The 60,948-nt window shown below is 45.3% G+C and overlaps 1 protein-coding gene across 1 annotated transcript; it reads left to right on the forward strand.

Annotated features, from left to right (window-relative positions):
- The first annotated feature begins 12,095 nt into the window (after positions 1 to 12,095).
- TTC9 (tetratricopeptide repeat domain 9) lies at positions 12,096 to 48,297 on the forward strand. Its single transcript, XM_027552299.1, has 3 exons — positions 12,096 to 12,708; positions 41,777 to 41,959; positions 43,944 to 48,297. The coding sequence occupies exons 1-3, from the start codon at positions 12,279 to 12,281 to the stop codon at positions 44,021 to 44,023; spliced, it is 693 nt and encodes a 230-aa protein (XP_027408100.1). The 5' UTR covers positions 12,096 to 12,278; the 3' UTR covers positions 44,024 to 48,297.
- Positions 48,298 to 60,948: the final 12,651 nt, after the last annotated feature.

The raw sequence follows: 60,948 nt of genomic DNA on the forward strand, positions 1-60,948 counted from the left end.
TCTAGCCTAGGTGACAAAAAGCAAGTAGAGAACCATTATGCAATGTAATGTGTGGCCTATCTGATTTTCCTTATTCAAAACTTAAAGACACACACACACACTCACCAATCGCCCCTTAAACTCCTTTTCCATTGCATGTGTCACATTCTAACATCCTATATATTTATTTATTTATGATATTTCTTGTCAGTTTTCTCCCATTCCTTGAAGGTGAAAATTTTTGCTTGTTCCCTGATAGATCTCCAATGCCTGAAATGGCAAAATTTTTCAGTGGATGATTGTTGAACTGATGTTGAATGAATAAATGTTATCTAATACAAAAGTATGAAAAAGAAGCTATCAGAACACAGCAGAGGAACACCAAATGTATACATGGAGGTCAGTAAGGCTTCATAGAAGAAGAGACATTTGTCCTACGTCTTGAAGCAAACATGAGTGACTTGGCTGAAAGACCTAATGTCCAAAGAGCAAGTAAATGAGAACTACAGAAAGATGAAACATACAGGGAACTGGAATTCCAAAGGTAATAAAGATACGAAGGAATGGCAGTAGAGAAGACTGAACGTATGGCAACAAGGATGTGATCCTGTTAACTGTTTATGTTGGTGAGGCAATGGTTTCTTGAAGACTTGTTATAGTGTTCTTTCTTCTGCTGCTGCTGCTGCTGCTGCTGCTGCTGCTAAGTCGCTTCAGTCGTGTCTGACTCTGTGTGACCCCATAGACGATAGCCCACCAGGTTCCCCCGTCCCTGGTATTCTCCAGGCAAGAACACTGGAGTGGGTTGCCATTTCCTTCTCCAGTTCTTTCTTCTCTGTATGTTTAATTTTTTTTCACAATACAAAGCTAAGAATAAATGAATAAGGGGCTTCTCTGGTGGTCCAAGCGTTAAGACTCCATGCTCCTGGCCCCTGGTTGGGGAATTCAGATCTTGCAAAGATCCTGCCTGCCACACATTGCAGTCAAAATAAATAAATAAAAAGTTTTTTAAAAATCAGATCAGATCAGATCAGTCGCTCAGTTGTGTCCAACTCGTTGTGACCCCATGAATCGCAGCACGCCAGGCCTCCCTGTCCATCACCAACTCCCGGAGTTCACTGAGACTCACGTTCATCGAGTCAGTGATGCCATCCAGCCATCTCATCCTCTGTCGTCCCCTTCTCCTCTTGCCCCCAATCCCTCCCAGCATCAGAGTCTTTTCCAATGAGTCAACTCTTCACATGAGGTGGCCAAAGTACTGGAGTTTCAGCTTTGCTGCTGCTAAGTCGTTTCAGTCGTGTCCGACTCTGTGCGACCCCAGAGACGGCAGCCCACCAGGCTCTGCCATCCCTGGGATTCTCCAGGCAAGAACACTGGAGTGGGTTGCCATTTCCTTCGCCAATGCATGAAAGTGAAAAGTGAAAGTAAAGTCGCTCCGTCGTGTCTGACTCTGTGCGACCCCACGGACTGTAGCCCACCAGGCTCATCCGTCCATGGGATTCTCCAGGCAAGAGTACTGGAGTGGGGTGCCATCACCTTCAGCTTTAGTATCATAAAATAAACCTTTGTAAAAGAAAAAAGGATAAATGAACACGCAAACCACTTTTGGAAAGTATAAAAATGTTTTCTAGGGACTTTTGAGGAGTATAAAAATGCTTTTCTAGGCAAGGGAACATGACTGGTTACCAGCCACAAGTAACAGCAGCCAAACTAGGGTGGCAGCAAGTGGTAGGTGAAAAAGGTAAATACCTTGGAAGGAACACATAAGTCCATAGTTTTTCTATTGTAAATGACAACTCAAGATTAAGCGTGAAAGGGAATTTTTACTGGTTCACACACTAGGAAGTCCAGGGAAGTATCTGGGCATTAAAAACTGCTGATCTATAGCACAGGGAACTCTCCTCAATGCTCTGTGGTGACCTAAATGGGAAAGAAATCTAAAAACAAGTGGATATATGTATACATATGACATATGTATATCAATATATGTATACTGATTCACTTTGCTGTACAGCAAGAAACTAAGCAACATTATAAAGTAACTCTACTCCAGTAAAAATTTTTTAAATGAAAAAAAAAAAACAAAACTGCTAGATCTAAGAACTTCATGGATAACACTAGAGCTTTGTCTCTCCCTTAAATCCTTTTTGCTTCTGTTCCAATTCAGTTTTCAGATAGGATTTCCCTACATTGTAAGAAAGATGGCTGTCAATTGCCCCCACCTCAAATCCTCCCAACTTAAAGAGCCACCGTCTCCTAATGTCTATATAACTCTCAGGGAAAATTCTGACTCTCTGCTTGGGTCATGTGCTCCTCCCTAACCAATCACTATGGGGTAGAGAGATGGAATAATACGACTGGCCAGGCGAGGAAGAGGCACTAGCTGGAGAGGATGGAGGCTCAGACACTCTTTTTTGGTGTACTGAGCACCCAATTCCAGTATGAGGGAAGGGACGTTCCCCTACACCAACAAGCAGTTCTTGAGACACCAGCTGGGTGTCTACAATTAAGCTCCATTCTGACACTGTCTACCCAGAGATAGCATCAGATTCTACAGGTCCTACAAGACTGACACATGCACACACCACCCCCTCCCTCCCATTTGAGATGCCACTCACAATTCCAGGTTTTATCTGTGCTTCTGGCTAACTGGCTATAAATCAAAGGTTGCTGTGATCCCCCTCCTCACTTCCCCTCCTGTTTGATTAATTTGCCAGAGAGGTTCACAGAACTCAGAAAATCCACTTGCTCTTTAGGTTACTGCTTTACTATGAAAGGACACAACTCAGGAACAGCCAAATGGTGGAGATGCACACAGCAAGATGTGTGGGAAGGAGCATGGAGCTTCCATGCTCTCTTCAGGCATCCTATTCTCCCCAAATCTCCATATGTTCAGCAACCCAGAAGCTGTCTGAACCCTGAACCCTGTTTTTTTAATGGAGGCCTCATTACCTAGAAATGATGAACTAAATGAGTAACATCAGTGATTGGACTCCAGCTCCAACTCCTCTCCCTTTCCCCAGAGGTTGGAGGTCTGAGGACTGAAAATTCCAACCCCCTAATCACATGGTTGATATTTCTCCTGGCAATCTTGATTCCAGCTTGTGCTTCATCCAGCCTGGCATTTCGCATGATGTACTCTGCATATAAGTTAAATAAGCAAGGTGACAATATACAGCCTTGATGTATTCCTTTCCCTATTTGGAACCAGTCTGTTATTCCATGTGTGGTTCTAACTGTTGCTTCTTGACCTGCATGCAGATTTCTCAGGAGGCAATTGCCAGGAGAAATATCAATAACCTTAGATATGCAGATGACATCATCCTTATGACAGAAAGTGAAAAGGAACTAAAGAGGCTCTTGATGCAAGTGAAAGAGGGGAGTGAAAAAGCTGACTTAAAACTCAACATTTGAAAAACGAAGATCATGGCATTCGGTCCCATCACTTCATGGCAAATAGATGAGGAAACAATGGATACAGTGACAGACTTTATTTTCTTGGGCTCCAAAATCACTGCAGATGGTGACTGCAACCATGGAATTAAAAGACGTTTGCTCCTTGGAAGAAAAGCTATGACCAACCTAGACAGCATATTAAAGAGCAGAGACATTACTTTGCTGACAAAGGTCCATCTAGTCAAAGCTATCGTGTCTCCAGTAGTCATGTATGGATGTGAGAGTTGGACTTGAGAGTCCCTTGGACTGCAAGGAGATCAAACCAGTCAATCCTAAAGGAAATCAGTACTGAATATTCAAAGGAAATCAGTCCTGAATATTCATTCGAGGGACTCTCAAGAGTCCTCTCCAACACCACAGTTCAAAAGCATCAATTCTTCTGTGCTTAAGTGAGTTCCAAAAGTCATCTCATTAACATAAAAAAAAGACACCTTCATGGCTCTCTTCATTCAGGAAATTTCAAGGGTCGTAGGAACTCTGTGTCAGAAACAGAGATAAAGATCAACTGTATATTTCTTGTTATACATCATAATATCACAGACACTGTGATTGACAGCTCTACCAGGACCTCATAGAACAGGGGAAGGAAGAATCCCCTAAGGAAGACATGCTGACAGATCCAAATAACTGACATCATAGCCCCTGTGGAGAGCTACAATTGATAGTGGAGATGGGAAGATTGAGGGGTGCAGAATGGATTGAGTAGTAGGAGAGGGTAAAGATAGGCAGAGAGGGTTTGTTTTTCTAAATAAGACCAGACTGAACTAGACTGTGATAGAGGAATTTCTTGTTGGGGTGGCAGTGGGGGATGAAAATATGAAACTCACATTAGCCTCATACGGTTGATACTACACCTGAGCATGAAATATTTAAAAATCTCCCACTTTCCCATAGAGGGATTTTTGAAGGTTGAATATGGATTAAAAGCTGGTAATGAAAATGTTGTAATTTTCTCAGGTAAATTGTGAAGTTGAATGCAATTAGAAAAACATCCCCCAAAATAGCGTTGGTTTTGTTGGCATGGGACCAAGGCCTGAACAGCTTAGATTAGTATAAAGAAGATTCAAATATATGTCTTTCACATATGCTTAAGAAACTGAGCTGAAGGAAGAGAAAAAAGCAGCACATGCCATCTGTTTAGGAGGTATGAAAGCTCCAGAGAGAGTTTGAAAAGAAAGGGAAGCTTCAGTCTTCTAAGACCAAGAGGCAGTGAGAAAGGCAGAAACACAAAGAAATAGAAACAAGGTCAGGTCCAAGGGCAGATACAGAGCCTGAGGCCCATAACGTCAGCAGGAGCACTGTGCCTTCTGCTGTGCATCACACCAAATTCTTCCCAGCAAAATAATCCATGAACATCTCTAAGAAATCTTGCAATGCATCTCATCTCAGTAACAGCTCAGTAATGAGCTATTACATTAGTGATAAGATCACCCATAGGATTCACTGTCCTATGTCCAGTGCTGGCCAAAGGACCAGTGAAGCCAACTGTGTAGCAGAAACACCGTGGCTCAGTCTTCATTCTCCCCTGTGAAATCCATGAGCAAGCAATACATTCAAGGACCACCTACAGGTGAGCAGTCCAAATACTATTTTTACCTGAATAGGTGCTCAATTTCTTAGTGCAGAGTTCTCTTGCAAAAACAAGATTGGAGCAAAGTAAAAGCCAATAGTAAAGGCTAGATGAGCCTTACCCTCTCCAACACATACCCAAATCTCGCTCTCTGTCCTGCCATCAGTTCAGTTCAGTCACTCAGTCGTGTCCGACTCTGTGTGACTCCATGGACTGCAGCACGCCAGGCCTTCTTGTCCATCACCAACTCCCAGAGTTTACTCAGACTTACATCCATTGTGTCGGTGATGCCATCCAACCATCTCATCCTCTGTCGTCCCCTTCTCCTCCCACCTTCAATCTTTCCCAGCATCAGGGTCTTTTTCAATGAGTCAGTTCTACACATCAGGTAGCCAAAGTATTGGAGTTTCAGCTTCAGCATCAGTCCTTCCAATGCATATTCAGGACTGATTTCCTTTAGGATAGACTGGTTAGATCTCCTTTCAGTCCAAGGGACTCTCAAGAGTCTTCTCCAAGACCACAATTCAAAAGCATCAATTCTTCGGCACTTAGCTTTCTTTATAGTCCAACTCTCACATCCATACATGACTACTGGAAAAACCATAGCTTTGACTAGACAGACCTTTGTCAGTAAGGTAATGTCTCTGCATTTTAATATGCTGTCTAGGTTGGTCATAGCTTTTCTTCCAAGGAGTAAGCGTCTTTTAATTTTATGGCTGCAGTCACCACCTGCAGTGATTTTGCAACCCCAAAAAATAAAGTCTGTCACTGTTTCCATTGTTTCCCCATTTATTTACCATGAAGTGATGGGACCAGGTGCCATGATCTTAGTTTTTGAATGTTGAGCTTTAAGCCAACTTTCTCATTCTCCTCTTTCACTTTCATCAAGAGGCTCTTTAGTTCTTCTCCACTTTCTGCCATAAGGGTGGTGTCATCTGCATATCTGAGGTTATTGATATTTCTCCCAGCAATCTTGATTCCAGCTTGTGTTTCATCCAGCCTAGCGTTTCTCATAATGTACTCTGCATATAAGTCAAATAAGCAGGGTGACAATATACAGCCTTGATGTACTCCTTTCCAGATTTGGAACCAGTCTGTTGTTCCATGTCCAGTTCTAATTGTTGCTTCTCAACCTGCATACAGATTTCTCAGGAGGCAGATCAGGTGGTCTGGTATTCCCATCTCTTGAAGAATTTTGCACAGTTTGTTGTGATCCACACAGTCAAAGGCTTTAGCATAGTTAATAGAGCAGAAATAGATGTTTTTCTAGAACTTGTTTGCCCTGCCATACTGGGCCAGAAGTGGAAGCAATAAAAAGTATGCGTGGCTATGCATCTGAGGAAGAGAAAGCAAGATGGCCTGACCCCCAAGAGGAGGCTCTGACTTAGCTCATCCATCCCCACTGCATGAAATAGAAGAGAAAACTGCATGGAGGTTCAGAATCCTGCCCTTGTGAAGTGTGGACCAATTAATTTTCTGGAATATGTTCAATCTAGTGAATATGTCTTCTCTGGGAGAAAGCAAAGGCCAGGAGAGAATGGGAGAGATGGAACATCCTTTCTTTTCAATACTTGCTTCCCAAAATGTGGGCCACAGACCATCAGTATCATCTTCCCCAGGTGGTTTGTTAGAAATACACTCTTGGGTCCCACCCTAAACAGTAGAATCAGGGAATTGCTTTTTAAAAAGATCTCCTGTGGAGTCACATGCATGTTAAAGTTTGAGAAGCACTGAGTTTGTGAATCCTAAATTCATGCCCAAATTGTCTGTCATTTGGATCTTCACTTACTTCCTAAGACAGTGCTCTGTGTATGCTGCTGCTGCTAAGTCGCTTCAGTCATGTCCGACTCTGTGCGACCCCATAGATGGCAGCCCACCAGGCTCCCCCGTCCCTGGAATTCTCCAGGCAAGAACACTGGAGTGGGTTGCCATTTCCTTCTCCAATGCATGAAAGTGAAAAGTGAAAGTGAAGTCGCTCAGTTGTGTCTGACTCTTCACGACCCCATGGACTACCGCTCACCAGGCTCCTCTGCCCATGGGATTTTCCAGGCAAGAGTACTGGAGTGGGGTGCCATTGCCTTCTCTCAATAGTTAATGAAAAGGGTGTTTGAGAAATTCTCTTTGGCACCTATTTAATTCCATTTGAAGGGAGGAGGCCATTTCTGAGAAACCAGCACACACTTATCAGGGAGTAGTTTAGACAGAGACAGAAGCATACTAAATACAAGCAAACAAAACCATTCTAGACATATACACACAGCTCTGCAGAGTGGGACAGATGGGCCTAGTAAGTTTCCTCTCACACCGTCTCCCCGCCCATAATATTCCCTCCCTTCCTCACTTGTGCTCTCCTTCATCCAATCTAGTCTGAAGCGCTTTTGTTGAACTGTTTCCTACACAGAATAGTTACCGTGTGTATTACATGTCTCTTGCAGCTCCATCTCAAACCCAACATTGAAGAATGAGATGTTGGACCATTAAGCCAGGACACAGAAAAAACAGACAACAATTGGGCACATACTTCTCACATTTAAATATTGTGACTATGATGATCAAATTCACACCTTATTCCTGACAGTAACCAAATCCCAGGCCTGGATCTCCATCTAATATTTGCCTTCAGTAGCTCTTCCTACCTAAGTAGGAAGTTTAAAATGTATATAGCACACGAAACTTATTCAATATCCTGTGATGAACCATCATGGGAAAGAATACCAAAAAAAGAATGCATATATGTGTATAGTCACTCTGCTATACAGTAGAGATTGGCATGACATTGTAAATCAACTGTACTTCAATTTAAAAGGGGCTTCCCTGGTAGTAAAGAATATGCCTGCGATGCAGGAGACCCAGGTTCAATCCCTTGGTTGGAAAGATCTGGAAAACAGAATAGCAACCCCCTCCAGTATTCTTGCCTGGAGTATCCCATGGACAGAGGAGCCTGGCATGCTACAGTCCATGGGGTCGCAAAGAGCTGGACATGACTGAGTGACTAACACTTTCACTTTTTCAATTAAAAAAAATTAAAACAACAACTCAGAGTACACAACTCCCAATTTCTTCTCTTTGCTTTACCTGACACAATACTGTAAAGTGAAAAGGGCCAGGGGTCAGCAAATATGGGCTGAGTCTGCCATAACATTTATTATGGAATCTAATCATGATGGAATTTAATGAGTCATAATCAAAGTTATAATCTGTTGAGTACTTACAATGTACTTCACCACAATCCTATGAAGTAAACAGAATCCCTATTTAATGACTAAGGATATTTGAAGTTTTTAGAAGTTGAATAACTTGCCCAGGAAGAAGCAAAGATAGAATTCCAATCTATACCTGTCTAAGTCCAAATCTTAACCACTAAACTAGTATAATCTCTCACTGATCAGAAACTACTACAAACTCACTGTGTGAGTACAGAATCATTTTCCTTCTCTGGGGCTGTGAGGAGGATTAAATAAGATTAAAGATGTTCAAGCACTTAAAAAAGTAAGGTGCTGTAACATATAAGGTATAATTTAGTACATTAAGGCGGTGTCTGGATAAAAACCCTCAATACTATATAAATGGCAACTAACATGTGAAAAATGTTCACCCTTGAAATTGATGATATCCCAGTTCATTCAATACACAGGTCTTATGTATCAAATTAGGAAACATTTTTTAAAGTTTAATCCTTCATGTTGGCAAGGATGTTGGGAAACTAGCATGTTGCTGGTGAGAGGTCAAGTACTACAATCTTTCTAAAAGCAAATTGAAAGTATGTTTCAAGACACTTTTAGATATTAACATAGTTTATTGTGAAGAAATACAAATGAGGACAAAAACTAAGTATGAATAGAGTTAGTTAAGAGCATAGATACTAAAGCCAGATTGCTTGGATGTAAATGCCAGCTCAACTTCTTTCTTAAAAATATTTATTTATTTGTCTGTGCTGGGTCTTAGTTGCAGCATGGGGGATCTAGTTCCCTTACCAGGGACCCAACCCCAGCCTCTCACTTTGGAAGCGAGGAGTCTCAGCCACTGGACCAGCAGTGAAGTCCCCCAGTTCTATTTATCAGCAATGTGACCTGGGACGAGTCTCTGTGACCTGGTGTCTAAAATGGGGATAATAACAACACCTATTTCACTGGATTATTATAAGTGGTATCCATTATTTTTATTATCTCAGTGTACTTTATAATAGCAAACACTTGGAATCAATCTATCTGACCACAGAAAAATGATTAAATACACTATGCTACAAACACAAAAAGAATATTGTGAAACCATTAAAAACAAGACTTTAAAAAGCTATTTAATTACATAAAACGTAAAGTAAAAAGAGCAGGAAACTGTATATATCATCCCATACCACTCATGTTTGTTAAAAGAGCACTTTGTACAAATATAGATGCTTAGAAAAAAACAGAGAGGAATTATATCTAAATATTAACAAAGAATATACCTGGGTGACAGTATAGAGTGGGGGGGTTTCTTTGTACATTTCTGTACTTTGCAAATCCTCCAGAGCAGGGTTTTTCACACTCTTAATAAGCATATGAATCATCTGGTGATCTTGAGGATAGATCTGGGTCAGCAGATCTTGGATTTTGCAGATTCTTCATCTCTAACAGGCTCCAAAGTGATGCGGATGCTACTGGCCCAAGGCCTCCACTTTGAGTAGTTAGGTTTTGGAGCCGGAGTCTTCAAACTTGACTGTGCATCTGAATCAAGGTGGCAGTGGGGGTCAAAATACAGACTGCTGGATCCCATGCGTAGAGTTTCTGATTTTAGCAGGCCTGGAGTGGGACCCTGGAAACGCCATCTCCTATTTTCCAGGTGACACTGATGCTGCAGGTCTGGAAACCGTGCTTCAAAAACCAATGATGTAAAATACATACATCTTTTTCTCAGCATCATAAAGGAGGCAGGAGCACTAAAAAAACAGGCCACCCTTCTCCTCTGTTTGCAAAATCATATGCAACCCCTTCAAATGCTTCCATAATCTAACCCAATCATTTTCAGTTACTTCTGTTTAGACCATTAAACTCAAACCACTAATGCTGTAAACATCCCCAAGATTCCGAACATCAGGACCTCTGCTGTTTCCTCACTCTGGTTGAGATGACATTTTCTTATATTTCCTCAGGATCAGATCTTACCCATCCTTCAAGGCCTCAAATGTTTCCTGCACAAAGCTTCCCTTCCTTGGGGCTCCATAGGACTTTCTTTTCCTTCTGGCGACATTTACCAATTTCTACCTGGCAGAGTGAGTATATGGGTGGGTGGTCTATCTCCTCCAGTAGACTGGGAGTTAGTTAGAGAGCAGGATAGTCCCTTCCTGGACTATCTTTGCCCCTTGACCTCAGCACATCCCCAGCAGACAGCCAGGGCAGTCTGAAAGAATGAATGAAGTAAGGGATGGAACCTTCCGAGGCGGGGCAGAGCTGTCCTGCAAGTGGACAGTAGGACACGTGCCCAGCCTTGATGACCAACAGCAACAGGTGTTTTCCATCTCTGATGTCCGTGATTCATTCTGCACAGCTGCCTGCACACCCAGGCGTCAGCACACGGCGGCTCTCAGAATATACAACGCCTGCAGGGTGAAGTGCCCACTGTGTTCTGGGCGCCTGGGCAGCCACACATGGGGACACATCTCAGTGACAACCTGTACCCACAAAAAAACAGGCCTTGCCACCATAAAATTATTAACACGAAAATATTAACACAGCTCCTGGTTCTTACTGCAGAGAACCAGGAGCTGCAGCTTGTGCCTATGTCCCTGCTTCCCACCGCACCTGTTCTTTTAGTTTTTAAGAAATCTGTTGAGGGTGAGTCTGCATGTGTCCCCCATCCCTACAAACACATACACACACACACACTCATAATACATCCCTACACAAACTCATGATACATCCCTACACACATACACACACACACACTGACAAGACATCCCTACACACACACACACACACTCACAATATATCCCCCCCACACTCACAGTACATCCCTACACACACACTCACAATACATCCCTACTCACACACTCACAATACATCCCTACTCATGCACACACACACTGAATACATTCCTACACACGCACACACACTTATAATACATCTCTACACACGCTCATGATACATCCCTACACACATACACACACACAGACAATACATCCCTACACACACACACACTCACAATATATCCCCCCACACACTCACAGTACATCCCTACACACACACTCACAATACATCCCTACACATGCACACACACACTCATGATACATCCCTACACACACATATACACACACACACACACTGACAATACATCCCTACACACACACACACACTCACAATACATCCCTACACATGCACACACACACAATACATCCCTACACATGCACACACACTCATAATACATCCCTACACACATACCCACACACACACACTGACAATACATCCCTACACACGCACACACTCACAATACATCCCCCACACACACACTCACAATACACCCCTACACACACACACACACTGACAATACATCCCTACACACTGACACACACAATATATCCCCCATACACACACTCACAGTACATCCCTACACACGCACACACACACACTCACTCACAATACATCCCTACACACACACACATTCACTCACAATACATCCCTACACACACACACATTCACTCACAATACATCCCTACACACACACACATTCACCTACAATACATCCCTACACATACACACACACACATATTCACTCACAATACATCCCTACACACACACACACACACACAGACACACACAGACACACACACACACCCTCCCCCATGCGTCTCTTTCAGACTAGGCGCGCCTCCGAGGGCTGGATTGAATGGGAAAGAAAGGGCTCGTCTTTGTCACTAATCCTCCCCTCCTTCAGGCGAGCCAAGCTTCTTCCGGGTCAGCGACAGTCCCCGCCAAGCCCCTCGGGCCCCCGACCCCCGGCACCGCTAGCCCCGGAGCGCGCCGGGGCCAGGTCGCCGCCGACCGCAGGTTGCGGGAGGGGAGGAGGGCGAGGCGGAGGGCGGGCGGCGCGGGAGTGGGGGAGGGAGGGCGGAGGGAAGGAGGGGAAGGCAATCCGAGGAGGAGGAGGAGAGAGCAGCCTCCCGCAGCTGGCGAGGAGAATGGGAGTGCGGGACGACGGACCGCCGCGGGGTGTCACGGCCGCGGCCGAGCTCTCCAGGCGCGGGGCCGGCGCCCGCCGCGTTTAAACCCGGGAGGGCGCGGCGGCGCCGGGCGGCGGCCGAATGGAGAGGAAGGGCTTGGCGGCCGGAGCCAAGGGGAACCCGAGTCCGCCCGCGGCCGGCGAGGCGCAGCGGCCCCAGCCGCCGCTGTGCGTCCCGGGCGGCGGCGGTGGCGGCGGCGGCGGCGGCGGCGGAGGGACCCCGGCGCGGGGCCAGGCTGGGGCGGCGGCCGAGCCCGCCGAGTTCATCCGGCGCGCGCACGAGTTCAAGAGCCAAGGGGCGCAGTGCTACAAGGATAAGAAATTCCGCGAAGCCATCGGCAAATACCACCGGGCGTTGCTGGAGCTGAAGGGGCTGCTGCCGGCCGCCGGGGAACGGGAACGGGACTCGCGCGGGGCCTCCCCGGCCGGGGCCCCCAACCCCGGTCGCCTCTCGGAGGAGCAGAGCAAGACGGTGGAAGCCATCGAGATCGACTGCTACAACAGCCTGGCAGGTGAGCTGCACCGCGCCGCGCCGCGCTCCCGGCCCCTCCTTCCTCTGCCCTCCCCGGCTCCAGCCCGGAGCTGGTCCCTATTCTCTGGCCTCGGTCCTCCGGTCACCGCGCCGCGCCCCGCTCTCCCTCGCGGGGACCGTGCTGCTCCGGGAAGGAAAGCCCAAGAGGGGGGGACGCTTTGGAAAAAGTGTGACTTTTAGGATTAAACCTTTTGAAACTCGTGGTCATCCCGCATTCCTCCCCCACATCCTCGTAAATTTCGCCTATAAATAGCGGGAAGGACAGATGGGGACCCAGCCGGCCTGGCGGCGACTGCTGCTACTACTGCTCACCAGTGGACCCGGGTCCAAATGCGGGAAGCGGCACCCGGGGTGGGCCACCCGCACCCACCTCATGCCCGGTGGCTGCTGGCCTCCGGGATCGTTGACACCAGAGCTGGCCCTCACCTTCCCCCCAGCTGACCGCATCTCAGAGTCAAGTCCTCGCCCGAGTCCCTTTGGCCCCAGTGGCAAAGGGCAGTTTGCTACGATGCTTTCAGCATCTCAAGCAAAATGGATTCCAAAATGCACTTTCTTCTCTCCGAGCTCTGCTGGGGCCTCGGTTGCCAGGTGAAGAGAGCAATCTCAAAGGGAAACTAGTTCAAGGTTGGGCTTGAGCTGTGCTACATTCTCGACCCCCCACCCCGCCTCCCACTCCGTGTAGCACTGGTTCTCACACCAGCTGACTGCTAGGCTTTGAGGAAAAGGGAGTCCTTTTATTGGGATAAGAAATTCCCAAGTACACTTTGGAGATTAAGGTCAAAGTCGGGCATTTTTAAAAATTAACAGGAAATTTTAAAGTCTCTAAAAACGGAGGAGTCTGGGTCATTCCAGGGCCTTCCTGAGAGAAGGTGGAAGAGGTTGGCAGAGGCCTTATATTTGAAAAGCAGTCTTTGGTCTTCTCCCACCTCATCTGGTGGGATTTGGGAATGACCCACCTCCTCTAATCAAATTAAAGGCCCTCACTCCTGGTCCCTAAACCTTGAAGTTGCCCAAACTCTTTAGCTCTGGACACTTGGCGCAGAGTTAGGTGAGGAGAATGGGTGTGGCTGGAGATGGATTTGTCTGGAGGCCAGACAGTTGGGGTATGAAAAATATATGTGGATAATTGTGCTCTGTTTCTAAGTGCCAGTCCGCTCTGTTCCCTTGGATGTCTCTAGTGCCTGCCTATCTCTGCTTCCATAAGGCCATATCCAGGGTCATCTTAGAGCCAGGCACTTTGTAATTCGTTAAGTAGTTTACACACGTAAAGGATTAATAATAATAGTAGTAGTAGCGACGGTGGGGATGGTGCTGCTGATGGCAGTCCTACTGGTAACTGCAGCAGGTAAAGTAGTAGTAATATGGCATAGGTGTATTTCAGTCAATCACAAGGCACATCGTGATTCCCTTCCTTTCCTGCAAGTCTCTGGCATGTTCACTACTGCCTGATGAATGTAAAGGGCAGAGTGGCCATGGGTGGAGAAATCACTAATGTAGTGATTTCAGACTGGCAGTAGAGTCTTCTATTTAGTATTTTCCATGGGCATTCTAGGGTTGCCCCTCACCCCATGCTATTGGCTGCCAGCCTATGGCTAGCACAGCCTACCTTCTACCCCAAAGTGGTTACATTTCCATGGTGAAACTGAAGCTGTGTCTTCCTTGGTCAGGCCAGCCCAGTGGGTGGGGCTAAGATCTGGACAGTTCCTCCACTTCCACGCCCACCCCCCCCACACACACTCCTGGAAAACTTTAGTGGTGAGAGAATGGAAAGTAGCAACGGCAGATTTCCCCTTCTGCTGCTTGTTCCAGTGCTCACCACTTATTAATATTCATAATTTATGGATTGCAAAAGTAATGCATGCCTATCGAATGTATTTTCTTTTAGAAAATGCAAAATTACCTATGGTCACAGCAACCTAAAGAAATCCATTGTGATATATTTCCTTCCTCTATCTTTTTCTTTACTTAAATGTAAACTGTTTACAAAGTGAAGGAGCTCCTGCGTCCTGTTTTTACGCCCAGTCGCCATTGTATCTATCAGAGCATTTTTTACACTTCACTGAAGTCTTTTTGTGAAGATTATTTTCAAGGGCAACCTAAAAATTTTAAATACGTGTTTACAATGATCATTTGATGGAAAGAGGAAGAAATATGGTCCCTATTATTGTTGTTAAGACCAGAGCAATGCAGTGTGGCCTGTAAGATAATCTTTCCCCCTGTGCCTGATTGAAGGGAAGAGATAGCAACTGCAAGTTTGTTCTGGCAAAAAGGCAACTGGCCCTTCCATCCGGGCTGCAGTGCTGGCTGAGCAACCCAGTGGGCTCCAGGTAGGAACAGTCTGAAGATGTAGGTCCTCTCAAGAATCTGTCCTTCTACACAGCTGTGCATAGAGGAAGAGCTTTGGGGTTTAGAAGCAACATGGACTAGCTCAGAAATACCTGGAGGATTAGGCCATGTTGCTAAGGGCATCTCAGCACCAAACAAAAACTGTTGTGAGGCTTCTGGAGGAAATCTAGGTTCAGGTGGTCCTTGTACTCTGCATGGAAGGCCCCAAGAGAACAGCAAGTGGGCAGTTAGAATCTGCTAAGAGATATTCACCGAAAAATCCATTTAGATGACTTGAAGTGACCATTTGAAGGGTATGCAGGCAATTTGCAAGGTGCCTATGGTTGTGGTCTGTTCTGGCTTAGAGTTTCTTTCTGATTAGTAGGGATCTGGCCAGTGGTGCAAGTCTTCTCGATTTGATTGTGCATGTCTTATTCTCTAAGAAATTCAAGGGAAAAGATAGGCAGCATCTTCTTCCTTCAGAATTTCTAATGATTTTGATACAATGATTAGAAAAGATATTCTGACCTGCCAGGGGAGATGTAGACATATAATTCTTACCAAGGCTACAAAAGAGGCATATACTGGCCAACTGATCGACTCCCATTGACCTCGAACAAGACACAGGGCTCCCCTGGGGCCTTGGAATGGTCTGTGCAAAACCTCTTGAAGGACAGAGCCTTTTGCTTTACATCTGTTCCTGTGGGATTGTGAGGGCCCCAGCTGGGATGTGATCAAAAGGTTGTAATGCATGACTTTGTGGGTATTTTCAAATGATGTTCAAGACTCAGATGCCCACAGTGGAGATGAGTGCTGGCAGGCCATGGCATTGAATCTGAAGGCTAGATGAGAGTCAGCTTAGGCCCCTATTCCTGGCACACCCTGTGGCTTTGTATAAGTCCCTACCACATTATTTTATATCCATCTTCCTATCCATTTAGAGCTATGTTTGGGAGGGGTTTTATTTGTTTTACCAAAGGACAGGTAATTTCTATTGAATTAAAAGTCCCAGGAGAGGGGAATGACACGGCCTAAATAAGTCACACCTGAAAAAGGCCTGGATGAGAGTCAGTTTTATCAGTACTTGTTTTATCTTCAAGCCATAGAACCAGAGCCAGCTACATAATTTGTGGGGCCCAATGGAAAATGAAAATGTGGGCTCCTTCTTCAAAAAGCAGAAGAAAATTGTCCTTAAAGGTCTTAAAAAATAAAGCTTTTCCCCTTTCATGATCTCTCTCGACATGGTGTTTTTATCTGCTATTTAATGTCATTATTAGAAAATGATAATTTTAAAGGATTGGCGTGAATTAGCCATTCATCTTTATAGTGTGCAGTGCCAGTTTTAAGTGGAAATACAAGAGCACTTAACTGGGATGTGAAATCACCTAAGTTCCACAGTTCACATTTTGCAGTTGGTACGTGCATATGTACTTTATTCCTGCTGGAACTGTGAAAATGCTGACAAAATGAACTCAACTGCTTTTATTTCACTTTTTATATGCATACTTTTTTTGTGCCCTCTTTACCAATCTTGCCTTTCTGATGAGTAAGGAAAGGAAAGGGAGCTATTCCTTACTCCCACCCAAATCTTTCCTTCTCTGTCATCATTTTCAGCCTAAGTGGTTGGCTAGCACAGGGAAGTAACTTGAGCAAGAAAGGATGTGCTGGGGTTTTAGGTTATTTGTGTTTCGTAGAACACTGTTGCTTCCTTTCTGCATTTGAAGCAATTTCTGGGTTGAATGGAAAGCCTGGCCTCTTTGGGCTGTCAGTGTAGGTGCTTACTTGGTTATAGACCAAGCACCCTTACCTTATGTTTGCTGAACTCCCCTTTATCGTGGAACCACTGTATGCTTATGGGGCACTGTGAATGCTAGGTACTACATGGGGTTGCAAAGAGTATTTGTGCCTCTCTTCTGATCATGTTCATGCTCCATTATCCCATTGGGCTTCACTTACAAAAGAAAGAAAGAAAGTGAAGGTGTCAGTCTTTGCAACCCCGTGGACTGTAGCCCACCAGGCTTCTCCGTCCACGGGATTTTCCAGGCAAGAGTACCGGTGTGAATTGCCATTTCCTTCTCCGGGGGATCTTCCCGACCCGGGAATCAAACCCAGGTCTCTGGCATTGCAGGCAGACACTTTACCCTCTGAGACACCAGGGAAGCCTTCCAAAACATAGTTTCAAAGATAAAATAAGAATTTCAAGAAGTCAACAGCAGAGCATTAAATACAAGGAACTTCTGAACATGGGTCCTGTGTGACTGTACCCTTGAAGCCACCCCACAATGGGACACCAGTAGATGATTGAGCACATGCATCTAAGGTGGACAAAACTAGATACAGACTCTGAGGCAGATTCTAAGACAAAAGGTACCTGACAGAAATCGGTGTGGGAACCAAAGGACTGAGCATGAAGATGGATAAATTAAGAATGCAAGAATCAGTTGTTAAAAGAAGAGGTCAAGAGCTAGAGACAAGCAGTAACCTGGTAACCAGAAGATGAGTTGTTGGGATAAGAACTGGCAAAGGAAGGGGAAAGAAGAGAGAGGTTTCATGTTAAGATGCTCAGCCAAGATCTTGCCATCTGGATGGGAGAGCTTGACCCGCCAAGCCATTGTTGACCCAAGGCTGGTCCTCGGGCAGCCCCTTGACCAATAAATCTTAAGCCTGTAAACATGACTTTGAAGATCATCTTCCAAGAAAGAATATGAGAATTTAAACTTGTAGAATGCTTTCAAGAAAAGAATATGCCAAATGTAGACTTCAGGCTGAGTTTCTGAAGTGGATTCTGAAGTTCCTTAGTTTCCCTATGAAACTAAGTAGTGAGTTGGATGGCTCATAGCCAGCGACTCTCTAGGACATCTGGAAGTAAGAGTCCCTATAGCCAAAATGCAGGGGAGTGCCCCATCCAAGTCACAGGGACTTGCTGCAGGGTGGACAGGAGGGCCAAGATGTAGAGCAGCCAGAAACTGTTCCCAGAGCTTCACAGGTTGGGAGTGACCTGTGAGATGAAACATTCTCTCCTGCCAGCTGTTTTCTTTCATCACCAGGTTGTACCTCCTGCATACAACTAGGATGAAAACACAGTGTTTCACCCAACCAACCAGCAATTTCCTAATTTCCAGATATTTGGCTTTGGGAAATCAGATGTCCATGCTGGGACCAGATTGTCACTAAGATGATACTGCGGTCCATTCCCAATCACATAGCAGCAGCCACAGCTCTAGCATGGACAATGTACCAGATATTAAAAAAGCCAAAGCTAAGGGAATTCCCTGGCTGTCCAGTGCTTAGTATGTGGTGTTCTCACTGCCAAGGACCAACGTTCCATCCCTGGTTGGGAAAGTAAGATTCTGCAAGCCATGCGGTATGAGATATGTGTGTCAGTGGGGAAGGTACTTTAAAAAAAAAAAGGCCAAAGATAATACTACATATGATTAAAAGTGTTTATGGGCTTCCCATGTGGTGCTAGTGGTAAAAAGTATGCCTGCCAATGCAGGAGATGAAAGAGACGTGGGTTTGACCCCTGTGTTGGGAGGATCCCCTGGAGGAGGGCATGACAACTCACTCCAGTATTCTTGCCTGGAGAATCCCATGGACAGAGAAGCTCTGGCAGACTACAGTCTGTATGGTCGCAAAGAGTAGGACATGACTGATGCCACTTAGCAGGCACATACAGTCTTCCTCATGGATTTCATATTGCCTTGAAATTATTATTAGGGTAAAGCTCATTATCTTCCTTTTATGCATACATACACATTTTCATATCAGCAACGAAATGATGCCATGTCTGGTAGGACTCAAAACCAACAGTTCCCAAATTTTATAATAAACTATACTGAAAAATTATAATATATATATATATATATATCTGAATCACTTTGTCATATACCTGAAACTAACATAACATTTGTAAATCAACTATACTTCAATTTAAAAAAAAAAGGAAGCAGATGTAATGTGTAGTGCCAAGGAGAGTTGACTTGAATCAGAAAAGTCTTGGGTTGAAATGTATCCAAGTGAAAAAAAAAAAAAGAAGAAGAAATGTATCCAAGTGGACCTTCTCTTCTTGTTCAGCCAAAAGGAGTTTAAAACAGCACTCAAATTACAGACAACATTACACAGAGGAAGACTGTGGAGCAAAGGTTTCCCTTCCACAGTGTGTCCATGTGTAAAAAATGAAAGTGCTAAGGAAGTGCTAACTAGCTAGCTTGAGTGTTATGTAAAATCAGAATTATGATTTCAGATTTGGATATGACCCTTACTGTGGTGTGTGAATTTCCTTGTCAACATCACCACCTTGTCATCAACATGAGCTTAGACACTTCCAAAAATAGGGATACTCACCACTACCTAAAGTGACTTATTTAGCAACCACCACCACAACACAACAGCTACAATGATAATGACAGTCACAACGATGGCAGTAAAGACTACCGTGACGGGCCCAGTTTCTGGCATCCAGTAGATTTTCCATGAATGTGTTTGAAAGGAATGAAAATGCTCATCCCAGCATTTGTCTCATATTAAGGATCCAAGAAATTCAATCCTTAATATTAATTAATATTAATTGAGCAACTAATAGGCGCTAGACCCTGGGCTTGAGAGCTGGGTACACAGACAAGGTCACTGAACTTACATATATACCTATGTAACTTGTGAGACAGAAAATCCAAGCTCAGAAGAGTTAAGTCCCTTGCCCATGGTCACATAGTTGTATATGGCAAACTGGAATTTCTCATCTGCCAGGTCCCTAATTTGAAAGCCTATGATTTTAAACACTCACCCCACACCCTCCATCTTTAGAAGTTTCTTTCTTAGGTACAAAAATTTGCCTCCTTGAAATTTCTATCGATCCATTCGTAGTCTATCTACCTTTTGAAGCAACACAGAATACATCTCATCAGTGTAACAGGGGAAACCCTTGACATTTTTAGGGCAACTCGCTTGCCCATCCTCCAGTTTTGTCTTCTGTTAAGTTATTCCTTTTTTTATTTTAATGAAAAAAAAGTCACTACTTTTTTTTTTTTTTACTGTGATGTGCTTTGTATGTTTAGGATTCCCATTTCATGACCATCCTGGGTGGTTAAGGGGAAAGTGTCCTGTACTCTGCACCAGGTTCTATGTCACTAGGAAGGAGACTTGAATTTATATGGACAGAGAGGAATAAGAATCTGATGAGTCACAATTTCTAATGAACCGTATTATGCCCCTCTATCCAGAGTGTGTAAATTCTAGTTAAGAGGTCTTGAGAAATTTAAGTGGATCTGTTAAGAGTAGGAATTCATTTCAGCCATTACTTTTTCAGTGATCAGTTTTGTGGATACAATAAGGAAAATGACCCACTAGAAGAGGAACATCTGGACTTGTCCAAGTGCATTATTGCAGACCCGGTCAGTTTTAATGTCATGAGAGTAATGATCCCATCATTTAAAAATATGTTCCGGTTTAAGTGCTAAATGAGATTGGACACAATATTATTCTGTGTGGCATGGAACACTTGCTCTCCTAACATCCTCTAAAGTAGTATTTATTTTTAAGTTTGTGTTTTTGTGACTGACTGATAAGTTCTAACTTTGGGAGCCAAAACCTCGTGTCCCAAGAAACGAAAACAACCCCTCCCCCAAACCCAGCAGTAAGCAGTCCAGTTGGCTCTGTGTATAGTGGGACGGGAACTGAAGGAGACTCATGTGACAGCTGGTGGCACATTCACTACATACGTGAACTTAATCTGGTCACAAGACCTCTAGTCTTGAGTTTCCTCACTTGCTAAATGGGTATAATCATGCCAGCTTAACTCACAGGGTAAGGATGAGAAGCAAGAAGATAATGTATGAATGTACTTTATAAACTATAAAGTATTGAAGTATAAGTTAGCCTTTGAAGTCAATGGGGGTGTTTAGGAGAAAGACAAAAGAATAGAAAAAAGAAGTGGGGGGCTTCCCTGGTGGCTCAGTGGTGGAGAGCTCACCTGCTAATACGGGAGACACGGGTTCGACCCCTGGTCTGGGACAGTCCCACGTGCGGTGGAGCAACTGGGCCCAGGCACCACAGCTGTTGAGCCTGTGTTCGAGAGCCTGGGAGCCACAGTGAATGAGCCCATGTGCCACAACTACTGAAGCCCACGTGCTCTAGAACCCATGCTCTGCACCAAGAGAAGCCTCCACCACAGTGAGAAACCTGTGCAACACAAATGGAGAGTATCCCCTGCTCTCTGCAACTAGAGAAAAGCCCACACAGGAATGAAGACCCCCGTACCGTCAAAAATAAATAAATAAAATTATTTTTTAAAAAAAGAAGTGGGGGGAATACCATGGTGGTCCAGTGTCTAAGACTCCATGCTCCCAATGCCGGGGGACCCGGGCTTGATCCCTGGTCAGGGAACTGGATCCCACATGCCACAGTGAAGACCTGGTGCAGCCAAGTAAATAACAGATAGACATAAAATAAAAAGAAATAAGGAGTGGGAACTGCCCAGTGAAGGAAATTCCCACTAATTCTAACAATTTTCAAAGGGATCCTTGAATAGGATCCCTAGTTGCTGCTGCTGCTGCTAAGTCGCTTCAGTCGTGTCCGACTCTGTGCGACCCCATAGACGGCGGCCCACCAGGCTCCCTGTCCCTGGGATTCTCCAGGCAAGAGCACTGGAGTGGGCTGCCATTTCCTTCTCCAATGCATGAAAGGGAAAAGTGAAAGTGAAGTCACTCAGTCATGTCCGACTCTTCTCGACCCCATGGTCTGTAGCCTACCAGGCTCCTCCGTCCATGGGATTTTCCAGGCAAGAGTACTGGAGTGGGGTGCCATTGCCTTCTCCAAGTATCCCTAGTAGATACTAGGAAAAGTCTCTTGAGGCATGGTTTCTACATTCAGTATCTATCCCATTTGGTTTCAAACACACACACTCAAATGATTCCCCAAATGCAGGTCATCCACAAAAAGAAAAGCACTTGCTAATAAAGCAAAAGTGTTTCTGATGAGAAGAATGTGACGGACATTCTTTGCAGGCCAAGTTCCCCCACTTGTCTTCAGATGTCCCCATCGAGAACACAGCAGAAGTGTGACTTGATGGAGTGATACAGACAGCAAGTTCTGTCTCTTATTGGTCAGCTGCCTGGAATCAAAGGATCTTGCCTCAAGTTTTCTGACATCCGAGGGTTGGAGTCCAGAATCTCGGAGGTCCTTTCCCGCTCTGCAAAGAATAATTCTCCATTCTTTCTGAACTGGGTGGCCATTACCCAGAATGGGAGAGATCTGTGTGGATGGATAGGAACCAGTCTCCAAAATCTATCATTATGTGAAAAGGCAGGGGTTTCCCTGGTGGTCTAGTGGTTAGGAATCCATCTCCCAATGCAGGGGACACGGGTTTGATCCCTGGCCCGAGATGATTCCACATCCCACAGAGCAACTAAGCCCATGGACCACAGCTACGGAGCCAGTGCCCCAGAGCCCACGAGCTGCAACTGCTGAGCCCAGACACAGAACTGCTGAGCCCACCTGCTGCAGCTGTTGAAGCCTGCACGCCTAGGGCCTGTGCTCTGTCGCCGGAGAAGCCACTGCAAAGAGAAGCCCACGCACCACAACCAGCGAAAGCCTGTATGCAGCAGCAAAGACCCAGCTCAGCCAAAAATAAATAAATAAAAATCTTTTTTGAAAAAAGGCAGAATGCAGAACAGTGTTTAAAAAGTATAAACGAGCATCAGCATATACACTAGTACAGTATTTGCTTTCAAGAAGATTATCTGAAATTATGCAAGTGAAGCTGTTCGTTTGAATACAGAACTGGACATTTTTCCTTTTCTTTTTGATGATTACGACTTCATTGTTTTTAGAGCAATTAAAGGTTTATAGACCTGGAGAAGGGAATGGCAACCCACTCCAGTATTCTTGCCTGGAGAATCCCACGGACAGAGGAGCCTGACAGGCTGCAATCCATGGGGTTGCAAAGAGTCGCACATGACTGCGCGACTAACCCTAAAAATTTATAGCAAAACTGAAGGTAAAGAACGGAGATTTCTCGTATACTGCCTGCTCCCATATATGCCTAGCCTGCCCTGGAGTGGTATGTTTCTTACAGATGGTGAATCTGTATTGACCCAGAACGATCACCAAAAGTCCATGGTTTACTTCGAGGTTCTCTCTCCTGTTGTACATTCTGTGGACTTAGACAAGTGTATGATGACATGTCCCTGTCACTGCGGTGCCATACAGAGTGCTTTCCCTGCCCTTAACATCCTCTGTGTGCTTCCTCGTCATGTCTTAGCCCACCCCAGCCCCTGGCAGCCACTGACCTTTTTACTGGCTCCATCGTTTGCTTTTTCCAGAATGTCCTATAGTTGGAATCGTACAGTGTGTAGCCTTTGCAGTCTAATTTCTTTCACTTAGTCATATGCATTTAAGGTTCCTCTGTGTTCCTTTTTTAACTTTTTCTTCTAAATCTTTCTATAGTGTATGACTTTTCTAAGTATATGCATTATTATTTTTATTTTTAACGAAAAACGATGACAGGATTATCTGTGTGGAAAGATTATGCATAGTTTTGCTTCTTTTATTTTCCCCCTAAAAAAAGCCCACCTTATTCACGTAATTTTTAATGCTGTTCTGGATATTACCTGAGTCTTGTCTAATCATGTCAGAATGTGACACATAAGATGTCAAGCAAAATTATCCCAAGCCCCAAACTTTCTCTTATTATCCCATCTTATGACTTATCCTTTCTGCAGTGCCCATCACCCCAAAGCACACCCAGGGCTAGGTCCTGGCAGCATGGTACCCCCACAGCAGGGGGATGGTAGCACATGAGTGATGGTGTGAATCTGCTGGTGAGATAGGGAAGAAAGTTGAGTCAGAGCTTGTGATACAGACTGGTCCTGAGCAGTTGTGATGTGCCTCTGGTGTAGAGGAAGGGACCGTATCGGTGGTCCATGACCAAGATTCTTTTCGGCCCCTGAGTCTAGGAAATCCTGCCCCGCCAGTAGCTCAGAAACAGCACCCGGAAGGAAGCTCACTGGCTCATCAGATCCTTATTGGATGCTTGCCATGGCTGTTAAATCTCAAACCCACTGTGTTCTCCACAGAACATGGCACGGGGTTGTGGGAGCAGGGTTCTCATCTAGACTCTGCTGCTCACTTGCACTGTGATTTTGGAAAGGTCACATCACTCCGAGCCTCAGTTTCCTCATATGTAAACAGCAAGGTGTTGGGTCAGATGCCCTCCAAGTCCCCTTTCGGAAGTGTTGAGCCGTCTAGGATTTTGAAAACTGTCTAGTGTCCCCACCCCACCCCCACCCTCCTCTAGCCTCTCTCTCTTCTGGAAGCAAGCAGATTTAGAAAGGAAACAGGAAACAAGCTCCCTTTTGTTCTAGTTTACTGATAGGTGCTGACAAATAGGCATGAGAGATCTCAACCAAGATTTCCAAGGTAACCTTGCAAATATGAAGGTAAACCAAAATAAAGGAACCCACAGTCTTGCAGAGTGAGAGTCAGACAGAGGGTCTCCGAGAGGAACGAGAGTGGGGTTGGAAGCCTCTTTAAAATATTACCTGGGCGCTGGAATCTAAAGTGATGGCACCAGATATTACCTATTGCTGCTAGATCTTCTCAGATTATTCCAAAAATCAGACTTTGATTCTTAGCAGGCCATCATTCACCCTAGGAAATCTGGCAAAACTAGCTACATTAGACCAGGAAGTTCTGTTGGAGCCCGTAAAAGGCTTTTAAGAAATGAGCTGGCAGTGGTGGGGCCAAGCGTTTCAGGGAACAGTTGCTACGCTGTAGCATCTCAGAGAGCTGCTACCCTTGGCTTAAGACTGGAGAGCCCTGAGGAGTCTCGGCCAGGGCCTGAGCACATCTGGACCAGGATGTGATTCTGGACCTATTGCTTGTGCAGAGTCAGAACTTAGCTCCTTTCTCAAATGGACCCGAACCTCAGATTGCAGATGCCAACTGGTCATTGGAACTTGTGCCTCTGACACCTCCAGGGAGAGAAAGGCTGTGTCCCTGTGTGTGCCAGTGAAAATGGGGTAGGGGGGTGAAGAGAGGAAGCAGAGAAGCACAGAGAAACAGGCAGGCACAGACTTAGACCCCAGAAAACCTAAGGGCAAGGAGGCCTAATGGAAAGGAACTTTACTTAGCATAAGAGGGTCTGGCTTTGACCCCTGACTTCCCATCTACTCCTCCATTAACCTTGGTACAGTCCCAATCTTAACAAGCTTCTGTTTCCATTATAGCATGGGAGCAATAATATGCACCAGATCGGACTGTGATGATTGAAATTAAAGGATACATGCATGCATGCCCACTACAGTGCCTAGCACGTAACTGATGCTTCATAGGTGATGGCTATATGTAAATCTAGCTTCTCTGGTGGCTCAGGCGGTAAAGCGTCTGCCTACAATGCGGGAAACCTGGGTTCAATCCCTGGGTTGGGAAGACCTCCTGGAGAAGGAAATGGCAACCCACTCCAGTATTCTTGCCTGGAAAATCCCATGGACGAAGGAGCCGGTAGGCTACAGCCCATAGGGTTGCAAAGAGTCTGACACGACTGAGCGACTTCACTTTCTCTTTCATGTGTAAATCTAACTCCTACTCCAGTAAGTGCTGTGGCAGGCAAGTGTGCAAGAGGGGAGGACAAAGGACTCAGCAAAGGAGACTGGGCGAATATGGGAAGCAAGTGAGCAAAAGAGGGATCAGGGCAAGTCTCAGCTCTTAAGTGTCTGCAGGGCAGAGCAGGTGAGCAAGGTGTGAGCCGAGAGCCTTTGGTGTGGGTGTTGCCTACCTGGGCCCACGAGGCTGGGTGAACAATAATCCACCAGGCTTCCTCTGAAAGGCAGCTGATCTCCTGCAGGACCAAGGGCCATGGGACCCCTAAGGTTTGTGCCTGCTTCCATTTTCTCAGGGTATAAGTCAAGCCATTGACTTGTAACATTTAGAAACTGCTGGGTTCTAGGCAGACATGTCTCTGGCCTGAGATTGTGCGGGCAAATAAGCCTCAGACAGACGGTGTCTGTTCTCCACCCCTTTCCATCCTCCGCCCCAGGATGCTCTGACCCATTCTTTGAACTGAACTAGCAGAGAAAGAACCTCGGACTCTCTCACAAGTCAGACCAGTTCAGAGTCTGAGAGCAGAGAGCAAGGATGTTCCAGGAAGAGAAGATTCGTGCTGTGATCTGCTGGGTTCCCTGGGGAGCTTCGCAAGCAAGAAAGCGGGACTGACGGGCTGGGGAGAGGAGGCTGTGGAGGAAGTCGAGGCCCCTGGGAGAGGGAGAGAGGGTGCTAAGCCAGCAGCCTCGTGCCCGCTTTGTGTGTCCTCTGGTGCCCTGTGCTGGAGCCAGCTTACTGAGCTGCCTTCCACTGTCAGATGAGGAAAGCCCCTGGGCTTGATCAGGGGTCCTGGGAATAAAAGCCCTCGCAGGTGTTTCTTGGCATGCGTGCTAAGTTGCTTCAGCCACATCTGACTCTTTGTGACCCATGGACTGTAGCCTGCCAGGCTCCTCTGTCCATGGGATTCTCCAGGCAAGAATACTGGAGTGGGTTGCCATGCCCTCCTCCAGGGGACCTTCCCGACCCAGGGATCAAACCCACGTCTCTTACGTCTCCTGCATTGCAGGTGGGTTCTTTACCACTAGTGCCACCTGGGAAGCCCTGTTTCTTGGAGCCTCCCTTTAATCCCAGCTTACAGGCACTCCTCTGCCATGATGCCTCGGGTCCTCTTATGATCCTGGGTCTCTCCAGATGGGCACTTCTCGAAGGGTCAGTGCTTTCTGCTCAGGAAACCCTTCAGCAGCCTTCACTGCGTCTATCCTCCCAGGGTCTCCCCCTGCTCTCTTTGAAGACATAATGGGCAGAGGTAATTTCTTTAAAAAAATAAAATCACAGTTGATGAGGGTATTCTAAAAAAAGATCATTTCTCCCCTAAGAGGAACTCTGATGCCTGTTAGTACAAATTCTTCCCCCTGATACACAAGCACACATTTATTTATTTATTTATTTTCACAAGATTTGGGTTTTACTTGGTTGTGCAATGTTTGGGTTGCACAAATGTTAACAAGTTTTTTCACCAATGTTTTCCACTAAAAACATTTCTCAGTGTAATTATCTGTTTTTCTACAGCATGATTTTAATGTCCATGTCATGTTCTTATACCAGTGCCCCATTATTTATTTAACCAGTCTCCTACGGGTGGATCTATAAGTTATTTCCAACACTTTGCTAATATGTACAATGCTGCCACAGAGAAGCCACAGAAGTGTTCTTTCTGCTACATGTGTGCCTATTAACTAACTTATCCCCAAACATATCTGGTGCCATGGAAGAACGGTGGGAGAGATGATCAGAACAGGAGAGGTGTTTTTTAAAGTCTAAAAAGAGTACAGGATGGCATTTTGGCTTCTGAGATTCTTTTCCCCCATCCTAATTCAGAATTCCTGCCAATGGGCATGACACGGGTACTAGCCAGAGCTGACAAGATAAAGATAACCTCAGGTAATGAGTTTCTTCTGAATCTATCTGGGTATATACCCATCATCACATTCCAAATGGCCCAACTGGTTCTTTCAGAGTCCACTTCTAACCCGACAGGGTGCGAATGGAAGCAAACAATAATCCTGGCCTACCTTCTGCCTCCTGCTCACTCCTCTCTGCGTGTATGCCACAATGAAGTCATGTAAGAGGCGGGGGCTGGGGAGGGGATAACTCGTAGGTAAGATGCCGTAGCAGCCAAGTCTCCTTCCTTCATGAACAGGAGCACGTGACAGGTAACAGAAAGCTGAACTGACCTCAGACTTTGACATTACAACTCTTGAGCAGATTCCAGTATCCATCACAGGGGTTCCCACCTCCGCTAATGCCTGATGACCTGAGGTGGAACTGATGTAATCATAATAGAAATAAAGTGCACAATAAATGTAATGCATTTGAATCATCCCGAAACCATCCCCCCCAACCCCACCCCCACCCCACGAAGTCCAAGGAAAAATTGTCTTCTGTGAATCTGGTCGCTGCTGATAAAAAGGTTGGGGACCTTAAAGGACTGTCAACATAAGCCTTTAGCTTATAAGATTTTAGAGTGGCTTTTCACCTTCGTTCTTCTGCTTGCTATTTTGTAAGCCAAGTACTGGTCAACAAGCATATAAAGAATATAAGGGTATAAGAATATAAACTCCCTGAAGATATCAATATCTTTTGAATATCTCCATTTCTTTATGAAGCCCTGGCACAGCCTGTGGTGAATGAGTTCTCATAAAATAAGTTTACAAAGAGTCTGTACCCAGGATCGTACAGTGATTGTGAGAGGCATGCAGCAGCCCTTGAACACTGGGGGCATCCATCTGAAGAATACAAAGGGCAGGGAAAAAAGGGCAACTTGGGAATGGTGAAAAGAAGAGACCTCCAAAAATAATGTTGCTAAAACAAAATGCAAGAAACACTTGGCAATGTTTATTGAATCCAGGGCAAGCATGTGCTGCTGCTGCTATTGCTGCTAAGTCACTTCAGTTGTGTCCGACTCTGTGCGACCCCATAGACAGCAGCCCACTAGGCTCCTCTGTCCCTGGGATTCTCCAGGCAAGAATACTGGAGTGGGTTGCCATGTCCTCCTCCAGTGCATGAAAGTGAAAAGTGAAAGTGAAGTTGCTCAGTCGTGCCCAACTCTTAGCGACCCCATGGACTACAGCCTACCAGGCTCCTCTGTCCATGGGATTTTCCAAGCAAGAGTACTGGAGTGGGGTGCCATTGCCTTCTCCAAAGCATGTGCTAGAACTGGAAAAATACAAGGTCAGAAATTAATATGAATGGAATCCTAGGAGATTTATCCCATGAGATAAAGCCAAATGACTTGTAGTTGTGAGAGCAGCATCAGCAGTAGTAGGGGAACTCTACCTAGGTGCCAGGGAGGGCAATTATGGTGAGAATGATGATACTGCCCCCTGAAGGGTCCTGGCTCCCTGAGTCAGCCAGCTTCCCATTATCATAGGTTCTTAGTGCCTTAGACTTGGAAAAGACCTTTGGGGATCTGTGAGTCTAGGTCTCTTTGCCCACCAGAGCCAATGTGGACTTGGGCTTAGACAATCCTGGCTCTTTTTCTAAAAATCAAATGGCCCTAGAAAATCACTTAGCTTTCAGCCTCAGCTCTTAGATGCAAAACACATTAGACCTGTTTTCCCAGAGTCACTGTCAAGGTCAGATGAGTCGTGAAACACTATACAAGTGTTTGGTATTGCTACTTACTGAGAATACAATGTATGTAAACCAGTATGATTTAGTTTTTCTGTGTGGGGTTTTAAAGATGCTTTAAACCCCTAAAGATGCTACACATGCTTGTCTGGAAGGCAAAGAAGATATGTGTCAAAATAACTACAATTATGGGCATGAGCTGAGTCTCGGGCTGTAAAAAGTGATTTCATTCTTTGGAAAATGAAAGGTTCCACTTGTTGATCATACCTGTGGATCTGGCTTCACTAGAAAACGACCTCCCTACACATTCTGTTGACTTGCTGTTTTGGGCTTCGCTGGTAGTTCAGTTGGTAAAGAATCCGCCTGCAATGAAGGAGACCCCATTTCAATTCCTGGGCCAGGAAGATCCCTTGGAGAAGGGATAGGCTACCCACTCCAGTGTTCATGGGCCTCCCAGGTCGCTCAGATGGTGAAGAATCCACCTGCAATGCGGGAGACCTGGGTTCAGTCCTGGATTGGCAAGATCTCCTGGAGGAGGGCATGGCAACCCACTCCAGTATTCTTGCCTGGAGAATCCCCGTGGACAGAGGAGCCTGGCAGGCTACGGTCCCTGTGGCCGCAAAGAGTTGGACACGACTGAGCGACTAGGCACAAAGCACACGTGTTCTGTGAAATTGTTACCCTTAGTCAGGGGTGTGCTGTAATTTATAATTTACAGGTTTTTAGAAAACTAGTTATTTCTCAGCAAGTTTGAAAAGAGGGAAATTATCTGATCTTGATAAAAAGCATCTACTGAAGAAACTAAAGCTAACATCATACTAAATGGTGAGAGACTTAGTGCTGTCCATGACTCTTCGTAGCAGCATCACTGATAATAACCCAGTACTGGAAATGACCCAGCTGTCCTTCAACAAATTAACAGTTTAACAAAGTCTGGTCCACTCACACCATTGAATACTACTCAGCAATGAAAAGGCGTGAACTATCAATACTTGCAACAGCTTGGATGCATGTCAAGGCGCCTTATGCTGAGTGAATAAAAGCTGATTTCCAACAACTTCATACTATATGATTCCATTTATATAACACTTTGAAGTGACAAAATTTACAAACGGAGAACAGATTACTGGTTGTCGGGTGAAAAAGAGGTGGGCCTACAGGAGGGACTCTTGATGAAACTGTTCTGTAACAACTTTTGGGGATAGACAGAGGAAACTATGTTTGTGATAAATGGCATAGAACTAACATACACACACACCAGTCTGTGCCAGTCAGCCCTAAAGGAAATCAACACTGAGTATTCATTGGAGAACTGTTGCTGAAGCTGAAGCTGAAGCTGCAGGACTTTGGCCACCTGATGCAAAGAGCTGACTTATCCGAGAATACCCTGATGGCTGGGAGGGCTTGATGGCAAAAGGAGAAGGGGGAGGCAGAGGATGAGATGGTTAGATAGCATCACTGACTCAATGGACATGAGTTGGAGTAAATTCCAGGAGATAGTGGACAGAGGAGCCTGGTATGCTGCAGCCCATGGGGTTGCAAAGAGTCAGACCTGACTTAGTGACTGAGAAACAACAACAAGGTTGGACTATCTGAATAAGATCTGTGGATTGTGTCAGTGTCAACATGATAGTCAATATATTATACTGTGGTTTTATTAAGATATTATCATTGGGGAAACTGGGTAAGCAGTGCGAGGATCTCTGTATTATTTCTTACAAACTGTGTGAATCTAAAACTGTCTCAATAAAAATTTGAATTAAAAAATAGTATCATTGGGGTTAGTCTTGCCAGCGGCAGCTAAGATAGATGTTGTTTTAGGAAGAAACCAGGGACGTGTCACATCGACCCTATTAGTATCACAGTCGACTCTCAATGGAACCGGAGATGCAAGTGGTTTTAGGACATAAAAGAGAGAAGCCTTGGTGGAAACTCTGCACTTGGTTTTGTTTGTTTGTTTTTGTCTTTGAAGGCAGAGAAACAAGAGGAATAGAGGGTCCTGGAGAGTTACGTAGGAAGCTTCCAAATGATATGCGTACAGATAAAGTACGCAAATAAAATGAATACAGTCTCCATCAGGGTTCCACAGTTACACCTGACAAGAAGCAGAACTCGAGCCTCAAAGCTGCCTAATGAAGAAACTGAATTAAAATTCATTATAGGCAGTTGAACACTCTAGGAGAGCACTGTGGGTAATGCTTAAGAGCATGGTCTTAGGTGACGGGTGGCTTAGAATCAATCCCAGCCCTGACACTTATTTAGCTTTGTGTCCTTTGGCAAGTGACTGAAGGTCCTTGGGCCTCAGTTTCCCCATCTGGAAAATGGACAAAATACTAGACCCTACCTCACAGGGTGTTGTCAGGATTAAACAAGTTAATGCTCAGACTACTGCCTGGCCCATTCATGCTTGATCGAGGTTACCTGCTCTTACTCTTATTACCCTTTCTAGGAGAATAGATGAATACCATCTCCTGGTGCAGGGCTGGATTCTCCAGAGCTCATCATGAAACATGTCAGCCTTCTCCCTGTTTCTTCATTTCCTTGACCTGGGCTTCTGTTCACCAGTCAGAAGTCTGTAATCACCAAGAAGAAAATAACCCTTAATGTCATATGTTGACTAAGAACAATTGTTTGCTTAGGTGTGCACCGAACTGAACTGAAGGTCTTCTGGGACCCGTTTGCCCTTGGGGGTAATCTTGGGGCTCCCAGTAGCTATTCTGGACTCTCATGGTTTAACAATGGATGTTCCTTAGGAAACATACATTGAAAATGCTAGAATGTAAAGCACTAGCTCAGGTGAGGTGGCCCACCTGCAGGTGCCCACTGGGAACTTATTAAACATGTGGATTACAAGGACTTCCCTGGTGGTCCAGTGGTTGAGATGCTGCACTTTCAACACAGGGGGCACAGGTTCAATCCCTCCATGGGGAACTAAGATCCCACATCGGTGCAACGTGGCAAAAAAAAAAAAAAAAAAACACCAGAATTAAAAAAAAACAAAGCGAAAAACTGGATTACAGGGTTCTTCCCTAGACCTTTAGAAGCCGCATTGCTGGACATGGGGCCTGAGAATCTCCATGTTAACTAATGATGATTAGTTAGCATGGATGATTTAATGAGAAACACTCGTCAGATGTCAGGGTCTGGCACTTGAGAAACCCTGACTTTTCTCATCCTGCACACAAGCCTTCAAAGTCGTGCGTGCACGCGCGTGTGTGTGTGTGTGCGTATATGCTTGCATGCTCAGTCACTTCAGTCCGACTCTTTGTGATCCTGTGGACTGTAACCCACCAGGCTCTTCTGTCCATGGGATTCTCCAGACAGGAATACTGAAGTGGGTTGCCATGGCCTCCTCCAAGGAATCTTCCCAATCCAGGGATTGAACCCATGTTCCTTATGTCCCTTGCACTGGCAGGCAGGTTCTTTACCACTAGCGCCACGTGGGAAGCCCCCCTTCAAAGTAGACAGCAGCTGTAATTACCTTTGTGCTATGCTGTGCTTAGTCACTCTGTCGTGTCCAACTCTTTGTGACCCTGTGGACTGTAGCCCACCAGGCTCCTCTGCCCATGGGGATTCTCCAGGCAAGAATACTGGAGTGGGTTGCCATGCCCTCCTCCAGGGGATCTTCCCAATCCAGGGATCGAAACTAGGTCTCCCACATTAAAAGGTGGATTCTTTACTGCTTGATCTTTATTTTTACCCAATTCAAAACCAAATCTCTGAGAGGCGAGCTCTTTTAACCCAAGGACACCGGGTGAGTGCCAGTGCTGGGGACATTGTCTTGAATCAGCTAACTCAGAGGCACCGAAACTGGCCAGCCATTTCTCTACTAAAAATATTTCCTTCCTCCCTCAAAGGCCATCTCATGCTCTGTAGAGTCAGGAACCAGACCTGTTCATTTTTCTTCCACATCTGGCTTTCAGAGCTCCTAGCTTTCCCAAATTGTTAGGACTCCAGAGGAGCCCAGCAACTTTGGGTCTGTCTGCTACGCCATCCGTAAAGCTATCAGTGAAATACAGACGGTGGTTTCCAGTCATCCACTTGTGATGAGAGAAGGGCTGAGAGTAGGCAGGAGGCAGGATTCCTGTCTGCAGTTTAAGGGTGTAGATGGGTGGAGGGGGGAGCGTACAACCAACTGTGGATTCAGAGGCTATCTAATCTATAAGTGAAAAAAAAATAGTCCCAGAATCCTTCCCCATTCTTTCCCTAAGCCTCCTTTTCTGGCTACAAAGCTGCTTTGTATACCCACCCACCTCCCCCCAAAACACACTTTCAAAAAGAAAACCAGTAAGTAAGATTAAGCATCAAACCTAGATACGGGAAACGTTTGGGTCAAGTGTGAGTTTATGTACATCTAAGACCAGGAAACGAAAAATGAGAAACTGGGGTAGGGCTCTGCCCTTGCTGCACAGGTTTGTGGGTGGAGCATTTTTGGCTGATCTTTGAATCAGCTCATGTCCACGAGCATGTGCCATGGGTCTGGCCCTGCGCCCAGGCTTCCTTCATGGCTCAGTGGGTAAAGAAGCAGCCTGCAGTGCAGGAGACGCAGGAGATTCAGCCCCTGGGTTGGGAAGATCCCCTGGAGTAGGAAATGGCAACCGGCTCAAGAATATTTGCCTAGAAAATCTCGTGGACAGAGGAGCCTGGCGGGCTGCAGGCCACAGGGTTGCAAGGAGTTGGGCACGACTGAGCGCGCAGCACTACACCCAGCTGTGTGGCACACTTTCTCACTGCATTCTCAGAACAGACCAGTGAGGTTGACAGAGTCATTATCTTTATTTCAGAGACAAGGAAACCGAGTCTCAGAGAGGGCCAGTCACTTTCTAAGGCCTCACAACTGGCCAAGAGTAGTCAGCATCAAAAAAAAAAAAAAAAAAAGTGGATTACAGGATTCCACCCTAGTAACTCAGGTCTGCTCTTAAATTCTTTGTGCCCCTTAGAAAGTAGACATCTTTTTGGGCAAACTGGAGATGGCCCGTCTCCTCCCAGCTGTCTTCCTTGCCCTCCCCACAACCCAGTGAAATCAAAGCAAGCCAAACATAGATGATTTCTGTAATGAAGATTCCTAGGCATTTGGGAGGGCCCAAAGCTTTAGCTAAACAGCCACTGTTGAGGGGAAGATCTGTGTTACGTGGCAAAGGCCACGCAGTCACACACCCTGACCTAGTAGTTATAACCCTGGGATTATAGGTTATATTTACCATAAACAAAACCTCCATGAGTATATCTATCATAAAGCTACTTCAGTATCTAAAATGTAGAGGCAACATAAATGTCCAAAAAGAAAAGAAAGAATCAAGAGAAGAAAGTTGTTTTCAGAACTCTTAAGTATTCATGTACACTGAGAGGAAACTCAGCACTTTTGTGGAAAGGTGAAATTGGGTGGGTCGTAGCAGTCCTGGGTATGAAGTCTAATAAGTAAAAATACCCATCATTTCACTGCACACACTAAATTTCCATGGCTATGCCATAGAAAGACCCTCTGTCATTTTGCAGTGTATACAAATATCAAATCACTAGGTTGTACACCCGAAACCAACAAAATATTTTGTCAACTTCACCTCGATTCCTTTTTAAAAAAAGGAATCAAGATGCTAAAGAAGACCCTCTAAATTACCTTCCAAAATGTGTCTGACCTATTCTTGAAAATTTGCTCTAAATTAAGCTATAGTTTCCTGCACTGTGTGTGCAGGATTCGGAATGGAGATTTTCTCTGATTAACATACATGTTGCTAGGGAAACCACACTTGACCAGTGTTTTCCTAAAGAACGAGTGTTTATGACAATCGGTTTTTGTGCCCAGCGCTGTGTGAGGCATATAACATACGTTAATTACCTCATTTTATCATCACAGGAGTTCCTGCAAAGTAGGTATTATTATCTTCATTTAACGAATGAGAAGGAGGCCGAGGGAGATGAAGTAACCTGCCCAAGGGCCTGGGCTAGCCCGTGTTGGAGCTTGGACTCCAGCCTAGAACTCTGTCTCCAGATGCTCCCCTAATCTGCAGCCAGGACTGGCACAGTCCCTTGAGCCTGTTCAGGGTGGTCGTGACCTAGACCAGCTGTGAAATATCCGGAGTGTCACCTCTCTCCAGATCCAAGCTCTTTCCACTTGACTGCTATGCCAACGCCCCTTGAAATCAATTTGAAAATGGCTCAGATCGTTTGGTTTGGGAAAATTTCCCCCAGGAATGTAATAGCCACTTTTCAGGCCTGCTTCCAAAAGAAGAGACCAGCAAGGTGTATTAGTCTCCTAAGGCCACCATCGTAAAAGGCCGCAAACTGTGTGGCTTAAAACAACAGAGATGCGTTGTCTCACAGTTCCGGAGGCTAGTCGTCCAAGACCAAGGTGTTGGTAGGGTCGGTTCCTTCCGAGAGCTGTGAGGGAGAATCTGTTCGAGGCCTCTCTTCCAGCTCCTGGTGGCCTCCAGCATTCCTTGGCTGGTAGGTGGCCATCTTCTCCCCATATCTCTTCACATCTCCTGTGTGGGTCTGTCTCTGTGTCCCGATTTCTCCTTTTTATAAGTCATATTGAATTAGGGTCAATCCCTCTGACCTCATTTTGACTTGACTGTCTCTGTAAGAAGGTTGCCAAAGGAAATGGCAACCCACTCCAGAATGCTTGCCTGGAGAATCCCAAGGACAGAGGAGACTGGTGGGCTGTAGTCCATGGGGTTGCAAAGAGTTGGACATGACTAAAGCAACTGAGCACCTCTGTAAAGACCATCTCTCCATGTGGGATCACATTCTGAGGTGCGGAGGATTAGGACTCCCAAAATACCTTGGGGGGAGGACACAATTCAACTCCTAATGGCGAGGCAGCCTTGGGGAGCGGGCTCCTCCTCCTCACTCCTGGCCCTTGGTAGGTCTTTCCTTTCCTCCCATCCAGCCCATGCTCCCCTTTTGTCCAGCAGGTAAGGGCAAATAGCAGTGAATCAACTGTCAGAAGAAAACCAAAGCCTCCATGAACTTGGTCTTCCGCCTCCCATCTAGTTCCCTTCATCTCATGCCAACAAGTGGCATTTTGCCCAGGCTGTCACCATGCCCTGCATGCACCAGAAAAAACAGAAGCAAAACAAGTGTTGGAGCCAAGAGAGCCTGACATGTTTTAGCCAGAGGTCTCGGCGTGGTTGCCTTGGGCAACATCTAACTTACAATTTCCTCTGTCTGAGTGTGTGAGTGTTTGTACAAAAGGGTTCTTCAAGTTCCCGATTCTCTAACATGCTCCTACTGCAGACTCCTCTATGGAGCTAAGAAAGCCTGCCAAGCTCTTTTCATAAAACCATACCCTAACTCCCCAAGGTTGGCAGTGGAAGAGGAATCTCCACGTGGGAGGCCTAACTGAGGATTCTCAGCCCCAACTCCTGTCCTCCAGATTTACCTGTCTTTTGTAAGTTGCACTAGCCACCACTGCTGTCACCAGGTTAGGCTCAGAGAAGGCACTCCTTTCCAAGTATGAAGGGAAGCTTGTCTTAATTCTCCCCTGCTTGGCTGAGTCCAGGATGCAGCATTTATTCAAACTTGTCAGAAGACCCCAAACCAGAAAGTTCAAAATATTCCTTTCAAAAGGGCTTCTATCAATAGATAAGGTGGTCTGGGAGCCCAGGCCCATCTCCACCTGTCTCCCTACCCACCTAATACTGCATCTTCAGATCCAAATATACACGGAGGTCACAGGCAAGAACAAGCCCCCTTTCCATCCAGCCTGAGACCTGCCTTCCCAAGGCCAGCGTCTCCTCTGCGGAGACTGGCCGACAGTGGCAGCGCTCATTCCCTGCAGGGAAAAATCCTGCAGGAAAAAGTCCAGAGCGTTGGCTTGGAAAGACCACATCTGAACATCATCCAGTCTCTGTGCCCAAACAAATCTCCACAGGGAAGTGGTGGAATTGTGTTAGACAAGCCCTTTCTTGCACTTCCCACCAGTTCTGATGGTCATTGCCAACAGAAGATGCCTACCCAAAGTAACAGAACAGAATTCCTTTGGAAGAAGAACCAGTGAGACAATTTCATCCTTCTATTAGGTGGTGAGCGTTTATATTTATAAGCTGTTAGATTGAGATGCATGGTAGAGATTATTCAATGAAGTTGAGTCCTTGTTTTACAGGTAGGAAACTGAGGCCCAGAAAGGGAAAGTGGTCTGCATAATGTTGGCTAGTGGTAAAAGTGAATCCAGCTCTTCTGATTCTAGAATCCAGCTCTTCTGATTCCCAGCCCAGCACCCTTTAGCATATTTATCTCTGATGTATAGTAGAGCACTGCTGCTGCTGCTGCTAAGTCACCTCAGTTGTGTCCGACTCTGTGCGACCCCATAGAGGGCAGCCCACCAGGCTCCCCCGTCCCTGGGATTCTCCAGGCAAGAACACTGGAGTGGGTTGCCATTTCCTCCTCCAATGCATGAAAGTGAAAAGTGAAAGTGAAGTCGCTCAGTTGTGTCCGACTCGTATCGATCCCATGGACTGCAGCCCACCAGGCTCCTCTGTCCATGGGATTTTCCAGGCAAGAGTACTGGAGTGGGGTGCCATTGCCTTCTCCATAGTAGAGCACAGAGACTTGTTATTTTAAACCTTAATTCAAACAGAGATCAAGTTGCTACAGTGTGGAAGAAAACTTTTCATGGATCATCAATGAATCCAAAATGGCAGTCTAAAATCTCCTGGGATAAAGGGCTCTAAGCACATGAGTGTAACAGCAGAGGAAACATATTTCAGGGGGTTCCCAATGCTAGTCATTTGTAACTCCTGGATGTCACTTATATCAATCCCTTTCTCCTGCCTTTCTGCCTCCATTTGAGTCAACCTAGTCACCATCATTTCATCATTCAAAAACACTCTTGCCCTAAGAATAAAATCCCAGATCCTCAACATGAACCAGAAGGTTCCATGTGTCCTGGTTTCATCTTGCTTTTCTAGCTTTATTCTCTTTTACCCTTCCCTTCAGTCTCTCTGCTCCAGCTGGGCATGGCTTCTCAAAGCTCCTCAAATAGGTGTAGTCAGTCTTTCTTTCTCCCTGCCTCCCTCCCTCCCTCTCTCCCTGCCTCCCTTCCTTCCTATCTTTCTTTTCCTTGCCCCTCTCTTTGTCTCTCTCTTCCATGCTGCTGCTGCTAAGTCACTTCAGTCGTGTCCAACTCTGTGCGACCCCATAGACGGCAGCCCACCAGGCTCCCCCGTCCCTTCGGATTCTCCAGGCAAGAACACTGGAGTGGGTTGCCATTTCCTTCGCCAATGCATGCAAGTGAAAAGTGAAAGTAAAGCCGCTCAGTCGTGTCCGACTTGCAGCAACCCCATGGACTGCAGACTACCAGGCTCCTCCGTCCATGGGATTTTCCAGGCAAGAGTACTGGAGTGGGGTGCTGTTGCCTTCTTCCTCTCTCTTCCATATGTGTGTGTTAATCGCTCAGTAGTGTCCAACTCTTTGCAACCCTATGGACTGTAGCTTGCCAGGCTATATGGAATTTTTCCATGAAAAATCCATGAAATTTTCCAGGCAGTAATGCTAGAGAAGGTTGCCATTCCCTTCTCCAAGGGATTTTCCCAACCCAGGAATCAAACCTGGGCCTCCTGTATTGCAGGCAGATTCTTTACCGTCTGAGTCACCAGGGAAGTCCTGTTCCCTATAGAAAGGACAGGGCTTCCCTTCTTCTCCTTTCCACCTAGATCAGTGGTTCTCACACAAGGGTGATCCTGCCCCTCCCAGGGGACATTTGGTGATATCTGGAGATATTTATTTTTTTGCTTGTTACAACTGGCATCTAGTTGGTAGAACACAAGGATGTAACCCAGCAATGCACAGGACATTTCCCCACCCCTAGCCCACTAACAAAAAATAAAATATTGATAGTGCTGAAATTGAGAGACACTCAACATTTGGAACCCAGCTTAAACACCACTTCTTCCAAGAAGCCCTTCCATGACACTTGATATTGGTTTAGGACCCCTCCCCCCTCAGGAGGCTCCTACTCATCACTTCTCTTTCATAGCACTTGGCACATGGGAGTATTTGAGATAATGTACCATCTGCTTTCCACTGCAGTGTACCAGCTCCAGGATGGAGCAAAGTGTTAGGTCCATCACCTCATCCCAGCGCCCTATGCGGTACTCGGTGAAGTTAGGCATCACTTTTTGTTTTGTTGATCCTGGGACACAGAGGAGGCCAGTTTACACAGGGGCCCTGTCTTTTACCGAGTGATGTGGTTTCTAAGGGCTTCACATGCAGATCCACAGATACCTGGGACAAGAGCACGGTCTTGGCAGCCAGGTGGAAGTGGGAGGATATCACAATTCTGCCACCTCCATCAGGTTACTTAATTTCTCTGGAACTGGATTTCATCATCAGTAAAAGAAGCATAACATAGAACCTGTCTCCTAGAGTTGCTGTGAAGATGAAAAGATGAGTACCACCTCAGGCATAGGCTAAGAGATTAATAATTGAGAGGAAGAAAAGGCAGGGGGAAAATAGACCCTTAGACCTATTCTGAGGGTCTCCTGTAGCCGCCAGGGCCTGGGTAGCGGGAAGAGGAATGTGGAAGGGACATCAAGAGACTGCTAGTCAACCTGTCTTTCTCGACTTCTTCAGCTCTAAAATGTGCCTACCAATATCTCATCTTACTTATCCCATGAGCTTGTTATATGCACCCCAGATAACTCCCCACCCAAACAAGAGAGGTGCCTAAAAATTACCTGTAGGTAGGGCTGAGTGCAGTCCAGACTGTCTTACCTCCTCCACCCTGGGTCTTCTTAAGAGCTCTGGCCTGCCACCCTTTCTTTCTTACCTGGATTCCCCACCTCCATCCAGACGTTTGGAAAGGCAGCCCATTTGAATTAGAGCCAACCCCAGATTCCTCCATCTTCCTGGGCTCTGCCTCTAATGCCAGTAGGGACTCCACCCTCTGTAACCTGCCTGGCCCCACCTCCCACACGGTCTGGACCCTGGTCCACAGCCAGGTCTCACAGCCCACACCCAATCAGCAGGGGAATTCCAGACATTTTCACCGAATGAGACCTGGAAATTGATTGCTATCATTCTTTTGCCCAAGGTGGGGAGGGGAAGGACTTCCCGTTTTCAGGCCTTTTTGCTTCCCCCTCAATTTTAGACATTCAAAACCTGTTTTTAAAAGAAGCAAAGATCCTTTGTCTTGACTGCTCAGGTCAGCAGACAGAAGTGTCTGTCTGAGAATGGAGGGCAGGACAGGAAGAAGACTCTCAGCAGAGAACAGAGGACATGAGATGGGCACAGAGAAGTTTTGGATAGGAACCCCTTTAGCCCTGGGGGCAGCGGTTGGAGCCAAGTCCCACAAATAGCCAGCAGCCAGTGAGGTTCAAGGCTCTTGACAGAACTCCTCTCCATCCGCAGAGCTGTGTGAGCACCAGGGCAGACTCCAGCAGCGTGGGGGCAAGGCAGGGGGCAGAGGGGCCTCGACTCCATGACTGAGGGAGGAGAGGGGAGCGTGCCGGTGGCATCAGCTTGGCACGATGGACCCTAGCATGCCAGCAGCTCCGTGTTCTCTGTGACCACAGCCGCCCACACCCATGCCGCCCATGCCCACGGGATTAGTAGCCTGCTGCTTCCGTCAACAAGTCTGACTTTCTGCCTTTGTGGCTGGTGGAACCTGGTGGGGCAGTTTCCCGATCTGGATTGCTTTTCTTCCATTTCCTGGTTCTCATACCTTCCACTCAGTCTGCAAAAGGATGTTTCTCGTTTGGGGTTGTTTTTTTTTTTTTTGGTCCAAAATGCTTGATGAAAGATCTGGTCTCTTAATCAGTTCAGATCCCTGGCAAGTTATTTAAGGAATCAAAACAGCTCTAGTTAGACCCCCTAAAGATTAAAATCCATGACTTGCCTCTATCCAGAATATGGTTCTTCCGTGGTGGGAGAAACCTTAGTGCAAAGGACCTAAGCATCGGCAGCCTCCCCCGTCCCACCAGCCAGGTCTTGGCAGGAAACAGCAGTTTGACCTCCCAAGTCTCTGCTTTTATTTGCTTTGAAGAAGGTACCCTGTTCCCCACGCCACCCACCCCCTTTTGAAACATTCCTCCAGTGTGTATAACACATCTTTTTGTCTTCCATCAATGCTTGCTAAATGCTTTAGTGGTAGAACGGAGGCCAAGGGAGCTCAGAAGGGCTGGGATTAGGGTGAGGCAAATGAGCCCCCTCCCTGCCCCGGGGCGCTCAGTCTCCAGGTGCAGGCTTCCTCACCCTGACCCTGGCCCTGCGACTGATGGCTGGTGAGAGAAAGCTTCCAGGGGAGACGGTTTACTCAGAGATGACTGAAAGGGCCCCACATAGGCACTGGCCAGCCTCAGCCGGGGGCACAACTCAACCCATAATACAAGGCCAGGTCACTTGCTTGTTGAAGTATATACGGCTTGTTGAAGATGAAACCGCGTCCTAGAACCCAGGATTATTTGATGACAAATTCCATGGCATAAAGCCACTGTAAGCCCTGGCACCTGCAGTATATATACCTTTACTGGTCCGAGAGGAAGAACCAAAGAGAGACGTTCAGAGGCTGCTGCTGTTGTGTTGATGGCGCCTTCCCTTTTTGCTCCCTTTCTCTGTAGCCTGCCTGCTCCAGGCTGAGCTGGTGAACTATGAGCGAGTCAAGGAGTACTGCCTCAAAGTCCTGAAGAAAGAAGGGGAGAATTTCAAGGCCCTTTACCGGTCCGGTGTGGCCTTCTACCACCTTGGGGACTATGACAAAGCGCTCTACTACCTGAAAGAGGCAAGAACCCGACAGCCAACAGGTAAGGCAGCAATTGCTCTTTTCTGACCAACAGCGCCCTGGGGCAGCTCCCAGACCATCTCACCGCCAAGGTCAGCTTTTTCTGGCTGGCAGGGCCGGGCAGAGGGAGAAATGGCAAGTGAGGGGTCAGGTGTGTCCTAGGTCTTGGAGCACATGGAGTCCGTGCCTTTGGGATCTGCGTTCCAGGGAGCTTGGGCACCTCTTCTGTTTAAATAGGATGTGGATTTCTTCATTTTTCCAACCCAGAATCCAGCCCTCTTTACTTATTCATTGAATCCATATTGCATTCTTACTACATGCTAAGATTTGTGCTGGCTGCCAGGGATGTAGGTAAGAAGACTCAGTCCCTAAACGTGAGGAGTTCACATTCTGGTTGATGAGACAGAATACAAATGGGTAATTTGGAGGGTAAGCCCAACATTCTTCCAGGAAGAATGCTCCTCCAGGCAGATCCCAGATAACAGAGCATGCATTATCTGTACCATTCGCTTAAGTCACGGCCACCAGCCCCACCATTCATTCATGCCACAGATGTATACTGAAGCAGGGCCAAGAACTCTTCCAAGTGCTGGGCAAATAGCAGGGAACGATGCTCAAAGATGCTGCCTTCAAGGAGTTTGTGTTATAATGGAAGAAGATGGACAGTAAACAGACAGATTGATAATGTAATATTTAATAGTAATAAGTGCTATAAAGAAAATAAAGCAGAGTCAAAGGATCAAGACTAAAGTGGGTGCTATTGCAGACCAGGTGGTCAGGAGCACCCTGTCTGAGAAGGCATGTTTTAAACATTGACTTTGACTTGCTGTTGCCATGGTTGTTCATATGGCTGATTTTTTTAAAATGCAATTCTCCTTCCAAGGAATCTTGTTAGAATGAATTTACAAATACCCAACATACTGTTTTTTTCTTTTTTTTAAAGAACACTAATATCTTTGTCCATTGTTGATTTGTTTCCTGTATATAATTTGTGTTCCCCCAACTACACTATAAGCAACTCGAGGACCAAGAATGAGACTCATTCAACAGAATTTTCTTGAGTACCTGCTATATGTCAGTACTATTCTGAATGCCCTGCCTGGCATTTTGGAATATTATACAGCATTCCTTTCTACTCCTGGAAGTAAACATCTCAGGCAACCCTGAAACTCTTATATTCTGGAGTGTATAGGGCTAAACAGCTATTCTCTGTCCTTCCCCACTCACTAACTTAAGGACTGGAATTGGGGGAAATTCTTCTATTTGTGGTCAGGTGGTTGCCTAGAAGAGCAAAATCGGACAATGAAGCACAAGTCCTTTAAACTCTCCAATTAAAAAAAAATTACAGTCAGTATTTACTGATCATTTGGATTGAGCACTTTCAGACATCTATTTTGATCCTCTCAGCAGTTTTAAGAGGAAGGTTTTATAATCCCTGGGAGAGGCAGCCTTTGGAGTCAGGCGCAGTGACTATGTGTTATCTCCTTGGGCATCTGACTTGATCTCTCCAGTTTTCATTTTCATCACAGTCAGGATGATGAGACATACTTTATAGGATTCTAATGAGGTCTCATTGAGACAATGAAAGTTAAAAACATGACCCAAAGTAGACACTCAAAAATGGAGGTTGTCACTTGCAAGACGAGATAGGAGATTCAAAGAGACTGGTAGGTTGCCTGAGGTTAAACAGTAGCTAACTCTGAACTAAAAGTCTCAACTCACTGAGCTGACTGAGGACCACTGGGATTGCTGCTGCATAGAAATAAGAGAAGAAATTCTCACTCCTCTCCTCTCCTTCCCATCTGTCCTCTGGGTCATGGGGACCTGTCCCCATGGAGGCAGGGAAGGAGAGGAACTGCACTCCAGTTGCCTTCTCTGTCACCCTGGACCTTGGCTGAGTGAGGCTGCCCTGTCCGTGATCTGCAGATGCAGCTTTGGTCTGATCCCCTGTAGACCCACCAGTCCCCTCACCAGCTGTTCCCTAAGGTGTGTTTCTCTCCTCACAGACACCAATGTGATTCGATATATCCAGCTGACGGAGATGAAGCTCAGCAGATGCTCCCAGAGAGAGAAGGAAGCCATGTGAGCAGAACACCTTTCTAGAGCTGCGCCTGGCCCAGGACATCCAAGCACCGCGTGGTGAAGAGCCCCTCCCTGGGTTCTGGTCCCTTCTCCTCACTTCCTCCTCCTATTACCCCTCACCTCCATATCTACTCTCCGTGCGCACAGGAGACCCATGGATTTGGAATCTGGTGGGTTGCCCTGACAGTGCAGCAGCCTCCTTTCAGTAGGGGCAGCCGCTGAAAGAGACCTGGCTTTGGCGGGAACAGCCATAGAGGACTGTCACAGGTTGGGAGTGCCCTTACAGCTTCGACTTGGGCCAGCACTCCTGACAAGAGGCAGAGCCCGGCAGGTGGACCCTCCCAGAGGCGTCAGGCATGGAGCCCACGGGCTGGACCCTTCCACTGCTTCTTCACAGACTGGAGCATCTCACGGCAACTGTGATGAATCCAGGAGCCAGACAGACACCAAAAGCATCGGTTGAGCCCACAGAGTCCGAGAATCTGTACACTGGATTTCTGCACACACACACACGCCCGCTCCCCACCCCCAAGAACCCTCAGCCCCTGCCTCCCTCCCTCCCTCGTGGTCTCGTTCTGTGCTTTCTCCTCTCCCCCTTGGGGATCTGAGACTCTGCCAGGATTCACATGCCATCGAAACCCACTCTCAATGCCCTCTGGTGACCACACATACCATTCCCCCAGACTCCCAGCCAGCAGGCAGCTGTGACTGCAGAAGGTCAGGGTGGAGTGGGCCAAGGACTGACCACGTAGGGCTGGGGGGAGGGAGAGATGACGTCTAGGGGACAGAGCATTGTATAGACTGGGAGACTGAACTGTGGACGAAGTTAAGTGTGAATAAAAATAAATGAACAGGCAGCAGTCCCTGTCACTTCTGTTGGAAGCAGCCCAATCCCTCACTTTTACTCCCTTCCCCAACCCTCAGTCAGAGTTGCTTACAGCCAGGCAGGATGGGGCTTCCCCCAGAGCAATGGGCCACTTGTCCAGTGGTGTACAAAGCTGGCTGCGCCTTTGTGCTTTTAGAGTAGGCTGGGACTGTGGAGACCGCCTAGGGACTTGGCTGGTGGGAACCTGTAAAACCCTTTTTGATGAAATTATCTGGACTCAATATCTAGCACGTAGAATGTGTTCAACAAGTATTTGTTGACTGAGTGAATGATGACTGCAGACTGGTTCTCCTGCCTTAAACTCATTTTATCCCAGCCTAGTCTCCAGATACCTATGCTCTTTTTGCGATGCCATGTAGCTTCAGTCAAATAAGAAACATTTACTGAGGGCTTGTCATTTGCCTGTCATTGTGCAATATGCCCTTGGACGAAGGATGTAGTCCCGGTCTTCAAGGAGATGGAAGAGTTGAGAAATAGTCATAGGAGATTATTACCAATGACACCTTTAATTTATATGATGCTTTAAGATTTTCAAAGCACTTTCATGTATTTTTTGTGTGATCAGTGAGACAATATTGTACAAATTAAAATATATACAGATGCAATAATGTTAATAGTGAGCATTTATTAAATGCATTCTCCTCAGATCTTTACATGTATAATCTCATTTCTTTCATGTAATTACCTACTATTCCCATTTGATGGATAAGGAAACTGAAAAACAGAAAACTTGTCCAAGGTTGCATGGCCTTAAGTGGCATAGCTAGGATTTGAACTGAGTCTGTCTGACTCTAGAGTTTCAGCTGTTGACTACTCTGTAGTTAGTTGCCGCCCTAGAAAGTACTAGATTGGCTTAAGTTTTCATTCGGGATTTTCCATAAGATGTTATGGAATGAAATTTTTGACCAATTCAATATTATATTGGATAGTTGTTATTGTTTAGTCACTAAGTCGTGTTCGATTCTTTTGTGACCCTATGGACGGTAGCCTGCCAGGCTCCCCTGTCCATGGGATTTCCCAGGCAAGAATACTGGAGTGATTGCCATTTCCTTCTCCAGGGGATCTTAGCAGGACAGTGTGTGTGACAAGCCCTGATGATGCCAATGATGGTACATGGGCCACCTTTTGTTATTTAGCCCTAGTTGAAAAATGGTCCCCAGCACTTGACTCCCTAGTGGTGGAAAAGACAGCTGAGATCCAGCAGTTAATTCTGTATATTGTTCATTCTGCTTGCTGATGGGCCAGTGTGTATCCCAACAATCCACCAAGCATTCTTCACTCCCTCCCCAGCTTTGGGAAAGAGTCACAATTATAGGTAGAGAATGAAAGGAAACACAACGTTAATTATGCGTTATTTATTTAATCAGAGGCTTCAGCACTGCAGGATCCAATCTCTGCTCAGGGTCCAGAAGCCAGCAGCACAGGTTATATTCACACAGTTCCTCAAAGGCTTCCAATGGGGTCTGCAAGAAGGTGCTAGAAATATCCAGGGGCTAGAAGCTGCTGCCTGTAGCTCAGCCTCTGGAGAAGGGAAACAGGGGAAAAGCTGTCATTGCTGCCACGCTCTCCCCAACCTCAACCATATCCTTCTCTCTCTTCTCTTCCCTCAAAATGGTTTCACGTGACCCCAAGTACAGGCAAACGTGCAAACCTCCCCCCTTTCCAAGCCTCCATCCCAGGAAGTCTGTGAGCTGGCAGACTGCTCGTCAGGATCTGAAGAATGAAGATGAGGTCATAGGTGGCCTGCAGAACCAGTTCAAATTGGCAGGGTCTCTCTTTGGTCTTCATGCAGTGAGGACGGACTCAGGGGAGCTATTCTCAATGTGGAGCAAGAGAGGGTCTTGCCTCACCGAGAGTTGGGGCAGGGCTGGACAGATGATGTTAAGATTGTTGCCATCCTTCCCAGAACTAGGTGAGGACAACCTTGTGGGACCTCATAGAGCAAGTAACCAGGCCGTCTGCTTGTCTAGTGACGAAGATATGCATGCTGGGAACTCCATCACTGTGACCCACAGTTCAATGATCCCAAAGGAAGAAACTGCCTGGGGAAATGTTTGAGGTGGTGGGACTGAATTTTCTGTGCATTTGTCCAGAGACTTCAGACAGCTGGTAAGCAACATGAGGTTTGTTCACCATACCAAACCTTCAGCTTCCTTCTCCTCATCCAGCCCCCAAACAGGGACTATCATTTAATACATGTTTTGTTTGCAAATGTCACTACTGAGCTGAACTTGGAGTGCTCAATCTGGATTTGACCTGCTTTGTTATCTCCTGCTGGGACTTTGGTGATAGAGACTTTGGAGAAAAAAATTACACTTTTGTTGTAATTATTATGAGAGCCTCAGATGTGTATGGTAGAAATATTAGGGGGGAAAAAAAGACAAATTCTGCCCCATCATCCTACTACTGGAGACAGATATTGTTATCCTTTTGAATGTTTCTTTTTGGTATAAATGTACACATGCACATCCTTTTTAAACAGAAACTGGATCATACTGTACATACTCCTTAATAACCTACTTTTCAAAATGTGTATTTATATTTTAAAATATATAATACATACACAGGTACAAAGTTCAAGAAGTACGAAAAGCTCTAGCATCAGAAGTAAATCTTCCCACCCTGTCTGCCAGCCTCTAGTTCTTCAACTACTTCTATCTCCTTGCAGAGACAGTTACGCATTTTCAAATGTCTGTATCTATTGTGTCACAATTGCTAGCATATTGGACACACTTTCTGCACCTTGTGGTACTTCATTCACAATATCATGAACATAACATGTTTTGTGCATCGCCCAAGCTTTTTCAACAGCATCCTCATTGGGTGAGTGGACCTTCATTTGGTAACCAATCTTGTAATAGTGATTATTTCATCTGTTCCCAATCTTTACTGTAAATAACGTTGCAACAGACATTCTCGTAGCTAAATTTTGCACATATCTAGGACTATTTCCTTAGGGTAAAATCCAAGAAGGAAATTATTTGGCTATCTTTAAGAAATTTGATATATGTTACCAACCGCCCTTCAGAAAGTTTGTACCAAAGTCCTCTTCTTTTGCAGGCTTGGGAGTGCCCTGTTCCCTGCACTCTCACTGCTACTGGGTATTATCACTTATCAAATCTTTACCAATTTGATAGGAAAATAATAGTGTATCAACGTTACACGAATTCACACTCCTTTATTAGTGAATAGCATCTTCACGTGCTTATTGGCCATTTGTGATTTTTCTATTTATTTGATATTGGTATGTTTATCTTTATTATCAATATGTACTTTTATTAAGAATATTGTTTGTGGCAAGAAACATTGCCAAAATGCTTTCCAAGTGCTTTGCTTTCAAGTTTTGTTTATGGTGCTTTTTGACATACATAAATTCTTAATTCTACAATTAATTTGTTCCTCTGTTGCCAGCTTCTTCTGCCTACTGTTTGTTCACTCTCTCATTTCTATCAGAATGGTCCTTCCAAAACACAATCCGATTATGTCACTTCAGCTTAAAAATCTTTATTGACTCTTCATCATTTTTAGGACAAAGGCCAAACTCAGCATAAAACACAAGGTCTTTCAAAGGATTTCTCACACAGACTCACCTCCTGATCCTCTTGCCAAAGTTCCCTACATTCCAGTGCTACATAGCTTCTTGTGATTCGCTGAACCCATTGTTCTGGGGTCTCTTGGCCTTTCCATGCTTTCCAAAGCTATCTAGCTGGCTATGACTCACCCTCCAACCCACTCTGCCTTGTTAATTCCTACAGCATTTGTCAAGGCTCACTGCTTGAAAGTCTGCCTTGACTCCTTAGTCTGCATTCCTAAAACAACATGAGCCTGCCTCTGCCTAGCATTTGCTACAAATAGGAATTAGAACTTCCTATTTCTGTTTCTCTGGTCCGCTACCTGGATGTTCCTCAAGGCAGGTACTGTGGTTTATTCATCTTCACAGCTAGAATGTGTAGCACAATGCCTGGGGCATAGTAAATGTTCAGTAAACAATGGGCATTGAACTTGAAATGAATGATGGGTTCAGTGGTAAATAGCACTTGAAGTAAGTGCAAACTTTGACTGGATCTGTCCGTCTAAGAACTGAACAAATCTTAAGAGACTTGGTTCAAAAGAGAAGCTACATATTCCAGTGCTATGCGTTCCAAAACATCAGAATCACTTGAAGCAGCTTTTTTAAAATACATAATCTCAGTCTCAGCCTTAGATCCATTGAATCATGGAGATGATGCTCAAGATACAAGTTTTTTAACATCCTAAAGAGTTTCTGCTGGCCAGCCAGGTAAAGGAGCCAGGACCGAAGTAGACCAGCAGAAAATCAGAACAGCCAGCTCCACTCTATCAAATCATGCGATCTTTCAGCATGGATGTCTTTTGGCAGGGATAGATGGAGCTTTGTTTCAATACCAGTTTGGTGTCTACTAGCTGTGTGACTTTGGGGCAGTTGCTTGGCTTTTCTGATCCTCATTTTCCTGACCTATACATGGGATACTGTCATTTCCTTTGAAAGGCTGTTGGGAGGATTAAGAAATACCTGTCTTCTAGGTCAGTACTTGGCACAGAGTAAACATGAAACAAACAGTAATATCCTCCCCCTCCCCAGCCTCAGCTTCCTCATTTATATTTTCTTCCTAGCTTTATGCTCAGTCCTGTCTGACCCTTTGCGATCCCATAGACAGAAGCCTGCCAGGCTCCTCTGTCCATGAAATTCTCCGGGCAGGAATACTGGAGTGGGTTGCCACTCTTTTCTCCAGGGGATCTTCCCCACCCAGGGATCAAACCCAAGTCTCCTGCATTGTAGGCAGATTCTTCAACATCTGAGCCACCAGTCCTCCTCATTTCCAGTGTGGCTACTAATACCTGTATGTTTAGCTTGGGTATTTTCCCAGACTGAACTCTAGAAGAAAGGAGACTTTCAACAGTCCCCTGGGTTACTCTCTGATCAAATAGAACAGCTACTTGGGGGTTAGGGGAGCAGAGGAAGCCCCATCCTCCATCGCACACCTTCTCCAAGCATATCAGACTCCATAGCAATTGGTTGGAATAATTATGATGGCTTTCAGAACCCAGTGTTTCCTAGTCACATCCAAAGATCAACATAGTTTTCTTGCTACAGTTGCTCCCAGAGGCTGGCAGCTTCTAGGCTGCAAGGAGAAAGCTATTGTCAGGAAAGAGGATAACCGCTGCCCACTCTCCTTCCAGTGCCCTGGTATCTACATCACATGCCTCAGAACAGGAAAGACAAAGCTGGCCGTGAGGCCAAAATAGCTGATCTGCAGCTGCTTAGATTAAGATGCCCCTGCTGCCCACTCCCACTGCCTACACTTGCTCTCCCCACCAGCCCAGGGCAGGCAGCACAGACTGGGAAAATGCATTCAGTCCATCAGGCATGACAGAGTTCAAATTACCAAGTCAGCATGAAAAGTCTCCCTCTAAATGGACTGAAATTGGATTCTATTAAAAACCACATTCAGCGAGGCCCTTGGCTATTAATATTTGCTAAGACACAGAGGAGGGGGAGAAGGTAGAGGGCCCTGCAAAAGGTTGGGAATCTCAGCTGTTCTGTTGAATTGCTTGTCTGGAAAAAAGCCAACAATTGAAAGCCAGATTTGCCCTGTCTTCAACATCTCACAGAATCTTAGGGCTGGAAAGAATGTTAAAGCTCGATAATTCAACCTCTCATCTTATAGATGAAGGATCAAGTCCAGAGACGATAAGTGACTTCTTCAAGGTCACATAGCTAGTAAGTAACAAAGCCAGAACTAGAACTCACATCATTTTTCTAACAACAAATTTATATTGTGTCCACTGAACCAACATATATTTACAAAGCATCTTTCTTCTTTGAATGTAATGCTGTGATATTACTCTCTTCTAAAGAAAGAAAGAAAATAATACTCATGCAATCATCCTCTCACTCAGTACTTACCATTCCCATCACTCTAGTATAGGTGGTTAACAAGGTATTGTCTCCACTTGTGAAATTCAGTCTATAGGGAAGAAGGAAAAGTAAATAGGTAACTTCAAAACTGTGTAATAAATGTTATAGAAACACCAAGGGCTCATGGAGAAGAGGCATCTATAGCAATCCTGGAGGATCAAGGATATTTTCCCAAGGGAGTGCCAATCGGAGGCGCAGAAGTGGTAAGAGAGGAGTCAACTTCAGACCAGGGTCAATGGCAAAGCTCTGTTACTCCTTTCCCTGGATACAATATGAAAAGATTTGGGGCTGTCATTATGAGCTGTCTCTCCTTACCCTTTCTCTGGGTTTCATGCCTCGGTTCAGGTAACGACACTTTACTGCCCATATAGGCTCAGGGCCCAAGAAGCCACAGAAAATTCTGCAGACTCTACCTGATTAAACCCCCTCTGTGCAGAGTAGGGACAAGTACATAGGTTATCTCTGAGCACAATCAGAAGCTCTTCAAGACTTGTGATTTCCACAGTAGGTGAAAATTCTACACTAGGTTTCATGAATGTAGCCCCAGAGGCATCATGTCACGCAGACCTTTGATATATTCCAGTTTTTTTTCCCCCTCTGATCTCAGCCTCTTTATTCTAGAACAGCATTATCCATAAGAAATAGAATGTGGGCCACCTGCATAATTTTACATTTTCTAATAGCCTTAAAAAGGTAAAAATAAACAGAGAAAATGACTTTATCTTCATTTATAAATGGGTTAATAAAGGTAAGTCAGAATCCTGTCTGGATATTGTAATCACCCAGTCAGCATTTAGAAAATACAGACGGTAGGGTCCTGGAAACAGCATTTTTAAGAAGCTGAAATTCTGGCAAGAGAAGGGGATGATAGAGGACGAGATGGTTGATGGCATCACTGACTCAGTGGACATGAGTTTGAGCAAACTCCAGGAGATGGTGAAAGACAGGGGAGCCTGGCTTGCTGCAGTCTGTGGGGTCACAAAGAGTCAGACATGACTGAGTGAGCAAAAACAAGAAAATTCTGGTAGTGGTTCAGAGAGTCATATTTGGGAATTGCTGAGCTATTGAAAGGGCTTCCCTGAAAGGTTTCTGACAGTTCTAATAGTCTATAAATATGTAGTAGGAAAGCTAGCTAAGACAAACAGAATTGATCCTTTCTGGTCCATGTATTTGTTTCATTAATTTGCATGAATCAGTATACATACTGGGGACTTCCTTGGTAGCTCAGTGGTAAAGAATTTGTCTGCCAATGAGGAGACACAGGTTTGATCCCTGGTCTGGGAAGATCCCACATGCCAAAGGGCAACTAAGCCCGTGCACCACATCTGCTGAGCGCACGGGCTGCAACTACCGAAGCCCGTGCACTCTAGGGCCCGAGCCATCGCATCACAGCTAGAGAGTGGCCCCTTCTTGCCACAACTAGGGAAAAACCCACGCGGCAACAAAGACCCAGCACAGCCATGAATAAAGAAATATGCATATTGGTCAAAGGTGAGAAAGCTTTCCTTTTTCAGAGCTCTAGAGAAGATGGAGGGATAGACATAAAGACAGTGGGGATGGCGTGTCTGACCATCAGGCATGGTTACAAGCTCATGGTAGACTGATTTTGATGGAAACTTCTATGATAAGGAAATGAAGAGATTAAAAAGGTATTGCCAGGGGAGTTCCCTAGTGGCCCAGTGGTTAGAATTCTGGGCTTTCATTGCCATGGCCTAGGTTCAATCTCTGGTCAGGGAAACATAATTTAGTATAAGCAAGGTACTGACATTTCATCCCCAGTGGATGCAACTGAAACCTTTGAGCACGCATGAGGTTACTTAGGCCTCTTAGGTACCATCAGAGCCATCACTGAACTTGTAGAAGAGCTGAATTCTTTTCCTTCTTCCATTCTCCTTCTGCTTGCAGCCACAACAACCTTTAAGCCACTAAGCCCTACTTTCCTAGCCCGGGTCTAATCTTAGACCTGCCCAGGTTTGCACCAGCCTCTAGTTAAAAGAAACGAAGGTCTTAACTGAAGTGTGTTCTAAGATCCAGAAAAACGAAAGGTAAAACAGAAGAGGAAAGGGAGCTGAGAGAAATGAAAACTCTGTCAATCAGGTTGCTCATTTTGCAGTTGAGAGACTGAGGTACAGAGCACCGATAAAAGCAAGAATACTGCTAGCCTGGTCTTCATTTCTGGGATTCGCTGCACAGAGACCTCAGAGTCTCTCTTTAGGACTGCTGGAAGTTGCTTCCATTGGTTTCCTGCATCTGTTGGCAGGTACCAATAAGAAAATTTTGAATAAGACTATGAATAGAAGGTATGAGTTAAGAAATGTCTGGTGAATTCACTGATAGTAGAATTATGTCTGGTGATTTAAAAAAAAAAAAAAAAAACTCATACTAAATATCGCTGATGTTAAACTGTGTCTATATGCCAAAGCCAGGGATGTTTGATATGGCAAAGGCATACTGGTGATGTGGTTCCCTTTCGCTACTCATCTCTATACAAGAACTTTATTCAAAGATGAGTCCACTAAAGTATAAAGTTAATTTCAATGTAGAATGTAATCTAGTTCTTAGCATCAGCTGATGGCATTATATCCTGGCATAGAGTTTAAAAATCCCATCAGTTCACACATCCCCCATGGAGAGTCGGGGACCTGGATAGGTGAACAGAAGTGCTTCTCAAGCTTTTCTGTGCCCAAGAATAACCTGGAGATAATGTTAAAATACAGACAAATTACTGAGTGGGAGAAAATAGCTGCAAATGGTATGACTGATAGGGGGTAATATCTAAAATTTATAAGCGGCTTATACAACTCAATACCAGAAAGAAAACAAAGAACACAATTTTTTCAATGGGCAGAAGACTTGGATAGATTGGTTTTTTCACAGAAGATATACAGATGGCCAACATGCACGCGAAAAGATGCTCAGCATCGCTAATCATCAGAGAAATGCAAATCAAAATCACAATGATGGTTAAAAGTCTGGCTTAACCTTTGAGCATCTTCAACACTAGAGAAGTTGGCCAGATTGATGTCTGAGATCCCTAGCCTCTTCTTGCTGACCCTCTCTGCTGGCCTCCACAGGACCATCTTACAGCCCCCTCCTCCCTCTCACTTCAAGAGCCTCTGTATTCCTGTGTTCTCTACTCTCTCCATATCAAAGGTGGCTTTTAGAGGAAGATCTGAAAATATTTCTCAGTGTCTCCACTTGTATGAGTTTTTTGAGGAAGTTTGCATTTTAAGCCTTACCACTTAATCAAGAGGGAAAAGTTTCGGAAAGCTTAGGTCTCAAGGATAAATGGCAGTTGATTAGGCTCAAGCTGGAGAGGGAAGTCGGGGAAGAAAGGGCATTCTAGGCAGGAGGACCTATGCTTGCATATCCTAGTCACTCAATAAATGTTTGTTCACAAAGCGCTAAAGAAGAAAAGGGTGTGTTTAGTCCACTGGGACCAGAGAGGGATCTCTCTGAAAAAAATCTAGCCTCCTTTCCTGAACCTTTATCCAACTCTAAGAGAAGAGAGGTCGACAAAATATGCTTCATACATATTGTTTTCCCCCCTCTATTGGCCATGTAGGTTGATTTTCCCTTTAATTTAGTATTTTAAAAGTAAAAATAACCATTCCACCAGGTACCACTTAAACAAGAGGAAATCTCTTGCTTTCAACCAAAGGTATCTGTTGTAATGGAACAGGTTAGAGTTGCCTGCTTTTTACCCTCTCACTAGCTCCCTTAATTATTCAGGCCTCTACATATTTTCTCCTTCTAGAAGCATGGTAAAATCCTTTGGAATCTGGCTTCTGACCTTTGGAGTCTTGTCAGGGATAAGAACCAGAGCCTAGAACTTTCTAGAACTTTGCTGGGAGGACCACAGTTCAACCCAGGGCATGATCGGGCAGCTCTGCCCATTCTCTTTGTGTGGTTCATTTCTCTGACCCTCACTCTCCAACCCCTTGGCTTGCCTGAGTTATGGGGACATGTGACTGCTCTTCTAAGAGGGAAGCAAGCAAGAAGACAGCAGCAAAAGCAGCTTTGGGGTAAATTTCAAGCAGCTGGGGGGTTCTGCAATTGGTTGATGCTAGTACACCAGTGAATGGAAGTGTATTAGACCAGACTAGAATGGAAGATTGGAGAAGGCAATGGCAACCCACTCCAGTACTCTTGCCTGGAAAATCCCATGGACGGAGGAACCTGGTAGACTACAGTCCATGGGGTTGCAAAGAGTTGGATACGACTGAGCGACTTCACTTTCACTTTTCACTTTCATGCCTTGGAGAAGGAAATGGCAACCCACTCCAGTATTCTTACCTGGAGAATCCCAGGGACAGCGGAGCCTGGTGGGCTGCCATCTATGGGGTCACACAGACTGAACACGACTGAAGCGACTTAGCAGCAGCAGAATGGAAGATAGAAGTGTGAGGAATGGGCACCTGGGGACAAAAGGGGATCATATGTATGAGTCAGGAAACAAGGATCCAAATAGTCAGTTTCTTCTCATCTGCTGAAACAATGGGGATTATTTCTTGGGTTGAGAGCCAGGGACATTTGAGTGATAAAGGCCTACTTGTAAGAACACAGAGCAAGCTGAATGGCACAGACATTTAGAAGAAAAATTCTGAGCTTTTATGTTGTGAAGTGTGGGATAAAAGATGTTAACCAGTAGAACATCTTACTAGTAAAACCAAGAAAGACTCTCACCCACAGAATGCCTGGGCAACAACCTAGAAAAGAACTAGTTTATTCTGTGAACAGCCAGGTTGAATTTTTTAAGTCATTTCTGGCTATTCAGTGAAGCTGATTATCTAGTTATCAGTCTCCAGGTTTCTGTCCCCATTAGACACAAGGTCTTCAAGGGCAGAGACCATGCGTCTTGCTCGCTTTTGAATCCTTGATGATAGGCATATAATAATGTGGGTGATCCACCGGCCTTCCAGCAATTAATAGTCAGGGGAAAGAGTTCATAATAAAGATCATGGGCAACAAAAAAGTTGAATAGCTAGAAATACTTCTGCACTACCTACTCCCGCACAAAACTTAAGGCAAGGGAAAGGACTTCCCTGGTGATCCAGTGGTTAAGAATCTGCCGTGCAATGAAGGAGACATAAGTTTGATCCCTGGTCAGGGAAATAAGAGCCCACATGCCTTGGAGCAACTAACCCCAGGTGCTACAACAACTGAGCCCGGGGACTATAACTAGAGAGTCCGTGCCCCTCAATGAAATATTCCACAGAAAGCAACAAACATCTTGCCTGCCACAACTAAGACCCTATGCAGCCTAACTAATTAATTAAAATATGAGATAGTACATAAATTTTTTTTAAAAAGACAAAGGAAAACCCAGGCCCTAAAGTTGCTCTAATGGAAATTGGTCTTCCCTCAGCCTCTCCTGCTCTCATGCTGCATTTCACCCATGTCGTCGCCTAGTCTTACAGCCTTTGCCCCCCAAAGCAAAAGGCTTTGATTAACCAGTCAAGTCACTTAATCTCATTTGGGAAAAACCAACTCTATGGTCTGTGACTCCTCCTCCGATAACCCCATACAGAGTCACCAGCAAACCAGTCATTACTATAGCCCTGGAGCTGACAGAGGATTTCATTTGCTTTTTGAAAGACAATTCATATGAAACATGAGGATAAAGACAACTGGCAACAAGAAATCAAAACTCTGCAAGCATCACCTTCTCTCATCCCTCCTTTCTGCTGACTTACTCCTTCTTGTCTCAGAGATGAGCATCTTCCACTCAGGCTGCTGAGCGAGGCCCGTTGACAGGGCAATGAGCTTTCCAAGCCTTAGCTTGGCAATCTAGCTTGAAGGCGTCCTCTGTCATCAGGCCATTTTGGAAAAATGTAATTCACCGAGCTCTGATTTGTAGGAGGCTAAATCTTAAAAGAATGAGGACTCTGAAGAAACCATAGGCAGAGAAGTAACTATCTCAGATAACAAAATGCTTTTATTGCATAAACTTCACAGGCCTCTAGAGCTTAAAAGGAGCTCATCCAATTGAACCTTTTATAAAGAGAGGGAGGCTCATGGTGACAGGGCTGGGACTCAAATTCATTTCTTTCAGAGTCCAAGCTCCATACTTCTTAGTGACCCTGGGCCTTTCATGCAATTCTAGGTTGGCAACTTGTTTCCTAGGGTAGGAATTCCATCCTGGAACCCCTCAATTTGTACCTCAAACCTAAGAAAAGAAGGAAGAAGTGACTTTGGGGATTCACTGTCAGGCCACTGAGTTGAAAGAGAGCTGCCACTATAATAAAAACTCCCTCAAGCCTCCTCATCGGGCAGCTCAGCTTCAGAGCTTCCCAACCCCAGGAGCTATGGCTGTGACCTTAGAGGTCTTAGCAGTTCTCTATGCCTTAGGTCACCATGGAAAGGGGGTGACCCCTGAGCATTTGATGGAGACAGCATGAGAAGGATTGAATGGCAAGAAAGACCATGCACCAAGTTACAGTTGGCTTGGAATTAGAATTTATCTCACTGCTAACAGAGCACAGCAGTAGTTAAGCTGAACAAATCCCATCAGTTCTATTTTCAAAATATATCTAGAATCTGACTGCCTCTTTGCACCTCCTACTAGTAACACCCTGATCCGAGACATGATCTCTACCCTCTTAGCAGCACTAACTAGATCCATTACCCCTGTGCTTGACTTCCTCAGTGTGTTCCAAAGTGATTCTGTTAAAACTTGATTCTAATCATGTAACTCCTCTGCTCAAAACCTTCCATGGCTTCCCTCTTACTCAGAGTAAAAGCTGAACTATGAACCACTTACTATGAACAACAGGATCTGACAGGATCTGGATCTATAGCCTCTGACTTCATCATCTGTCTGCATCTCCAGCGACACTCATCTCCCTATGACTCATCGCTGGCTCCCACCTCAGGGCTTTTGCATTGACTGTTTCCTCTATCTAGAATTCTCTCTGAACCCCCCTTCCATGCCCTCACTCCAATAACATGACTAGCTCTATCACTTCTTTCAAGGTCTTTACTCAGAAGACACCTTCTTAATAAGGCCCCTCCTGACTATCCCCTTCTAAAATCTTAACGCTCGTCCCAGAAGGTGATATTTCCTATATCTCTTCCCCATTTTACTTCTTCTCCTTTGCACCTGCCAGTGACATATTACATATTTTACTTATCTTTCTTTGATCAGTTTTTGTTAAAAATTTTTTTGCTTATGGCACAAGGGTCTTAGTTCCCTGGCCACAGACTGAACCCGTGCCCCCTGCAGTGGAAGCACGGAGTCCCAACCACTGGACCATCAGGGTTAATTTATCTTATTTATGGTCTTCCTCTCCCACTAGAATACAAATACCACGAGGGTTCACTGTTGCTTCTCCAGCAACCAGAATGGTATTTAGCACACAGTGGCATTCAGTTGACATCAGTTAATTTCTGAGAGGCTAGTGGATCACCCACACTATTGTATGCTTATCATCAAGGATGCGAAGTGAGAAAGATGCATGGTCTCTGCTCTTGAAAACCTTGTGTCTAATGAGGGACAGAAACATGAACACTGATAACTAGATGATCAGCTTCGCTGAATAGCCAGAGATGAGTTTTAAAAAATGGAGAGAATAGCATTGAAACATGTGTATTACCTTATGTGAAATAGATCACCAGTCCAGGTTTGATACATGAGACAGGGTGCTCAGGGTTGGAGCACTGGGATGACTCTGAGGGATGGGATGGGGAGGGAGGTGGGAGGGGGGTTCAGGATGGGGAACACATGTACACCCACGTGATTCATGTCAATGTATGGCAAAAACACTCAGTTCAGTTCAGTTCAGTCACTCAGTCATGTGCAACTCTTCGCAACCCCATGAATCGAATCACACCAGGCCTCCCTGTCCATCACCAACTCCCAGAGTAAACCCAAACTCATGTCCATTGAGTTAGTGATGCCATCCAGCCATCTCATCCTCTGTCATCCCCTTCTCTTCCTGCCCTCAATCCCTCCCAGCATCAGGGTCTTTTCCAATGAGTCAACTCTTTGCATGAGGTGGCCAAAGTATTGGAGTTTCAGCCTCAGCATAAGTCCTTGCAATGAACACCCAGGACTGGTCTCCTTTAGGATGGACTGGTTGGATCTCCTTGCAGTCCAAAGGACTCTAAAGAGTCTTCTCCAGCACCACAGTTCAAAAGCTTCAGTTCTTCAGCACTCAGCTTACTTCACACTCCAGCTCTTACATGGATATACGTGACCACTGGAAAAACCAAAGCATTGACTAGACAGACCTATGTTGGCAAAGTAATGTCTCAGCTTTTTAATATGCTGTCTACATTGGTCATAACTTTCCTTCCAAGAAGTGAGCGTCTTTTAATTTCATGGCTGCAATCACCATCTGCAGTGATTTTGGAGCGCCCAAAAATAAAGTCTGCCACTGTTTCCACTGTTTCCCCATCTATTTCCCATGAAGTGATGGGGCCAGATGCCATAATCTTAGTTTTCTGAATGTTGAGCTTTAGGCCAACTTTTTCACTCTCCTCTTCCACTTTCATCAAGAGGCTTTTTAGTTCCTCTTCACTTTCTGCCATAAGGGTGGTGTCATCTGCATATCTGAGGTGATTGCTATTTCTCCCAGCAATCTTGATTCCAGCTTGTATTTCTTCCAGCCCAGCGTTTCTCATGATGTACTCTTCTGCATAGAAGTTAAATAAGCAGGGTGACAGTATACAGCCTTGACGTACTCCTTTTCCTATTTGGAACCAGTCTGTTGTTCCATGTCCAGTTCTAACTGTTGCTTCCTGACCTGCATATAGGTTTCTCAAGAGGCAGGTCAGGTGGTCTGGTATTCACATCTCTTTGAGAATTTTCCACAGTTTATTGTGATCCACACAGTCAAAGGCTTTGGCATAGTCAATAAAGCAGAAATAGATGTTTTCCTGGAACTCTCTTGCTTTTTCTATGATCCAGCGGATGTTGGCAATTTGATCTATGGTTCCTCTGCCTTTTCCAAAACCAGCTTGAACATCTGTAAGTTCACGGTTCATGTATTGCTGAAGCCTGGCTTGGAGAATTTTGACCATTACTTTACTAACATGTGAGATGAGTGCAATTGTGCGGTACTTGAGCATTCTTTGGCATTGCCTTTCTTTGGGATTGGAAAGAAAACTGACCTTTTCCAGTCCTGTGGCCACTGCTGAGTTTTCCAAATTTGCTGGCATATTGAGTGCAGCACTTTCACAGCATCATCTTTCAGGATTTGGAATAGCTCAACTGGAATTCCATCACCTCCACTAGCTTTGTTCGTAGTGATGCTTTCTAAAGCCTACTTGACTTCACATTCCAGGATGTCTGGCTCTAGGTGAGTGATCACACCATCGTGATTATCTGGGTTGTGAAGATCTTTTTTGTACAGTTCTTCTGTGTATTCTTGCCATCTCTTCTTAATATCTTCTGCTTCTGTTAGGTCCATATCATTCCTGTCCTCTATCGAGCCCATCTTTGCATGAAGTGTTCCCTTGTTATCTCTAATTTTCTTGAAGAGATCTTTAGTCTTTCCCATTCTGTTGTTTTCCTCTATTTCGTTGCACTGATCACTGAGGAAGGCTTTCTCATCTCTCCTTGCTATTCTTTGGAACTCTGCATTCAAATGGGAATATCTTTCATTTTATCCTTTGCTTTTCAGTTCTCTTCTTTCACAGCTATTTGTAAGGCCTCCTGAGACAGCCATTTTGCTTTTTTGCATTTCTTTTCCATGGGGATGGTCTTGATCCCTGTCTCCTGTACAATGTCATGAACCTCCATCAATAGTTCATCAGATACTCCATCAGATGTAGGCCCTTAAATCTATTTCTCACTTCCACTGTATAATCATAAGGGATTTGATTTAGGTCATACCTGAATGGTCAGGTGGTTTTCCCTACTTTCTTCAATTTAAGTCTGAATTTGGCAATAAGGAGTTCATGATCTGAGCCACAGTCAGCTGCCAGTCTTGTTTTTGCTGACTGTATAGAGCTTCTCCATCTTTGGCTGCAAAGAATATAATCAATCTGATTTTGGTGTTGACCATCTGGTGATGTCCATGTGTAGAGTCTTCTGTTGTGTTGTTGGAAGAGCATGTTTGCTATGACCAGTGCGTTCTCTTGGCAAAACTCTATTAGCCTT

Source organism: Bos indicus x Bos taurus, chromosome 10, assembly GCF_003369695.1.
Source record: "Bos indicus x Bos taurus breed Angus x Brahman F1 hybrid chromosome 10, Bos_hybrid_MaternalHap_v2.0, whole genome shotgun sequence".
In the NCBI taxonomy this organism is placed as follows: Eukaryota; Metazoa; Chordata; class Mammalia; order Artiodactyla; family Bovidae; genus Bos; species Bos indicus x Bos taurus.

What these genes read in the sequence shown, in the direction of transcription:
- TTC9 (XM_027552299.1), top strand. Translation starts at nt 12,279, where the DNA reads ATGGAGAGGAAGGGCTTGGCGGCCGGAGCCAAGGGGAACCCGAGTCCG. An exon ending in CTGCTACAACAGCCTGGCAG is followed by an intron (nt 12,709 to 41,776) that starts GTGAGCTGCACC and finishes CTTTCTCTGTAG; the next exon opens with CCTGCCTGCTCCAGGCTGAG. An exon ending in AAGAACCCGACAGCCAACAG is followed by an intron (nt 41,960 to 43,943) that starts GTAAGGCAGCAA and finishes CTCTCCTCACAG; the next exon opens with ACACCAATGTGATTCGATAT.